Here is a 71,199-nt window from a genome sequence, read left to right as displayed (position 1 = left end):
ACAAGTAAATGAGAACAACTAAATTTCATATCTAAACTCGAATAATTCTCCAAAATGTTGATATTTTTGCTCATTTTAGCAATAATGCCCCTTCCTCAAAAGCTTGGACAAGGAGTTTTGGTTGGAGAATTTCACACTAGAAAGCAACACATTATATGTTTCCCAAAGGGGTAGAACATCATATTCATAGTCAAAAGATAATGTGCAAGTTATAAAATAGAAGAAATGATAGGTAGATAAATAAAACCAGTACCAGAAAAAGAGAGAACTAATGAGGAAAGACTGAACATATAACGTCTACCTTTAACAAGTTCATGCCCATATATAGATGGACATATAGATTGAACTATTTGCCGGAAGATATCAGAACCAGATTCCTCTGAGAATTTTACAATAAATTCCAAATCCCTAGGAGAAAACGAGAATAAATTAGCCTGTTCTGAAGCTCTAGCATTGCAATTAGAACCTTGCAAATCCTCAGTATCAGACTGTGACTTGGAATTTTTAACAGAAACAGCTTCCAGAAACAAGTAGTAGAATCCTTGACTTTTGCTTTTTGATTTACCTGAAAAATGATCAAATTTCGCTCACTATGATAGTTATGGGAAATAACTATAAGATATGCTATCTGTATATATGAACTATTTTAGCTTGAAGTACATATTGTTTAATATATTTCTGCATTTGGTAGAGTATGTACTTTGCCAGTAAGTATCCTAAGAAATCTCGACATTGAGAACCCCAACTGAAATCACATTAATCATGTAGTGAGACGATCATTGCATGACTTATTATTCTTTGTTACAAAATGAAATATTCATAACATTGCGGAAGCATCATTCTAACATGGCATAACACAGGCCTGTAGCATATCAGTTTTATGAATTTGCAGCATGATTCTACATGACATCCCTTCTAGGTGAACCATGCTGACTAAGATTATCACATATAGTACTTTATCAATGACCTTATCTAGCTGCCAAGGAAGTTAAAATGCACATAAAAGAGACACATAAATAGAGGTCGTGAAGATTTATGAAAATATGAGTATTGCATGCGGATATTGGCTATAACAAATTTTCAGGGTAGGATGAAGATGTAAACAATGTTTACAACTGTCAGAAAACCCTCTTCACTATACCTCCACCAATATCCATGTAATTGTTAATTACTCTTATGATTCCAGTAACAGTTACAACATCTCCAGGGATACACACATCAACAAGATCTTCAGACAGTTCACATTCGACTGTACGTGGCACTCGGCCTTCTTCATGGTCCTGACATTTTAGCAACTCCTGCAACCTGGGGAGGTAACATAAACAAAACAAGTTAAAACAATTAAACCCAAGAAGTTATGATGGAGAATGGCTTTGCACTTTAAATAAACTCACGAAACAACTGAATTTAAAGTTTGAATTAAGGTGCTTACCTTATTTTCTGAAAATCTATTTTCCTAGCAGAAGCACGAATTGGAGTAAATGTTTTGCTCTTGCACCCATGTAATGTGCAAACTAATGGCGGTGAAAATTTTCCCTCGGGAAAAATACGCAGAATTTCAGATTTACACTTTGAGCATTCAAAATCCATCCGTACAACCAAAGGCCTGACTGTGCCAGCTTTTACAACTGTACCGCGCACGGATACTAGCTTGTCTGTAATTTCACCAAATAATATGTGACCTACGACCTTCTCTTAACATAACAAAAGTCCGCAGAATTCAAATTTAAATTTACCAATATATGCTGCTTTCAAATTCTTCAAAGCAATCATAGATTCAGGATAATTGTATGGACGGATGTTTATCTTCATGCCATCCTCCAACTTGTTCTTGCATTGTATTAACAGAACCTGCTTCAACATGCAAGTAACTAATAGTTGTTTGGAAGTGATTTTGGCACCCAAAAAGAACTTTCAAATAAATAAATATACGATTTTTGTGATTTTCTAATTGTGTTTCATTGAGATAATAAACATAAGTAACTTTCAGAATTTACGTATAAAGCTCTTAAGATTTATTTTGAATAATTATTTGATAGTTACAGATTCTAAAATAAATGTACAATGCACTTGAAGTACTTTTAAGAGAAGCACTTGAAAAGTACTTTTAAAAAAGCGCTCCAAAACCAAATGCGTTCTAAATATTCTAGCTCCACTAAAACTCAATCTAAAAAAAAAAAAAATAGAACCGTTCTGCTAAAAAAGCTTGTACCTTGTGAACTGCAGCACTCATACATGAGAGAGTCATTCGAGGTTTCTCTTCTAAAGTTTCAAAAAACAACTCAACATCACAAATTTTTCGAAATTTCTGAAAATCAAGCGACAAAATTAACACGCCTCCATCATCCTTCACCTGATCCGTATCAATTAACACAGCTAATTAATCAACAACAAAATTGACAATTAAAGAAAATTAGCTATTGATGACTTGTTGACCTGCAAAGCGAGATCTAGGCCTGGAGAAACGGAGAAGAAGCGAATGAGATCAAGGGTGAGGATCAACTTATCCTCGTCTATCGAGAGCTCGTTGTCGGCGAAGTATATGGCCAAGATGTTTTCGATTTCGCTTGTATCGGCCGTGCATTTCAAGCTATCTCCGTTAGTTACGTACATCTCGATCGAATGTTGACTCACCGAGTTGCCGGTTGCAGGGTGTTTGTGAAATTGCTCAAATTTTGCTTTTCGTTGTTTTGGCGGGAAAAATAAATTGCAAACAAGAGGCGTGTTCTGGAAGGTGGAGGGAGTGGTTTTCTAGTCATACACTTACGCGACCGGACCGGGCTTCGACCGGATCCGGTTTGGTCGGATTTTTAACTCTGGAAACAGAGTTTAACCTTGAGTTTGCCATGAATATTGTTGCTAGTCTTTCAGTCGTGGCTTTAAATATGGGATGGGATAATCACAAATTTTTATATAAATTAATGTGGCGTTAATTTATTGGTTGAATTAAATATCTCTTGCTACTAATTTTTTAGTCGTGGTTTTAAATATGGATCTAAGTACCCATATCTTAGAAGAGTAATAATATAATCACAAATTTTTGTATAAATTGATTTTGTACAAATTGATGTGCCGTTAATTTATTGGTTGAATTAAATATCTCTTGACCTACATGATTTATTTATATTATTTTATATTTTCATTCAGCTAATAAATTAATGTCACATCAGTTTGTACAAGAGTTTATGACTATATCATCACTCATTTTAGAAATGCCTTTCTTTTTTAGTATTTTTTTAATAATTCTCTAATTAATAAGTTTTCTTTTTTAAATTATGTATTGTAGGAAAGCATATCTATATTTGTGAACATTAGTGTTAAAGAAATGTAATTAATAATTTTATTTAACCATTAATTTATTCATTATTAGTCTTTCCAAAAAAAAAGTAAAATATGTTATCTTTTCAGTTTTCTAAGAAAGTCTAATTATTTAACGTTTGAATCTTTGACTTTTAGTATTCTTTTTAATTTTTATTAAAAACCTTATAATCTCAAAAATTAATAAATAAAACAACTTCTTGATGTCTTATTTACAAAGAAAATTACTACATTCGCTAGTTCATTTAAAAAGAAAAAAAATAGTTTCTTGAAATATAAAGTCCATATCCATGATTTGATTATCAATTTGTCTTCTCAACTTTTTATATGCTAAAATTCTAAATATTATATTTGAAAATAGTATATTTCTACATATTTGATTGTTTATTTTTGTAATGGTTCTAATGGAAGTAAAAAAAAAAAACTTCTTCACTAGTTTTTTGGTTTTGTTTTTAAAAATTTTAAAGATCTTTTTAATTATTGTTGAAATTCAAATATGGAACGAATTTTGAGATATTTTATATTTCTTTGAGTATTGAAGTTATAGAATAAAAAGAAACCTCTTAAAAATAATTGGCCTAAGGCCCCAAAAACTCTAAAGCCGGCTCTGTAGTCCCTCTATATTATTAATTGATTAGTATTAAAAATTGTTTGATTATCAAGCGATAAAAATGTTATTTTGTGCTTATATTATAATTTATATTTGTATATATGTAATATATTAGGAATTATTAATTATGTTTTACCTATATTTATTTTATGTATTTTTGTCGGTTTATAAGGTAAAATATTAATTTCATGTAATTGGAGGCTCTAAATAAATAAATAGATGTCAAATTTGAATTTTAGAAGTCTGAAAACCTTAAAACGAGTCAAGATGTAACACCTGTTATTTTTATTATACTATTATTATTATATATATATATTTTATAGAATATAATATTTTGGGTTAATGTATTCAAGGGTATTTTATTGTATTTTATTTTATTTCATTAAATCTCAAATCATTTATTTATTTATATATTTATTAAATACCTTATTTAAAAAGGAAATAAATTCTTTAATGGGTAAGGGTTTTAAAAAAGGCTTGGCCTATAAAACCCTCCTCTACATTATTTTGTTTTTCAAAAAACTTAGAGGCTAATAAAGAAAAGAATACAGCAGCCAACATAAGAGTAAATTCATGTTTTTGAATAACAAAAGGGGAAGATTTTGATTGTGTTCTTGTTTTCCATTAAAGGAGGTTTTAAGCTTGGATTTTGTCTTGAAGGTAAGAAAGAATTTATAAGACTTTGAACCTCTGATTTTGATTGTGATTTGATGTGATTGATTGAATGATTTGTATGTGTTGTATTTATAAAATTGTGAAAAGTATGTTAATGTATTGATTTATGTGTGATTGAGTGGAAGTAGTGTTGTTATTGTTGGAGAAAAATCAGTTTTTAAATTTTTATAAAAACTTTTAGGATTGATCTCATACAATATATAAGAATTCGTAATCTAGAAATCGTACCTTGAAAATCTGAGAAGATGAAGATTCTTTACTTTTTCCACTGAAGTGATTTAGACTCCCAGATTACGATCCATCATCACCACTCCTGTTAGATCACGATCCGTCACAAAATAATCTTCCCGGCTATGACTCAAGTTTGATTTGCCTTTATCACCACTAAAGCAACTAGTACGAGAAAATTTTTCTCTCAAAATTAGAGAGATAATTTTTTTTCTTTGATGTGTATATTGCGGCTCTCCTCTATTTTCTTCAGAAAAAATAAGTATTTTTATATCTCATTTTAGTGAAAACCCTAGGCTTCAAATAAATAAAAATCAAAAGTCACGTTACTTGTTTTTTCTATAGGGGGACTACCTTGTAAAATAACATAAGGCCCCTTACACACAAGCATATTAAATGGATCATCCCACTAAATGTTATATTTAGACTTTTGACCAAAATACGTAGTTATCTTACTTATTAATCTAGTAGTGGTGCAGTCAATTAAATGAGTTAACTCAGGGATCATTTGGGAACATACAATAGTGGTTACAATAATTACGCCTGTAATTAAATTAGCTCAATTATTTAATTCCAAATCTACTCCACCAAAAGATTAGATCTGACCTCCATAATTGTATGCTCGAATAATAATTCATCTCAAGCCACATTGATTTCTTTACTGCATAATCCTTTATACCACATCATTAATTAAATCGATATCTCAACTGTCTAATCGATTTAATTACATCTTATTCCTTGACACTTACTGGTTTTCTTTAATGATCATTTTCAACATACTAAATATGTTGCCATACTCTGAGCAGAGAATTCTATGATCAAGTGCCGAAAACTCATCAAGAGATGTGTTGTACAAATTCTATATTGTTAATCTATAATTCCAATATTCATAATTGCTCCTACTAAGATACCGGGTAATCTTGACTACAAGTGTGTGTCGTGCTCATTGGTAACTCAAATGGAATAACAATTACAATCATAAAATTATAACTAACTCAAGATTAAGATTACAGTAAAATCAATGCCTATGAGATTTAATAAGTCTGATATTTATTTCAAGGTTAATTAAATCTCATATGTGATTCAGCTCAATGTAGTCAAACTACATCAGTAAATTCATACTTGATTAAATAAATTCATACATGATTAAGAAATATTATTCAATGAATTTACTACAGTCTAAACATAAATAGAGCGCCCAACTCGATTTATCAACTACGAACTTAATTTATTTAATCATAAGATAACTTGTATTTATGTCTTCTGTGAATCCATATAATGATCACATAAATACATATAATCTGATTAAACGAACCTTATTCAATATATTTATGCAATTGAAAAATATCTCAAATATTTTATTAATCAGAAAATAAATGAATATACTTTAAAAGAGCACATAATCCCAACAGTTATGTTATCCTAGAAACTGTGAACAGTATAGATTGAACTTCATACAACTGTTGATTTCATTGTGTTTCATGCATAAAAAATTATATATTATTAAACAAGACATCTTTATCTTTCTATACATATGTTTATTGGTTAAAAAACTCATTTTATATAAATTATTTTGAGTTTTCGAAGTTGGAACACTGATGCTGGAACATTTTGATTTTCAATAGTAATTCTCACTTCTATGATTTCTTTCAAACCCCAAACGACTTCTAAAAATTTTGGAAATTTTTATTACTGCACATACATATGTCTATTTTCTATATTTTTAATTTCGTAATTTTTGGCATTATATAAAATCATAGAGTTTAGGGTTATTATTCATCACTAAAAATCATAGAGTTGGGCTGCCGCAATCCTGGAAACTGTTTTCCAGAATTGCAAAGGATGATATTAAAGCGAGTTTGGGTTATTATTCATCACTAAATGCCTTATAAATTTTTAATTATGATTCCTTGTTGTCTTCTCTGATCGTCAAAGTTTGAATAACTATTTTTGAATATGTATAAATAGAGTTATGAATTTTTGAATTAGCAGTCCTCTATTTGTATCGTCACTGGATAATTTTGATGATTTTGTGGAAAATCAATTTTCAGAGATGATTATGAACTCTAATTAATATTGTTAAATTTTATATTGAATGCCAACATGTTTACAATAGCTTTTTGTGATATTTATGATTTTCTGACATATTAATAGCTTGATTGAAATCAGCTCCTGTATAATAGTATAATATAGTTAGTGAATTGATGTGTTTAAGCAAGAGTACATGGTTTAAGGATTTCTGGATTTTCCTATCTATGTCAGAATTGAATAAGATATTGATAAGAATTTTTTCTTGATAATTATAGGCCAATAATGAACTCGTGTGATTGGGGTCATTGTTGATTCTATTGGATTGAGGTAAGTGAATTCATGCATAATGTTTATTATAAGTATAGATGTAAATATTTATAAATAGAATAAATTTGTTCAAATGGATTGGCAACTTATAGTTTTGAAGCTATTTTAAAACATTTTTCTTAAATTTGTTTTAAAATAACGTTAAAATGAAATGTTAATTATGCAACCCAAGAGGGGGGTGAATTACGATTTAAAAACTTAAGTTAAACAAACCACACAACAATTCAATCTATTGCCTTTATGAAATAAAATAAATAAATTTAATAAAGTAAAATAATAAAAGAGTAAGGGAAGAGAGAGAGTAAACACAATGATTTTTACATAGTTCGACAATCCTCACCTACGTCAACACCTCTAAGCTCACCGGGCTTGAGGATTTCACTAAGCGAGCCTCCAAGACTTCAACAACTTTTACAATTGACTTCCAAGGTGTCAATAGACCTTTACAACAAGAGATTATTCTCAATCTCTTTACCCAAATGTATCCCAACACTTACAATCACTCAAAAACCAAGATTACAAATAAATTTTCTCTCACGCAATGTAAATGATTACAAATAAATGTTCAAAGTGTGAATAAATAAAACAAGAACAAGTTCAGGCTCAATGAAGGTTATATTCTCAATAGCAAGCTCAATAATCACTCTTGGATCACTTTTTAATTTGAATTTGATTGAGTCATTTTATAGTTGGAGCTGAAAACTAGCGTCGTTAACTTTATGAGAGAAATCGGATCGTTGTTAACTACTATCCATTAACCATTTTGACTAGTCCAAATGACCGTTGGGCTGAATTTCAAAATAATTGATTAATCGTTTGAAATTATCGGTTTGCTGTTAATTTCCAGAATCTTGCAAAACAAATTTGGCTTGACCGTTTTTGCTAAACGGTTCAAGGTTAGATGTAATTCTATTATGGAAATTATCAGTTAACCGTTTGACAACAACGGTTCGCCGTTTATTTATAGAAACCTGCAAAATAAATTATACTTATCCGTTCTTGCTAAACAATTTAAGATTAAAAGTTAATACCTCTGTGGAAGTTATCAGTTAACCGTTTGCAGTAAACGGTTCACCATTATTTTCCAGAATCAGCATATTTACAGATTTTTGCATATAATAATTTTTCGATTAAAGTTAACAATTATCCAAATTTCATGAACATATCTAGAAAAAATTATATGGCTTTTAAGAATTTGTTTATTAATGAAAGCTCTAACATTTTTAATAAAAAACATATAAAGTTTGTTAGCATCAAAATCAATATTATAGACATATACATGTTAACATAAAATACTTTTTTTAATAAAATATTTTTCTGAAAAAATATTTGTAAAGTTTTACCAATTCATTGTCTTATAAGCATTTTATTAAAATATTACTGAATGATTGATATTGAAAGATTAGAAACTATTTTTAAGGTTTTGGTTCATTATCCGTAATTATTGTTATTGATATTGAACAACTAGTTGTATTGTGCGCATCTATTGACGGATTATTGCAGGGTAAAGTACCTTGATTGAACTATTGGCCGGGTCACCAAGAGTACAAGTGACATATTGAACTATTGACCAGGTCACCGGGGATACAGGTGACACTATGTGGCATGAGTAAATTGAATGAAAAAAAGGTTTTATTGAGAAAAGATTTCTCACGCAATTATTTATTGAAAAGGATTTTTACGTTATGACTTAACTGATTATGAGTTATATATGATTATAAAATGATTATTGTTTTCTTGACTTATAGTACTTCATAATAATGATTATATATATATATTTTGTATTAGTAACCTTATGCATGAGTTTGCTTACCGAGTTGATGGCTCACCCCTTGTCTCCAACATTTTGCAGATTGATTTTAGATATGTGGGCTTTTGGTCTAGCGGAGAGGATTTGTTAGAAGAAACTTTGACATTTTCTAGATGAATTAATTGTAGCTACTTTGATTATTACTTAGAGCTAGTTTTTATTTTGGAGGATTATTGAGTTCTTTATTATTTTGGAAAATATATTTTGCCTACGGACAACATTGGCTTTATTTGGGATTAGTTATAAGATTAATGTTATAAGACTTCATTCCAAATTTCTCTTGAGTTTTTCTTAGGTGAATTTGGGGTGTTTCACAAGATCAACTTAAAATTAAGCTTGTACACAAATTTGACTTTTTGATTGATCGAGCACTGATTGAATGATAAAATGAGCTTACAATAGATATGAATGCATTGGATAATTGTCAATTTTGACTAAATCTCAATCATTCATAATTCACTGGCTATGATCATGCCACGTGGCAATGATTGGTGAAGCAAGTTGAATGATCCGAACCTTTGTATTCGGGTTGACTCGATCCATCCATTAACATGCCAAATCTCAACTGTTCTTTGATCGAATCGGAAGCTTCATATGATGGCATGTGTAATGTTAACTTTTGAAGTTTGATCAACCGTTGGATATTGATCTAATGATTGTGTGGAGCACATGCATAAAGTTTATGATGGATCGCAAAACATTGGATTATGAATGTATTTTTCTATAAATAGAGCCTCATTTTTATATTTGATCATCTCTCTTCTTCTCAATTTCTCTCTTAAAATTCTCTATAATCTTATATTAATAAATTTCAGTTGTGTTTTAATATTTTACATAATTATTTTTATAAATAAATTTAGCTTTATTTTCAATTTTAGTTGTTTTTATTCCTTTTGATTATGTGTAATTCAATTTTAATAATTATTTTTATTTCAATTATTCTTAACAAAATAATAATAGTCAGGGTAAGGTAAAATTCTTAGGAAATAAATATGATTTAATCAAATTCTATTTTTAATTATATAAGTTAAAGTATTTTCTTTTTAATTTTATATATATTTTATATTTTGAAATTTTTATTTATTGTAGACAAATAAGGGAGTTTGGCACAATAAATTCTTAATATCTTAATATAAGGTATGGAAAAATAGTATTTTGACTTATTGTAGGCAATTTAAATTTTAGTACAATAAATACTTAATCCATAATAAAATTAATGGAAGAATAATAATAATGTATACAATTAATTTTTTGGGCAATAAATCTAAATAAATAAAAATAAAAAGAATTTACTAAATTATATTTACTGCTAAGAGTGGATCCATAACCCCAACTAATTTAATTTCATAGTTTCGCTTTATATTTAAACATTATTTTCAATTTTTTAGATTTACTAAAATAAACAAATTAAATCTTTTCTCTGTGGATCGACCTCGGACTCACCGAGGTATATTATAACTAGACACTCTTATACTTGAAAGTAAATTAAATACGTTTAAGTCGTGTCAAGTTTTTGGTGTTGTATAAAATGAAATTCATATGTTACAATTTATATTTGTGTTTATGCAATACAATAGGAATTATATGTTTTAACTATATTTAATTTTGTATATTTTTATAAGTTTATTAGGTAAAATATTAATTTTACATAATGAAGACTCCAAACAGATAAACATATGTCAATTTTGGATTGCGGAGGTCTGAAAATCTTAAGATAAGTAAAGACCAGCTTAAAATTGGGTTTGTACGAAATGTTGATTTTTTTATTGACCGAGCACTAATTGGATGATAAAATTGGCTTACAATAAATAGGAATGCATTGGATAGCTATCAATTTTGACTAAATCTCAACGAATTCATAATTCAATTGCCATAATCGTAATACAAAGGTTCGGATCCTCCAACTTGCTTCATCAACCATTGCCACGTAGCACGATCGTGGCTATTGAATTATGAATGGTTGAGATTTAGTCAAAATTGACAGATATCCAATGCATTCATATCTATTGTAAGCTTATTTTATTATTCAATCAATGATCCGTAAGTAGAAAAAGTCAACTTTATTTACAAGCTCAATTTTAAGTTGGTCTTGACTTATCTTAAAGTTTTTTTAACCTCCAAATCCAAATTTGACAATCATTTATCTATTTAGAAACTCGAATTACGTGAAATTAATATTTTACCTAATAAACACACAAGAACACACAAAATTACATATAGTTAAAACATAATTAATAATTCATAATATATTGCATAAACACAAATATGAATTGTAATATAAGCATAAAATAATGTTTTTATCCCTCGATAATCAACAATTTTTAATACTAATCATACCCTCAACCAGCTTGTTGCTAACCCCTAGTAATTAAAGTGCCATATTAAATTATGACTTACAAAATTCACATGTAAGTTAATAGTTGTTCATCTATCCTTTAAACTGCCAAATAAATAAACTCTCCCAAATTTCTTTAACTCTTTGTCGTTCAATCATTATTGACACAACTTAAAAATAAATTTTAACTCCCAAGTATAAGAGTGTCTTGTTGTATTATAACTCGGTGAGTCCGAGGTCGATCCACAGAGAAAAGATTTAATTAGTTTATTTTATTTTATCTAAAAATTGAAATTAAAACTTGAATATAAACAACTTAATTTAAATGAAACTATGGAATTGAACTAGTTAGGGTTATGGATCCACTCTTAGAAATAAATAAAACTTAATAAATTCTTTTTGCCAATTTTTTTTAGATTTATTACCCAAAAGATTAATTATACAAATTATTATTATTTTCCCTTTAAATTTATGATGGATTAAGTATTTATTGTGCCAAAATTTAATTTGTCTACAATAAGTCAAAATACCATTTCACCATGCCTTATATTAAGATCTTAAGAATTTATTGTGCCAAATTCATTTGTTTGTCTACAATAAATCAAATTTTCAAAATATAAAACATGTATAAAATTAAATAGAAAATAATTTAATTTATAAAATTAAACATAGAATTTGATTAAATCATATTTATTTCTTAAGAGTTTCACCTTCCCCTAACTAATATTATTTAGTTAAGCATAATTAAAATAAAAAGAAGTAGTAAAATTGAATTACTTATAATTAAAAGAAATAAAAACAACTAAAATTGGAAATAAAACTAATTTTATTAATGAAAATAATTATACAAAATATTAAAAACACACCTGGAAATCAAAATTACAAGGAGATGGAGAGAATTTGAGAAGAAGAGAGTTGTAGAGAGATGATTAAAACATAAAAATGAGGCTCTATTTATAGAAAAATAAATTCATAATCCAGTGCTTTGCGGTCCATCATAGGCTTCATGCATGTGGTCCTCACAACCCTTAGATCAAGATCCAATGGCTGGTCAAACTTCAAAAGTCAACATCACACATGGCATCATTTGACTCGTCCGATTTGCCCAAAGAACGGTTGAGATTTGGCGGGTTAATGGGTGGATCGGGTCGACCCGAATACAAAGATTCGGATCCTCCAACTTGCTTCACCAACCATTGCCACGTGGCACAATCATGGCCATTGAATCATGAACGGTTGAGATTTAGTCAAGATTGCCAGTTATCCCATGCACTCATATCTATTGTAAGCTCATTTCATCATCCAATCAGTGCTCGGTCAACAGGAAAAGTCAATTTTTTTTACACAAGCCCAATTTTAAACCGATCTTGACTGATCTTAAGGTTTTCGGACCTCCGAAATCCAAATTTGACCTCCGTTTATTTGTTTGGAGCCTCGAAGTACGTGAAATTAATAATTTTCGTAATAAACACATAAAAATACACAAAATTAAATATATTTAAAACATAATTAATAATTCATAATATATTACATAAACACAAATATAAATTATAACATAAGCATAAAATAACATATTTTCGCTTGATAATTAAACAATTTTTAATACTAATCAATTATCCAAAATATCATTTAAATATTTTTTTATGCTTAAGTAATTAACACAATACTTATGGGGCTTCATTAAAAGAAAACATCATTTTCATTCTAAAATTCATTAGAAATTTTATCTTAAGACAGTAGATTATTTACACAATTTTTAAAACATTACATTTTTAACTTATGTAGCGAGTTTTAGGCCAGTGACTTCTAAGCCAATTGGTCTTAGGGCACTAAATGTTGAGACACCCCTATGAACTTGATAACTCAAGTTTCTAATAAATAAGCAAACAATATATTTATAACTCATGTAGCAAGTTTTAGGCCAGTGACTTCCAGACTAGTTGGCCTTAGGGCACTAGACGTTGAGACACTCCTACGGACTTAATAATTTAATGGCCCATTTTTATTTACTAAGAAAAATATTATTTTATACTTATATTATAATTTATATATTGTGTTTATGCAATATATTAAGAATCATTAATTATGTTTTAACTATATTTAATTCTGTGTATTTTGTGGGTTTATAAGGTAAAATATTAATTTCATGTAATTATAAGCTTAAAACAGATAAACCGATATCAAATTTAGATTTCGAAGGTCCAAAAACCTTAAGCTAAGTTAGGACTAACTTAAAATTGAGATTGTACAAAAAGTTGACTTTCTTGTTGATCGAAAACTGATTGGATGATAAAGTGAGCTTACAATAGATATGAATGCATTGGATAGCTGTCAATTTTGACTAAAGCTCAACCATTTATAATTCAATGACCACGATCATGCCATGTGGCAATGGTTGGTGAAGCAAGTTGAAGGATTCGAACCTTTGTATTTGGGTCGACCTGATCCACCCATTAATATGCCAAATCTCAACCGTTCTTTGACCGAATCAGACGCTTCACAAGTTCACATGATGTCATGTGTAATGTTGACTTTTGAAGTTTGACCAGCTGTTGAATCTTGATCTAATGATTGTGTGGAGCGCATTCATAAAACTTATGATGGATCGTAAAATACTGGATTATGAATGTATTTTTCTATAAATAGAGTCTCATTTTATGTTTTGATCATCTCTCTCCTTCTCAATTTCTCTCTTAGAATTCTCTGTAATCTTATATTAATAAATTTCAGTTGTGTTTAATATTTTGGATAATTATTTTTATAAATAAATTTAGTTTTATTTTCAATTTTAGTTGTTTTTATTCATATTAATTATGTGTAATTTAATTTTAATAATTATTTTATTTCAATTATGCTTACTAAATAATATAATTATGATACGTGAACTCTTAGAATAAATATGATTTAATCAAATTCTAATTTTAATTATATAAGTTAAAATATTTTCTATTTAATTTTATACATATTTTATATTTTGAAATTTTAATTTATTGTAGACAAATAAGGGAGTTTGGCAAAATAAATTCTTAATATCTTAATATAAGATATGGAAAAATGGTATTTGGATTTATTGTAAAGAAATTAAATTTTGGCCAATAAATACTTAATCCATAATAAAATGAATGGAAGAATAATAATAATTTATACAATTAATCTTTTGGGCAATAAATCTAAATAAATAAAAGTAAAAAAAATTTACTAAATTATATTTATTACTAAGAGTGGATCCATAACCCTAACTAATTTAATTTCATAGTTTCACTTTATATTTAAACATTATTTTCATTTTTCAAATAAACTAAAATAAACAAATTAAACATTTTCTTTGTGGATTGACCTCAGACTCACCGAGTTATATTATAACTAAACATTTTTATACTTGTGAATAAATCAAACACTTTTAAGTCGTGTTATTAAGCTTGCTCTTGATTCAATTGAATTTGCCGATCAACAGTTTAGCTTTGATTCATGGCTTCAACATCTTCTATACTAGCAAAGCAACCGGATTTTATCGAGAGAAAATGAGATATGTGCTACAATTAACCCAAGCACTAAATGAAAAAATAGTTAGGGTTTGATTTTTCAAATGTTTGAAATTTTATTAATTTTGGACTATTTTTAAAATTTTCTTATTTATTTTTAAATTTATGACTGATTTTTAAATATTTATATTTGAATTAAAAGAATGAATCTTCGTGAATTTTATTTGAATGAAAAAAAGGTTCGCGTAGAAAATAATATTATATCCAAAAGTTATCTCTATTAAATATATTTATTTCCTAAACTATCATACATAATCTCTTTTTTTTTTGACTTATAAGGATATAAATATCAAATAACTATATTTAAGATTTTTTTTATTTATAAAAACTAATAAAACGCTACTTAGGGCTAGTTTGGTAATGCTATCGCTTTTTAAATAATTGTTGTTAGCTTATTTTGTTATCTCAATATAATTAGTAATAATAATAATAATAATTTATAAAGTTAATAAATTTTATTTCCTAATTAATAAGGATAATCTTAGATTTTTGTAATATATATGAGGATATATATGAAATTATATTACATATAAAAATAATACTCAAAATCTAATTTTGAAAAGTTACTTCTTCCCTTCTTTTCAAAATTCACTGTAGGATGGAGTATTTTTACTAAAAGTAATTTATGAAAAAAATTACCAAACATCAAAGTTATCTTTTAACTTTTCGAAATTATTTTTGAACCTTCAAAAAGAAATGCTAAATGGACTCTTATATTCAAATGTTAAAAAAAGAAAAACAACAATGTCATCATATATTTGTATTCAAACACATTCAGATTTCAAATAAATTTATACATATCCAAATTTCAAATAAAAAACAAATGCTACCTAACTCTCGTTAGGCTAAAGTTATTTAAATATTTAAGTGAATATAGGAATTTCTTTTGTGTTGGTTACAAAACCACTTACGCTACTTTGGGTTAAAATTACACATGGTAAGATTATACTGTTGGGAAAATATGCTCTTTAAAAGCATATGTGTTTATTTAATTGTAATAAACAATTTTCTGATTAATAAAATAAATGAGGTATTTTATTCAAATATCTTAATTGCATTAATATTTGTATTAAAGTCCATTTAATCATATTATATGTATTTATGTGATCACCATGTGGATTCAAAGAAGACATAAATACAAGTTATCTTATGATTAAATAAATTTAGTTCGCAGTTGATAAATAAAGTTGGGCACTTTATTTAGGTATAGACTGTAATAAATTCATTGAATGATTTGTCTTAATCATGTATGAATTTATTGATGTAGTGCGACTACATTGAACAGGATCACATATGAGATTTAATTAACTTTGTAATAACTGTCAGACTTATTAAATCTCATAGGCGTTGATTTTACTGTAATCTTAATCTTGAGTTAATTATGATTTCATGATTGTAATTGTTATTCCATTTGAGTTACCAACGGGCACGACACATCCTTGTGGTCAAGATTACCCGGTATCTTGGTGGGAGCAATTATGAGTATTGGAGTTATGGATTAACAATATAGAACTTGTACAACACATCTCTTGATGGGTTTTCGGTACTTGATCATAGAATTCTCTGGCCAGAGTGTGTCAACATATTTAGTATGTTGAAAATGATCATTAGAGAAAACCAGTAAGGATCAAGGAATAAGATGTTATTAAATTGATTGGACAGTTGAGATATCAATTTAATTAACGATGTGGTCCAAAGGATTGTGCAGTAAAGAAATCAATGTGGCTTGGGACGAATTATTATTCGAGCATACAATTATGGAAGTCAGTTCCAATCTTTTAGTGGAGTAGATTTGGAATTAAATAATTGGGCTAGTTTAATTACATGCCTAATTATTGTAGCCACTATTGTATGTTCCCAAATGATCCCCGGGTTAGCTCATTTAATTGATTGCACCACTACTGGACTAATAAGTAAGATAACTAGCAATTTGGGTCAAAAGCCTAAATATATCATTTAGTGGGAGGCTCCATTTAATTAGCTTTTGTATAAGGGGCCTTATGTTATTTTACAAGGTAGGTCCCCTATTAAAAAAGCAAATAACGTGGTTTTTGTTTTTTGATTTTTGGAGCCTAGGGTTTTCACTAAAGGGTGATATAAAAGGTTTATTTTTCTCTAAAGAAAAGTGGAAGTCACTTTATACAGATCAGAGAAAAAGATTTTTCTCTCCATTATTGAGAAAAAAATTTTCTCGTGCTAGTTGCTTTGGTAGTGATAAAGGCGCCCACACGTCAAGTGCAGATCGAACCTGAGTCATAACCTGGAAGATCATTGGAGACAGTTCGTGATCTAACAAGCGTGGTGGTGACGGATCGTGATCTAACAGGAGTCGTGGTGGCGGATCGTGATCTAGGAGCCTAAATCACTTCAGCGGAAAAAGCCAACTCAGATTTTCAAGGTACGATTTCTGGATTACGTATTCCTATATATTATATGAGAGCGGTCCTTAAAAGGTTTTATAAAATTTTAAAAACCGAATTTTTCTCCAACATATACTTGTCCAAAGATACTGCTATATCAGGTGTGTCAAAAGTAAGCTCATGAACGTAATATTGATTATGTAATAAAGGAATGAACCAAAATTATTTGTAAATATTTAACATTAGTCGTGTAATATGTGTCAAAAATTTAAAAAAAAAAACAATTTGATGATTTATGATAGTCGATCCATAATATATACAGAAAATAAATCCTCTATATTGTTGATATCAAATCATAGTATAAGAATATTGTGATTCTCCTATAATTTGCGCATCATCGCCTCTTTTGACAAAAACATTCGGTTGCTATAAATGGCATCTAATTCTTTCTCTTTGTAAATAATTCTTGCTATACATTTTTAATTTTTTTCAAATGATGAGATTTATTATTTAAACAAGTAGTTATCTCTTTTTGTGATCCATATAGCATTGACATACCTGTTATGGATGGCATTTTTAACTCCTGGTCGTTCAAGGGAAAGAGCTAAAATAAATAAATAAATAATAATAATAATAATAATTAAAAAAATTACATTATTAATGGATTGAATTCTCTTTGTAGCTTTTTAAAGATGCCAGCACATTTCAATGAGGCAAACATTAAGATAATATTTACTTTTCCAATTGGATTAAGAATCATGAGAAATGGGAATGTTGAAATTGAGAGTGTGGAGTGAGATTACTTAGAGCATCTCCAAAATGCTCTTTAAATTTTACTCTTCAAATTTCAATTTTCTTACTAATGTGGCAAATAAGTGTATAGAAAAATACAATCCCCTCCAAAAAACTCATCAAATAAGAATAAATTAATATTTTTTAATAAAATCTTTTCTACTATCAAATTGAATTGTTGTTATATTTTTGAAAAAAAAAATAAATAATAATTATTGCAGTCTTATCTTTTCAATAAATATTAATAAAAGAGTGAGAAACTCACTCCGCAATATTGAAGAGTAAGAAACAAATCTTATTTGAAGAATTTAAATTAACGTATCTTTTGGAGTGTTTAATATTGGTATGACTCTTCAAATAAGAAATAGAATTTTATTTAAAGAGTTTTTTGGAGATGCTCTTATCCTAAGGAGTGGGGTGGAATTACATTATCTTAAATTGGAAGTGAATTATTTCAAATTACAGTTTTATTAATAGTTAAAGAATTGTAGTTTTTAATTACAAAGTGAATAAAAAATATATTTCTAAAATAAACTCTTTATTTTAATAGTAATTTTAATCATATAAGTTGATACTAATTATTAATATTCTTAATTATGTAAATCACAAAAAAAATTTCTGATTGTAACATTAACTATGTAAATTAAAAATTATTGATAAGAACAACTCAAATGAAACATTATGATTAATAATATACAATAAAATTAATATTTTATAAGATAAACTATTTACTATTATTAATTATTAATATCATATAAATATAATACTATTGAAATTAAATACATATAATAATATTATATTGACTAAATATGATATTACTGTTTTTAAATAATTGAAACATTATTTTATTTTAATAAACATAATTATATTATATTTAATATTTTATTTTAATAAATATAATTATATTATATTTAATATTATATTTTAATAAATATAATTATGCTATATTTAATATTTTATTTTAATAAATATAATTATGTTATATTTAAAGGAAATGGTAAAAAAAGAAAATTCATACTCTTGCCTCCTTCATGGGAGTGAGAATCCCACTCGTCACTCCAACCGTGCATGGGATCCACAGAGTGGGATTCTCACTCTCACTCTTAAATAAGCATGTAAACATTAGGGTGGGAGGACTTCACACTTTTCTCTCTCTCTCTATTTAGTAAATTTAGTTAATCTTACTTAATTTTATTCTAAACATTTATTTTCAATGGAGTTCCTCGTGCTTAATTTGGTACCTCCATTATAGATATGCAATTTAGTGTCAAATTTTGTTAAGTTTCGAAACTGAATAGGATTGGTTTGGTGATCTCCTATCAATAATAGTTCAAATTCAAAAAAAGATAAAGCATATCTATTAATTTACTTGACATGATTTTTTATTTTTCTTGTTGCCAATGGGTAGTGATGAATGAATTATACTTTTTAGCTACATATATTAAAATTTCAACTTAAATTTTTGACTTAAAATTTTAATATAAATTTTGAGCTATTGCTCTCGTATAGTTTAATGATAAACAAATTAGCATCATTAAATGTTGTTTTCATCTCTAAAATTTACCACTCTTAGAGATTAAAGTACTTCATAGACAAATGTAAATGTATCAAATATTTGCATATAAGGTATGACGAATGTAATACAAAAATTACATTCCCAATTGGCGCCCATGCATTTACTCTCGCAACAATCCCGTGTCGCGATGTAAAAGATTTCAAAGAAAAAGTTACATGGGATTGTTTCACTATCTTAACATTTTATGACGGTTAGACGATCTAATAATGTTTTGTTATGTGATAAAGTAGTAGGTATCTAAATGGGATCTACTATCTATTGTAATAATAAATTTAGTAGGTTTTAAAATAGAGCTTGTGCATGGTCCTATTTTGGGAACCACTACTTTGCCTCATAATAAAACCACGATTAATAGTCCTATCACTTCTGCATGTTACGGTAATAGAACGATCCTATATAAATTTCTCACAAGATAATAAAAATTGATAAGAAAAAAAAAGTCCTAAGGCTATATTTGGCATATATGATTAAATTGGACAATTATTAGATAGGATTTGATTAGATTTAATTGTATTAAATAGGTTATATAATAATATCGTCTTATGTTTCGTACAATATTGGATTGGATTATATTAAATTATATTTGAATGAAATTAAATAGTATTTAAGTTGACATTTCTATGATCTTAGAACTAAATTCAAATTTAGTACCATAATCTAATCTAAAATGGAACTTACCAAACCCAAGATAAATAAATAATTTCAAAATTAATTCAATCTTACTTTTAATCGTAACTCCCAAACATAGACTAAGTGTCTTTTTGGTATGGCTTATTTAAGAGTCATAAGTGCTTATTTAATCGCATAAGCACTTTTTAAAATTTTTATAGTGTTTGGTTATTTTTTTAGTAAAGTTTTTTTAGCTTAAATAAGCTAATTTACCTCTACTAGCAAAAGCCCAAAATTTGAGCTTTTGGGAGTAGAGATTAGAGAGCTTTTCTAAAAAATATATAATATAAAAAATATCACACATTTTAATGGTTTAAAAGTACTTTTTTTATTGACAACCAAACACCCAATGATTTTTTATCCAAAAGCTCTATTGGTATAAGCTATATTGATATAATCTCTACTGCTATAAACTATACTGTTATAAGCTCTATTTAATAAGCTGTACCAAACGGAACCTAAGTGGTTAAGTTCAGTTCTAACTTAGTTGAGCTCTTGGATAATGAGACAATGATCCTTTCATTGTCTTTTCTTCTCTTGACTCTCATGTTCCATGAGTGGATAGATTAATTTTGTTTTTTTTTTTTTCACTTTGTTTATAACTAAGTTAATTTTTTTCATTTGATTATAAAGACAATGGAAGGAGAAAAGAAAAGTAAAAAAAAAAGAAACAACAAAAAAAGAAAAATCCTAATCTGACGAAATGGACCTAACGAACGGGGCACCTATACCTTGAACAGACGCCGTCAAGTGACACGTGACAGGATCCGAAAGTATTATCTTTTGATCACCACTCGTAGATGGTCTCCCCAGTACAACTACACAACAGTGGCACTTCCTTGCTTTAATTCCAATCTCTGGTCGATGTCTCCACGTGTCCTGCTCGTGTTTTCAAGGTCTCAACATTTCCAACAAACTTCCAATAAGAAAAACTGAAAAAATAATTTTTTTTAAAAAAACGAGGAAACACAAAACGATCTGTGTTTGTTCCTACCAGTCGCCACCGAAGCTGAAACTAAAAATTTCAACTTCAAGAAGCTTTCACTTCTTCAAACTATTTACTCCTCTCTGTTCACTCAACAGCATTAAACTTCACAATAAGTAAGTCGCTTCATTCTGTGTTTGCAAAGTTTAATCTTTAATCTCTAAGCCATTTTCAGGCACTGTTTTGAGCCCTTAATTCTATTTCTAGGGTTACGTGATGTCTGCCAAACGCGACGGAATCGATTTAAACATCGACGCTTTTTCTGGTGACCGAGAAAACGAGGGCGATGCAACGGGAAGCGGAGACTCTGTAGCGGAAACCCTAACGGAGACTTGTACAGGCCAGGGTCAGGGTTCGGAGGTTGAGAAAGTTAGGGTATTTGACTCGGCTAGGGTAATTTGTGACTTGAATTTTGGTGGAAGTGATGTTAATTTGAATAGTGAAGGAGTTGACAGAGGGGATGTTTTAGATAAAGTAGAGAATGAGGTCAAAAAAGGAAGTGGATATTTAGATAGCGAGGTTCATTGTAAATGTGGTGATGACGTCAAAACAGTAAGTGAACGCTTAGATAGAGGGGTTGATGCAAAAGATGAACAAAATAATGGGAAATGCAAAGATGATGCCTCTATGAACGATGAAAAGGAAGTTGAAAAAGGAAATGAACTACTAGGTAGAGGTGTTGTTGCAAACGCTGATGAAAATAATGCGAAACGTGGTGAGGATGTCTCTACGGATGATGAGAATGAAGTCGAAAAAGGAAGTGAGCCGTTACATACTGGGGTTGAAGCAAAAGTTGAAGAAAATAGTGGGAAATGTGGTGAGGATGTAGTTGCGAAGGATGAAAAGGAAGTCGAAAAAGGAAGTGAACTGTTGGATCGAGGGGTTGATTCGAAAGCTGACGAGAATAATGGGAAATGCGGTGAGGATGTCTCTGTGCATGATGAAATTGAAGTCGAAGAAGAAGGTGAGCATTTAGATAGAGGTGTTGATGCAAAAGCCAAAGAAAAGAATGGGAAATGTGGTGAGGATGTCTCTACGCATGATGATCATGAAGAAGAGGATGCCCCAGTGGCTCTAAGACCTTCTAGAGAGGCTGAGCCGCATTGTAATACGAATGTGGGTCCTGTGGGGGAGGAATGGGAGAAGGGCGTCCATGGTGGAGATATGATGGAGTCATTGCATCAGAAGCTTGAGGAGGCTGCTTCTGATGAATTGAAAAATAAGGCAATGGAGATTGATACAGAAACAGAGTCAGATGTATTGGAGCAGGAAACTAATGGTAAAGATAGAGTTCAGTCATTGCATCAGAAGTTCGAGGCGGCAACATCTGATGGGTTGGAAAATCAGGCAATGGAAGTTGATATACAAACACAACTGGAGTGCAATCGGGATCAGGTTGTTGATGTTCCTGTTTCAGAGGTGCAGGATTCTTGTAATGTTTTAAATGAGTCACATGCAGTCAATCTTGTTGTAGATTTGCATCCTTATATGGCCAAGGATGGAAATGCATCCAGTGAGGTGAATGCAAAATCAGTTATCACAGAATTTTGTGAGGGTGATTTGGTGTGGGGTAAAGTAAGGAGTCATCCCTGGTGGCCAGGGCAGATATTTAATCTTTCAGCTGCTTCCCAAAAGGCAAAGAAATATTTTAGGAAAGATAGTTATTTGATTGCTTATTTTGGGGATCACACGTTTGCTTGGAATGAAGCATCAAAGATAAAACCTTTTCAGGAGCATTTTAAACATATGCAAAAGCAGACCAGTTTGGAAGATTTTCACTATGCCGTCGATTGTGCCTTGGAGGAGATTGCTAGGCGGGTGGAGTTTGGGTTAGCTTGTTCTTGCATTCCCGAGGAAGCCTATGCAAAGATCAAAACTCAGACAATTGTTAATGCTGGAATCCTGAAAGAATCAAGCGTGAGAGATGGTGGGGACAGGTTTTCAAATGCAGCTACTTTTGAACCTGGAAAACTCTCTAAGCATATTAAAGCATTAGCACGACTGCCATACAATAGTGACTTTGACAGACTGGAACTTGCAATATTAAAAGCTCAGTTGTCAGCATTTTATCGTTGGAAGGGTTATTCACAGCTGCCTGAATTCAATATGCTGGGCGAGTTGTTGGAAAGTGAGGCAGAGATTCCTCTTTTAGATATGAAGTATGACGCTGAATTGACTCAAGGTTCTCCTCCTGATTTCAGTGATGACAAGAAAGCATCTTCCAAAACAGGGAAGTTAAAGAATCAAGACGGCTCTTCTCATAAGCGGAAGCGCAGCTCAGCGAACAGTATTCGTCCAAACAAAAAGGAGAAGAGCTTATCAGACTTGTTGGCTGAGAGGTGTGCAAATAAGTCAAATGGTAAACGAGGAACAGCTGATGACGGCAATGAGTTGATTTTATTATCTTCTGGAAAGAAACATAAGTCAGTTGATTCCATATCTGATGACAAAGTTGTAAAACATGAGAAGTTAGATTCAATTTCTGACGATATATCCTTGAAACATAAGAAGAGTGATATGTTGGTGGTCAAACATGGGAAGGCTGAAGTGTCAGGAGGTGCTGCTCATAAGTGTCTACCAATGAAGAAACCTTTCGGCATTGGAAATAGCATACTTAAGGTCGCAAGCCAACTCAATGGATCAAGCCCAATATTCAAGTCTGGAGATGAAGTGTCTCAAAAAACTGTGGTTAAGAATAAAAGCAGGGAGAAATCTCTCTTTAGAAATTCTCAAAGTAAAAAGCAGTTTCCATTGGAGGAGACTTCCCTTGCTGATTTGCTATCACAGCTCTGCTTGGCTGCCAGAAATCCCATGGAAAGATACAAGTTCTGCTTGATTTCCCTGGTTAATTTCTTCGCAGACTTCAGGGATTCAGTCAGCCTGAAACAGTCTCAAGAAGAAATTTCTGGTGTCAAGACTGGTAAAACATGGAACAATTCAGAAACAACTGAAACATCTGAGTCGGAGCCTATGAAAGACACTTATTGGACGGACAGGGTGATTCAGAACGTCGGTCAAGAGCAACAAACTCTTGAGAATAAAAATGACGCAGAAGAGGATGAGACCCCAAGTCAAAAGGATACTTCCTCTGTTGAACCAGTATCAACTGTTCAATTAAGTGCCCGTCTGGAATCCTCATTGCAGACTGCTGGTGAAAATTTTGAGCAGGAAGCAGAAAAGCCAGCAGACCCCTTAGGTGGGTGCTGTGATGAAGATCTTTCTCCGACGGCTTTGATTCTGAATTTCACAGATATGGATTCTGTTCCGTCAAAAGACAATCTGAACGAGATATTTAGCCGTTTTGGACCAGTAAATGAATTAGAAACTGAAGTTAAGAAGAGTAAGCGTGCCAAAGTGGTTTTCAAGAGGCGTGCAGATGCAGAAACAGCTTTCAGCAGCGCTGGGAAATACAGTATTTTTGGGCCATCACTTGTTAGTTACTGTCTCAAGTACATGCCTTCGATGGCAAGTAAAAATTCTTCCTGCACAACCAAGCAAGGCCAAAAAGCTGCAATAACTGAGGAGGAAAATGCTACTTGATACCTTAAATTCTGGTAAAAATTTGTTGAGTTAGAAAGTTTAGGCATTTGTTCTTAAATATGATTGGATTTCTCAGTGCCTTCACATGAAGCAAAATGCATGGTATCAATGGTTGACTTAGTTTCAATTCTCAGGAAGAAGACTCAGCTATCATATCGACCGTCTTGATCGTGCTTTTTATTTGCTGTCACAAAGAAAGGCATTTTGGAGTAGGTTAGTTACATTGCCTGGTTTATTTTACACTTGCTGATTTCTTAAGCTGTTAGGGCCCAATGAAGCTTGGATTGCTTATCTGCTATGGGCTTGTAACTGGAGATTAGGTGTACATGATTTGTGAATCAATTGCCACACTCTTTAAATTATCTAGTCTTAATTTCATAGTTATTTCAATCTTCATTTTTATCTGGTTAATGTGCGTCATATTAAGAAGCAGGCATCTATGTTGATAGCTTGGGGAGGATCTGAAACCTGTGCTGCTGTGGTTTCTGTACTTGTCCATGAATCGATATGCATGAGATGTAAAGACTTTTCATTGAGCAACCAAACCTTAGCAGCATTCAGAGCTAGAAATGTCAATAGCTAGATTGCAGTAATCTGAGCTAAAGAAAGGATCATTGCTAGCTTAGCTCTTGAAGAAAATCATATTGTATGATGAAAGAATCTTGAAAATGCCCAACCGACTTGAATTCAAAAATTAAGCTTTGGCTTTGATCAGTTTTGGGTGTTTGCGTTCTGAACTGAGTTAGTTTTACATTGGTTCTGTTTTGATCAGTTTTGGGTATTTGAAGTTGGCTGTTGGCAAATTTTGAAACCTCCATGGATTTTCTTCTTTATCCTGATTATGCTAATTACTTCAAAATCGTAACACAGGACATATGTATTCTCCTTTTCAGAAAGATATTTGGTTTTGTTTGTATTTTGATTTTTGAATTTGGATCGTGGGGAGTAATGTATATTCATTATGGAAAATAGACACATTTTCTCCTCTTTTTTAATGCCCCATCATGAGCAGAGTTTAAAACATAGTCTAATGAGAAGCTTTTCAGAATAGCAGCGCCTTGCCAAGTTGGAAAATAATTGCGGGTGGCTACTATTGAAGCCAAAATGGCTTTTAATTTTTTTTTTAAAAAAATAAATCGATAAAATGAAACACTAAACTGGCAGCCAAAAAGAAAAAAAATGGAAAATGTAGATACAAAAAAAATGGAAAATGTAGATACATACATACATACATGATTTAGAAAGGGCTCGGGTTAAGTTGGATCATCTCCAACTTAAAGCCAACTAACCGCAGTCGTTAGATAGTCACTTTTAAAGTAAGGGTGAAGATTATATATTCAGGAAATCTACGTCCAATGGGAACGTGAAACTTCTACAAAAGTTACTGGTTCCATTCTGATAAATAGAGAATGATGAAGCGAGAAGCGTTGATATTTACAGGCGAGCTTGTTGGCATGGTGAACACGGTGGTCACGCCAATAACAAAGCATCTTCTTTATGAAATTGCATTGACGCCAACAACACACTCTCATTCTCACACTTAACTGATTTAAAAAAAAAAAAAAAATAAAACATATTCCATATTCTAAAATTCTCTCTTTGTTTCTTCTTCTTCACACAGTCGTCTCTCTTACATTATATAATCTCACCCAACATCTCATGTTGTCACTTCTTGCGTTAGAATAATACGCATCACCAGCTACTACCAGCTGCTGCAAAATACGGCTAAGATCACTCTTTGAGGTTCAGCCTAGCCACCCACTTGATCAAATCAGAGCTATCCTCTAAACATGATCATTGCCCATTTGTATTTGGTGGCTTGTTTGTTGACCAAACAATGATAGCCTCATTTGTTTCATTGATTAACATTCATTCCTTTAGTAATCAAACCCTACGTTTTGTTCATTAGCAGCACCGGGGATGTGGGTTTCTGTCGGTGAACTTGTCGATGAAAGGAATTGGTGAAGAGTATGTTGGGGAATCGACAAAAAGTTAGAGGTAAAATGAAAATAGTAAAGGTGGGGAGGAGGAAGATGAAGATCAGGTAGTGCAAGAACAACCATTTTATCCGATCACCTAACATTTGTATTAATAATTTTAACGGTTAAAAAATAGCATAGAGATCCAACGGTTGCGGTTAGTTGGCTCCAAGTTGGAGATGATCCAACTTAACCAGAGCGAAATAAAATAGTGAAAACATTTTTTTAAAGGAGTTTGACTTGCAGCTTTAGACCTAAATGTGAGACCCTAATTTCATTCGTACGTATCCAAAAAGTAGAAAATACAGTATTCTAATCTAGAATCTTTAGAAAGAAAAGAAAAAAGAAAAAAAACGTCAATTCAGTTTAAAACCGGTTGATCTCTCCATTGGGCCCCCCACGACTTATGGTAGGCTATAAACGCTCCTAATCATTTTCCCTTTTTGCGGCATGTACATACATATTTACAATTTTGTCCTCGTAGTTTATTTTTAATTATTTATAATTTAAAACCGCCGCTTCTCCCAAATTCAAAAAAAGCTCTCTCCTCCCTCTCTATAGAAGAATTGAATTTACCGAATTTACCTCAGTCCCCTTACCTTCTCTCTCGATCTCGAAAACATATGATCTAATTAATTGATTAACATCTAAATTACTTTCAATTAGGGTTTCGATCTGTAGACAAATCGCTCTCTGTGCCGATGGACGAGTCTGTGGAACAGAGCAATCTCCAAATTCGAGAGCTTAATCTCATCGACGTCTCCTTTGAAGACGATTCCCTCATCAATTTTGCCGGTCCCCTTGAACCTTCATTTTCAGGTTCATTTATTTTGTTTACTCTAATCTCTTCCTTTCATATATAATTCGTAAATTAGGTTATAAATTACAGTTTTTTTGTTTTCTTTGTACTTTTCAAAATCTTGATGCATTTTCATGATTACAAAGTTATTTAATGTTACTTTTATGCAGGATACTTTTTTTTTCTTTATTTTGTTGATGATAAATGCTAAAATGCCCGTTGCTGAACAATCTTGATGCGTTTTTATGATTGCGAAGTTACTTGATGTTACTTTTATGCAGGATATTGTAATTTTAATTTTGTATCTTGTTGATAATAAATGTTAAAATGTTTTTTCCCAAATAATCTTTAGGTTTCAAGTCGGATTACAAAAATACTCTCAGAGTGTTTTTGGGGAATTGTTGAATGTGGTTGTAAATCTTTAGCGGCTTATGTGAGAAAAACATTGCAAGATTTCTCCACGTGGTAATCTTGAACCTTTTTGTAGAGAGTTTGGATTATATGGCTGCATTGGTGCAAAATGATTACTTATTCTTGTATTACAATTTCTGAATTTTTATTTCTGGAATTATGACGTTTATATTTTGTTTTTTAATTTCGTTTTATGATTCTTCTATTTAGTAGAGAGCTTTCTGGCTGATTTGATTATTTGTGATATTCAGAAAATCAGGAGCAGAAACAGGTTAGGTTCTTGGACCCTTTTGATTCTCCCAATGCAGAAGCCTCATTTAATTCTCTCAAAGAGGGGGAACAAGGGTCTCCATTACTCGGATCATCAGAAACCGAAAAGGGAAGAAGTGTGAAATGTAACTTGCGGAAAAGTTTAGCCTGGGATAATGCATTCTTCACAAGTGAAGGCATGCTTTTATTTACATTTGAAAATTTGATCTAATGAGTTCCCCCCCCCCCCAACATTTGTAACCAAAATCTGGGAACTAAAGGCGTATCTTTGATCTGATCAGGTTTTCTGGAACCTGACGAGCTGTCTAGTATGATTGGAGGCACTGAGAAAAGCAGTAAACATGTATTACCTGGAATCGAAGAAGACTTTCATAGATCTACAGATTCACTATCTACGTTAAGTAGTGATACCAGGACATTAAAAAGTCTTGAGGGTGATTTATTTGAAGATGTAAGAGCTTCAATCCAGAAATCGAGCATGGCATCCAATGTGGCAAACTCAAATAGTAAGAAGAAACTAGGAGTGGCAGAGTCTCAAACCATCCAGTGTGAGTATACTTCTTCATATACTTCTTCATTTGTTACAAGAGAAAATAGTTTTAAGTATCTGGTCTGTTTGCTAATATGCCATTTGATTTTGCTGATTTTGACACCGAATTTCTTTTGTATCCTGGTATAATACTCTAATGATAATCTCCTTTTGTTCTTTGGGTGCAAAGTAATATCCTGGCCATTACTGAGCTACTTATATTAATCAATTGTAATTATTTAACTTTTGTATAATGAGTGGAAGCCATTAATTTCTTATGTGTTCATGATCCATCACACTAATTCTCAAATTAACATACTTCTTCTTTCAGCTTCGAAGGTGGACCTTGCCTCTCGAGATAAGGTGAGGTCATTTTACATATGGTAGCAAACATAATTAGTCATTATTTTGTGAGCATTCTATCATATACTAATCAACTTTGTTGTAACTTTTAGATGATGCCCAAAGCTCCTCTCAGAAAGCCAAGTGTTGGCACTCAAGGATCAGGAAAGGCAACAAAGCAGGTCTCTGTTCGCCCCCAAACCTCACAGGCATGTATTTACTAAATATGCTTAGTATGAATAAATGGATATTTGATTGTTCCTATCTATAAACAATCAGGTTGTTTCACCAGCTTAAACTTTTCGTATGTATTATTTAAAGTTCAAAACTGAAAAGACATGTTTTGGCTGTATGTCATGCTTCTGCTTATTTTAAACATCAAGCATTCTGAGGCTGTAAATGTTTTTTAACTGACCCAATTTCTTTACAGTGTGTTGCTAAAAATGATTTGTCAACTAGATCTCCTTGTAAGCCGCCCAGGGTAGTGGGTAGGAATAGTTCCATCTCAAATGTATCAACCAAAAGGTCTTCCCTGGGTGCTAATCGTATCAAATTGGAAAAGGATAACTCCAGAACAGCATCGGGTAATTTTGCTTCATTTTATTCAGTTTAACCTATTATACATTGGCTGATTCTGTTTTGCAGATTACTTTCTATATAGGCTGAATTGATGTTATTCTTGTTCTGAATGTTCTTTTCCTTTGACCTGTTTTGGATGGTGCAGTTAGAGTGGTCCCAGCACCTAAAGTAACTTCTTCTGGTAGTTCACAGAATGTTGTTCCTAGACCAACCCCACCTTCCAGATCTTTGCATTCTTCAGCTGCAACCAAAACGCAGCTAACAACTTCTTGTTCCTCATTGGATAGTTCTGGCAGTGGTTCATCAGGCAGCACTGGTAAACTTTCCTTGAATTCCCTGAAAAGAAATGAGTCTAGATCTCGAACTCAAAATTGTTCTTCCTCTGGTTCAACCGTCAAAAGCCTCTCGAAAACTGAATCAAGAAGTAAATGTCAGTCTGAGAGTTCAAATCTGACAGCTTATTTGAGATCTGCCACAAAGGCTTCTTCTAGCAGATCACCTGCCAGCTCTATCAGTGAATGGTCCTCAGAATCAACATCATCAACTGCTACAGCTATTCACAAACCTAAAAGTACAAGAACTAGCCTGGACTCTAGCTCTTCCGTGGGGGTCTCAGTAAATGGTGATGCCCCTCAAGTTTTGGATTCCCATAACAATTCTAAAAATCAATGCTCGGTTGGAGATGATTCTAAGGCTCCTGGTTTTCTAGGTGATCATATAAAGGGAGCTTCAATGGGAACCAGCGCACTTCTTTGTCCAGCTTCCTCAAAACCCTCAGGACTCAGAATCCCTTCACCTAAAATTGGCTTCTTTGATGGGGTCAGTAATGGATGTTCCTTTTAATTGTTGCATTTTGGTAGGGAGATCATTTGTTAAAGCAGTTTTCTGGTTGTGGATTAAAGAGAAAAATTGATAACTTGATATACTTCATTTAGTCTTCCATTATTTCAAATTTTGATTTGATAAGCAAGTATCAAACCTACGTGGATTTATTTTTTTCCATCTGTATGCAGGTTCGGTCAGTATCCCGCACACCACCTGGAAGTCTGCAATCACATTCTAGTTTACCCAGTGCCCTGTCTAGAATTGGTGCTGCAAGCATTAGTCCAAGTGCAGGCTCAAACAAGGCTAAACTTGGAAAGTCTCCATCTGCTAAAACTATATCGGTCCAAAGCACCCAGCAAACTTCATTGAATAAAAAAATTAGACCATCTTTATCTCTTCAATCACCATCTAATGTTGCAGTAAAGGTTTCTAGTGTTTCAAGAAATGTAAAAAGCCCACTCATATCTCCAAAATTTCAGAATAGAATATCTCCTAAAACTGGTAAAGAGAGGCATTTGAAGGCTGGAGAGGCTGAATATAAAGTACATGATATAAGTACTTTAGAAAACCCTCTTGTTTTGCAACATAAGATGAGCCCAGAGAGTGAGGGTATGGCCGATGCTCTAGGTACGAAGTTCAATCCTATGAACAAAAGCCTTGACGCTTTTGGTGATCTACATTCTGCTTGTGATGCTGAAAATATCAACCCCTCTCAGAAAGGGGATAAAGATGCGGAATTTGTCCAACATTTACCCCAAAATGACTTGTATCTACTTACCAATAACAATGAGAAGGAACAACCTTATATTGAAGATCAAGTAAATTGTCTGAGCAGACAAGTAGGAGCAATGGATATGAATGTGAAGGTAGAGAAGACAGTCACCTCTCTTTCTACAGAGAGCATTTTGACATCGGGTGCTGAGATGGTGTGACTGTTTTGCAGCTGCATTTACCTGAGGTACCTGATTTTCAATGTTTCTTCAATATTTTCTAATATGGGGTAGAATTAACAATTTTAATATATGCCTATTGTATTTGATTCAGTTATATCTTCCCACAAGCTACAAATCTATACATTCAGATCATTTATAATCGATTTGTTAGTCTGTTTTCTGATTGTTGTTAAACATCTGACATTTTGCTTTCATGCAGGTATTCTCGCCTTCATATCTTTCTGAAATCTGCGATCTAGACATGAAATTCTTTTACCGGATTTAGAAGTGTGCATGCAACCATGCAGTACGATAGCTGAATAGTATTACAGGAGAGTAGAATTTGTGGCTTGGATGTATATGTTATACAAAAGATCTATGTATTTTGATTATTCATCCGATTTTTGTCTTCAGGAGATTCATCATGAAGTGCTTCTGCTGCGTTCAGTAGCATGGACTTTTAATTGTTTGTACTTTGTTCCTGTGCCATTAGCTCTTTTTCATTTCAGTAAAGTCTTTCCACATCGGAACTAACTCTCTAGTGAATGACAGGACAACAGATCCAAGTCAGATTGTAGATTTTTGCATAAATGAAGCTGATCTCTGCTTGTGAATTCATGAGATGTTTTCTGTATATTTGGTGGCTATTTATTCAACTGCTGTAGAAATCTACCTAGTCTCTCTTACTATTATCAATCCAAAAATTAGGGCCATTCCAGGTCAGTTGCTGCATCTGTATGAGGCTTGAGACAATTCTCAGGTGGCCGTTTCCATCTCTAGTAGTCTTATTGATTGGCACTAGGCCTTTTGATACTTCCATCAGCCTGCACCATTCTAAAAGAGTTAAAAAATTCTCACCTTGCCAGTACGTCTCCTAGATTGACGCTATACCGTTCTCATACAACTCTTGATTTCTATCATTCTAATTGCTAAAAGTTCTTACTAATCTGCATCAATATTCCATTGTGATCAGAGCACTGAGTTTGGTCTCTAACGGTTAAGGGGGGGCTTTGGGTTTAAAGAGGGCACAGCATGTCTTGGTGGCCAGTTACACCGATTAATTTCAACCTTCGTATCATCTCCAATTCTCTGCCGCGGCCTTTTCAATAACACCTTCCTCTCCAACAAGTTCTCCTGGTGTAGGAGGGATTGCTCCCCAGATTTGCTTCCAAAAAGCAACTATGTTTTCGGTACCGAGCCTCCAATATCTCAGCCACTAAGAATCCTCAGATTGTAAAATTCCAACTTGCCCAATGTATTTCTTCTCCGTTGCTTTAGAAATTAGATCCCCACCATAAGTCATTCGACATTCTCTGATATCATCACACTCCCTTAGGAAGTTTAAAGCACTCAGTAGAATTCGAGGGAATTGCTTGAGTTTATGCTTTAGTGAGCACCCCCTTGCCTCCGTTAGAAAAATATTTATGCTGCCGGATTTTAACTTTGTTGGCAACTCTAGTTTCAGGTCGTGGCTCCTTTTGTTCCGTCCTATCATGGAGGGGACTCCTTGATACTTCTCATTTCTCATGAGTTTGGCGGGTAGGTTGAAAAGCCTGACAGGGACATGTTCTTTGCGGTCCTTGCTGAGCATGCAGTGTTCCGTTATGAATAGTAGGGATTCTTTATTTAGAGTTAAACTTTTGACTCCCAAATGGCATAAAAACATTTGAAGTGATAATGCATTATATCAAACATGACATGCCTATTAATTATTGTTCTTTCACTTGAGAGTGATAATCTTCAATCACCAAACCCGAAGGACCCTAAATTTGCAGTTTGTATAACTTACATATCCAATGCTGAGCAACCCATATCAGTAGGTTAGTGATGTAATTCTTCAAAAAACTAAAGCAAAAGCCCATTTCAGATTATATGCCAGTTTTATTACTCTGTAACACCGAAGAGATTAAAGCATCTAATTCACCATTAGTCGCGAGTGGCACCAGGCCGAAATGAGAATAGTGAGCAATTATAATTCATTTAAGAGAAGAATGACAGCCATTTGAACTGATTAACCAAATATCAATTCTAGAGTCAAAATTGTACCACAGCAATACATTGACTAGACAATTGATAAAAAATTGTTCATAAAATCCACTCGAGAACAAAAAGTGACAATCCGAATTCTTTAAAAGAACTATCAAAGAGTTTGCAGGTTAAGACAGGTCTCTTCTCTTAAGACCTGGGCTTCTCCTTCTTCTCTTTGAAGAGAGCCAAGAGAGAGACACCAGAGACCTTCACAACCTTGAACCTGACACCGGGAATATCACCGACCGCATGTCCCTTACGTCCAAATCCAGCAATCAACACCTCATCCTACAGTAACACATGATATGTTTCACAGTCAGATACCAGGGGACAAACAAATAAAACACAATTAATACCTCACAAATTAATGAATTCTACGAAAAGTATAACTAACATTTTCTTCAATATAGTTCAAGCAACCATCATTTGGAACAAAAGCGGCAATCTTCTTTCCGTTTTTGATAAGTTGAACTCTAGCACACTTACGAATAGCAGAGTTAGGCTGCTTAGCTTCAATACCTCTGCAAATTTTGTACAGATTTTATTAGATATGGAACAATCTTCAGTTGAATAAGCAACTGTAGAAAACTAATGGCAATGCAGTCTTACATCTTCTCAAGAACAATTCCTTTAGCATGGGAAGAACCAGCAAATGGCTTCTTCCACTCATTGCCGAGGTGAGACTTTTTGTATGACTTATCAGCCCACCTTTGAGTCCTACGGTGAGTCTTCAGCTTGCGACCAGCTCCCATACCACGTGTCTTCCTGCAAGCCAATTGATCTTCATATCAAAACCAATATAAATTTATATGACCAAAAAATGCAAGCTTGAACTAGCCGTATAAAGAATATCAGTAACCTTCCCACTTCTCACATGCACCGTGTGAAAGACCTTCTGAAAATTTGACCAACTAATAAACAAATTGAAAGTTCCAAATTGATACCAAACATTCGGGCAGAACACCCACAACCTTCATATCTAACCAGACCCAGAATCTAATTCACTAAACCCCCCACATGCAGCAATAGCTTGATGAGCTTACAGCTAATTACAACTAACATTTATTGGTTGTCAGAGGCATATCACCAGAAAATTTGCTTAATGTTTTGAGTTCAAAGCAGTTCTCACATTACAAATAATACAATGAGTCACACAATTTATGCCCAGCATCAAAGAGAAAAGAAAATAAAAAAATTATAAATATTGTTTCTTTTGTCTTCGTTGGCTTTTGAGCATCTGGGAATTTTACAAGTAGAATGAAACCAACATCAAAACCGACCAAAACCCTCAAAAACTTGTGCTAATTTTTTTTTTTTAAATAAAAACCTAGATTTGTAACCAAAAGCTGATTCCATTCTATTATGAAAGTTGAGTTAAGAGTCAAAGAGAAAGAACATTTGCATACCCCATGATTCCTGATTGTAGTTACTCGACTGCTACGAGGCTGTGTAGAAGTTAAGGCGAAGAGAAGAAACACCAGCCGCTTAGAAAAACCCTAGCGTTGGAAATGGATTGCATGAGCTATATATAGAGACAGACGTGTAATATAATTTCAATTGGCGCACAGGCGGATCTGCGAAGATTGTTTTGGGCTTACCTAGGTTTGGGCATAACTTTTGTTTTGAAAGATTGATAGGCCCATGAGAGATCTGCAATGTGGAATCAAGCAACAAATTAATTTCATCTAGAACCACCCCCTTATTGTTTTCTTGAATCCAGTCGAATTCGTTTTGGGGGGCGTTTGGTTCCCTCATTATATGGAGACGGATTGCTAATAAATGTCGGATTTAGTTAATGCGGCATTTTTTTTTTTACTTTGTAATAATAATAAATAAATATAAATTTTTTAATTTAATATAATATTATATTACATTCTAATTTTTATTATACTAAAACCATAACTAAATAGTGTATTATTTAACCATGTTCTAATAATTAATATATAAAATTGATTAATATTTAATAAGTTAATATAACTAATAATAAATACTTAAATAATACAATATAATATAAAATTATTTAATTATATTACAATAATTAAATCAGTTTTTTTAAATAATTCAATATAACTACTAATAAATATTTAAACATGAATAAATTTGAATAATATTAATTTAAAATTAATAATATAAATAATTACTAGATTATTTAGCATAATTACTAGATTATTTAGCATAATTCTTTTTGTTACTGAATGAATACGTTACAACAATGTATCATTTTATTATTTTGTAGTTAACTTCTGGTATGTACAAACTTTTAATCTATGATCCTAAGGTGACCTTTGAACTAATCTCGTAGGTTTTAACTATTTATTTATATTGTTATATTATTTAGAGGTTATTTGATTAAATTATTTGCTTCACTTTATTTCATAGGTTATATATTTAGAAAATACTGAAAAATAAATATTATACTTTCGAAAATTTAAGGTTATAAGTTTCATTCTTTATGAAAAATTATGATATTTTCTAAGTACTAAAAAATATTATTTTCTAAATATATAATTTAAATTTATCACAAAAAATTTAATAAAGTACACTGCAGTATGCAGCACCAAATATAAATTATATAATATAATTAAAAATTAATGCAATACAAAGTAGCACTAGATATTGTACAGTATTGTTATAATACATTCCTAATGTAATCCATCATAATATAATATATCTCCATTAAAATAATGTAATATAATATAATACAATATAATGTGCCAAATGCACCCAAAAATAATGATGTGCAACGTATAATTTTTGTTTGAAATTATATTACAATAAGCTACTAGTATTATTAACTTTATACTGACAAATCAATAGATTCCTACGAGGGACTTGAACTAATTTCCTTCATGATGGAGGTGGAAAAAGTCTTTTATCACACAGTAAATGGCCTAAACTTACTCCTCACTCACTAGTGCATGTACAAATTCTTAATTCAGTTAATTAAATTATGGGATAATCTTTTTATTAAAGTGTCATCATACTATTTTAATTATGTTACGAATTTAATAAATTTGCTTAATATGCCCCAAAGGTTTGGTTAGATTGAGTGATTTTTAAATAGTTTTATTTAATTAGCACATAAATTCTTCTAGGAAAAATAACGGATTAAAAAAAAATTAAATTTTACCCTCCTCTCTATCTTTTAAAAATAAATAAAAAAAACAAAAACAGAATCCACCGAATAAAGTGGCAAATTTCATTGATGGTTGCAATTGTTTGATTTTATATTTTACACTAAATGAAACAAGAAACCAGGACTGATTACATGAATCCAACTCTGTTGTGATTTAGGCCAATTCTCATGTCATCAATAACACCGAAAAGGACACGCTAAGTAAGAGGGAGGAGGCTTAACATCAAAACAAGTGAATTAAACTCCCACAAGGGTTCTCAAAATTCGATCGACGCACAGTGTTTTGTGTTCCAACAATAAACAGATCGAGGGTGATTAATCAATGTAAATTCTTAGCCATTGATTATGTCAGTGGTAGAAAGTTCAAGAACATAACCAATCTCTTAGCCTGATGACATGAGAGAACGTGGCTACTAATAATAACATCAGGGTAGTTGAAAATTGTTGAGAGGGGCAACAATGAATCAAGAAACAGAAAGGATTGTTAATTGGTGCTGATAGATATGCTGCATAATCAGCAAATTTCAAATAACAAAATAAGACTATCGGTTCATTGAAGTTCATCAATGGCTCCAAATTCATACAAATATTCCCCATCTTGTAATGGCTTCGAGATACACTGCTCGATCAACATAAACAGTTTGACGGTGTAAAGATTAGAGAGTATTTGCAGTCTCCGTCCAATGCCCCGAAAACATAGGTGAAATGAAGTTGAAATTGAACTGTTAAAAATGCCCAGTTGCCACATCTATACAGAGTTCACAAAAGAGTTTAAACGTCTCCCAACTTTTGCAACAGCCTTGACAACCTGCCAATATAACTGTTAAGATAAAAAGGAAAATTACATTGAAAAGTAAATGAATTATATAATAGAATAATTTGAAACCTGAGATGTCGTCCATCTATTTCTGGCCTTTCTTCCATAGTACCCCGAATTTCTTCAGCATGTTTGCATTTTTCTTCTTGGGTGAATCATCGTCCAGTTCTTCACAGTAAGGAGAACCAGTATTTCCAATCATGGGACTGTATTGGCCGTCCAGAGAACCTGTTCTCTCTACAAATTTCCCATTGTTCCCAGCAGAGAGCATTGCAGTGGCTGCCTCAGCTGCTTTCCTCCACTGGTCTGACTGCACCTTCAATTTCCTCAACTCCGCCTCCATTTCTGTACTTGCTGCCTGAGCTGCATCCAATTGCTCAGTTACACGTGCTGCTCTTCTGCTACTTTTATCAGCTTCTTCAGTTAAGAAGCCAACTTTCATCAAAGCCTCTCTCTCCGCAACCCTAGCTGCTTCTGCCAAGGAAATAGCCTCATCATTGACTTTGTTTCTCTCCATTTCCCTATTTTCAATCTCCATCTTTAGCATTCCATTTTGTTCAGTTAAACTCATCAACTCTGTTTCCTTGTCCAAAATACTCGCCTTAAACTCAACCACTTCTGCCTCTAACTTATTCAGCTCCACAGCAAGTTTGGAATCTCTTTGATTAGACTCGTTTGTCTTGATCTTCAGATTCAGTCCCTCATTCTCCTCTGAAATACTCTGCAATTCTGTTTCCTTGTCCAACAAGTTTGCTCTCAACTCTTCAATCTGAGCTTTCACGTTTTTCAATTCTGTCTCCAGATCAGCCTCTCTCTGGCTTGATTCAGATTTAGCACGTTCTAATTGTTCATATGCACTTCTAATCTGCAATGTGCTCTGAATATATTCTTCCTGGTACCTGGTCTCAGAAGCATCTAATGCAGATCTTAGTTGGCGCAATTCATTTCTAGCAAGATCAAGCTCCCCTTTGAGCTTGTCTATTTCTTCATTTTCTCCATTCTTTTGAGAAAGGTGAACATCACCCATAGATTCCGCCAATTTGTTGCTACTATTAAGTAGATCATTCTGGAGTTTGCTTACAAGTTCCTCCAATGATTTAACTCGAGCTTTTGACAGCTCCAGCTCCAATGATAAGGTATTATAAGCCTCTGTGGCCTTGATACCATCTGATCGCAGCATTTCCAAATTAGCATTTGCAGTTTCTAGCTGCATTTGAGATTTGCGAACATCCTCAAGAGCCTGGGATTCAGATTCTTTGCAATAGCTAAGCTCGTTTTTCAGTTTTTCAACAAGGGATAAAGTTTCAGTAAGTTCTATTCTCAAGTTCTGCATTTCAGCATATGCAGACTCTGCATGCTTGGTTTGGGCAGCTTCAGACTCTGCCACCTTTTCCAGCTGAAATTTGAGCCTCTGAATTTCATTCATGGCAGAACCCAAGGCAGCAGAATCCATAGACTGCTGTTTCTGGACAGCATCAAGCTCAGATTGCCATGCTTTGTCTCGATCCTGTGAGAGCTGTCTGAGCTCTTCAACTCGTGTATCCTCAGAAGTAGTAATCTCCAGTAGCTGTTGCTGAGATTCCTCGAGCCTTGCTGACATGGCTGAGAGCTGCTTCTTCGCCTCCTCAGCCTCTTGCTGAGCTCGCCTCTTCCAGGAGTCAGAAGCATTCAGTTGTTCCTTTGCCTTCTTGAGATCCTCTTGAAGTTGGGCAAGCTGGGATTCTAGTTCAGACACTCTGCTTGGTCGCTTTTTCTAGAGTTCACAAACAAAGAGCAGATATCAAGCGAGAAAGTGACAATTAAGGAACCTTTGGCAATTAGTAGGGTAAAAGTTATTATGCTCAAAAAATTTGAATTGTCAAAGAAAAAAGTTCTACAATTAAAAATTAAATAAATGCCATTACACGAGTTTATTATAGCAACAGAAGAGAAGCATCTATTAGTCCGCCAAATTCAGCAAATTCCCTATGCAATACGAAACGAGATTGAAACAGTATCAGTTATATAAATAATAGGAGAGTACCTCCAATGCCGGACTCCTAGGTGATTTGCGTTCAACAACTTTAGGACTTCCTTTTGGTGTTTTATTCATGGGACTTGCGGCAGATGAAACAGAGTCTGAATCTGATCCTGGCAGTTTGAGTTGGCGAGCAGTTCGAGGTGTTGCAAGAGATTTTCTTTGAGGCACTTCTGAAGAACTGGTTCTGTTGTCAAAGCCAGTAGGATGAAAACCAGCATAAGAAAGAATGCATAAAAATCACTGAAGCATCCGGTTACAGCAACTAATGCAAAACAAAAGAGACTGCATGTATGTTAGAAACAAATAGTGAAATAAAATATTCAACACACGACTTAACAATTTCACTCCGGTGTTAAATAGTGACAGTAACAGATTTGCTATCAATATTAATATATTTGTTTCCAAAGAATGTGCCCACATTCACAGCTCATCCAAAACAAAATGGTTTCATCAAAATTGTAAATGCATTTATTATAGCAATAGGCTGGCAGCAATTTAATGATGCATTGCTCACTCAATACACAGATTTTACATGTATGTTAGAAACAAATAGTGAAATAAAATATTCAACACACGACTTAACAATTTCACTCTGGTGTTAAATAGTGACAGTAACAGATTTGCTATCAATATTAATATATTTGTTTCCAAAGAATGTGCCCACATTCACAGCTCATCCAAAACAAAATGGTTTCATCAAAATTGTAAATGCATTTATTATAGCAATAGGCTGGCAGCAATTTAATGATGCATTGCTCACTCAATACACAGATTTTACAAGACAAGTAAATCCAATAGATGAGACCAATACTATAAATTGGATTAATTTCACTCTTTCAATCAATTTCCAGAATCATGAAAAGTAGCAAATAGGCAGAAGCTTGAAATCAGTTTAGATTCTTTTGAATTTCATGCACTATTTGTGTGAATTAAAATTAACCAGAACTTCATAAAATGCAAAAGCAAGTGAAGTCAGAAACAGGAATAGTGAATAAAAAGCTGCCTAAAGCAATAAGAAACTGGTAGGGCCCATTTTTTGATTTCAAGATCAGAATAACAGAACAATTAAAAAAAAAAATTCCCAGCTGCATATTTAACTTGAGAACAGTGTTTATCATAGAAAAATAGAATTCCGCAAACCAAAAAGCACTTAATAAGTGACAATGTTACCTTGCTTTTGGTGTCTGCATAGCTTCTATATCCGCTCTGCCAGAAGTGGAAAATAAATGGCCTCTCCTTCAAATCAAACCCCACCTGACCCACAACACCTGCAAATGTTCAGAGAAACATTTGGCTGGGAAAGAAGAATGAAAGAGAAACTAATATATATGTGAGCATTGGAAGAATAAGCATAATGGTCCAAAAACGACAGCCACTTCTAATCACTATGCACAAAGCCTAACAAACAAACAAACAATACAGTCGCTTCAAAGAAACTCCATGGAAACTACTCCCACTACCACCAACCATAAACCAGAAGACAAAGACAAAAATTGAAAATAAAGAAAAAGTTGCAATCAAATGAGTTCATAAAATATCATTAAGGAAAACCAGCTTTGCAACTTTTTATCACTTGTTTTTTACTCCAGTACTTGAATAGTGCTAACCAAAAAAAAGAAAAAGAAAAAGCATTATTGAAGTCACAATGGGCCAGCAATACATAAAATGGTGACAGTACACATGTGGGTGTTTCATTTTAATTTGCAGATATGCTAATGACATAAACCGGATCATCTTCTTCTTAAGAATGCTTTATTTTAATAGCACCAAATATACCATATTTCAGCTCCAAATACTAGAGCAATTTTCTTTTTTTAATTTTTTTTATTTAAGTATTTCTCATGCGGTGTGTTCTTCTAAAGCGTACTGATTAAAATGAAAAAGAAAAGAAAACTCATTCAACCTGGAAACTGGGAATTTAAAGTTGGAAAAAGGGAAAAACTACCAAATCTTGAAAGAACCATACAATTTTTAACTAAAAGCACACAGAAACAAGAAATCATATACATAGAAAAAAAAAATACTTAGATCGATGGAAACTCAACTTGCTCTATATCAACTTGGCACTGAAATAAAGCTAAAGCAGAGCCAAGAAACTAAAATAACTTCTCTTTTCAAAATACCACCAACGCACTTACAGAACCAAGCAAACATAAATTAAAAACCCAAAGAGCCGGAACTCGAAACGTATGAACTCACAGAACCAAGCAAACATAAATTAAAAATAAAAATTAAAAACCCAAAGAGCCGGAATTCGAAACGTATGAACTTACTCACATTGTTCATTTCTAACCTATGAGCTTCTTACATTTTTCATTTCCAAGTAGCTCTAAAATAAAAAGACCAAAAATAGCGGCCATCATCATCGAAACCTATGAACTTCTCACATTCTTCATTTCTAACCTATGAGCTTCTCACATTTTTCATTTCTAAGTAGCTCAAAAATAAAAAGACCAAAAAGAGCCGCCATCATCATCATTACTATCAAAAAGTATAAGCCAAACCCAGAACCGGGATACTGACAACATCTTTAAAAAAGCGAAAAAAAAAAGAGAACATTTAAACGTCGAACAATGTTTGATGGAACATAAAGTACTTCACCTGAAGAAATCAATGTTTGCTAGCTCCGGCTGTTTGGTTACTGTTAGTTGCTGTTTGGAGTTGAAAAATCCTTAAAAGAGGGAGAGAGAGAGTTAAATGTGGGTAGCCAAACGCGGTCTTAAGGAAAGTGGATATAGCTTTGAACTGCAATGCAATGCAGGTGCTGCTGCGCAGTTCCCGAGTGAGTCTTCGTTTCTGTCAGTGGACAGACCAAGCAAGCTACCAAAAGAGTTTACTGGGCGTATTTTCCTATACGTAGATGCTTCTTCCTACTAACTCCCTTCGCCCACGCTCTCTCTTCCCACGCGCGCTTTTCCACGCTCCCATTTTCGCTTCACGTGATTTGATGTGGACTGCCGCTGACTGGCGCGGGCGCCTGCCCATCTGCGTTTACAACTACTACTTTCCCCCTTTTGAATTTTGAACACTACAAAAATTCCCTAACGAAAGATTTTTTTTTCTTTTTTTTTTGTATTTTATTGTTATCTATTAATTTTGTGTATTAGTATAAATTAGAGGAAATAAAAGACAATTTATTTATCATAAATTTCTCTATTAATTTCGTAACGTTTCAGTTTTGTAAAATTGAGTTATTGTATAATTTAACTCATTGAATGAGCTCACCAAAATTTTATCCGGGAACAAATAAAAAAAGAGAGAATGAAATTGACCAAGTATTGGGAATAAATTTGCATTTGATAATGTGCATTATATTCTGGGTCTACAGGAAATTTTGATAATGTGCAGAAATATATATATTCTATACTTTGTTAAAATATATATATGGAGACCTTACAGGGTTCAAATTTATATCCTCAAAGTGATCTCCTTTTTAATTTACCGCCTCACTTCTCAGAATAAAAAATGATTATGAATTATAATAAAAGTGTTAAATACTATAATATGAATCATTTAAGTTGGTTACTTATTAGATGGATTAAAGTATCACAAGATCTACCTAATTATTTTCTTTTGTGTCATGTAATTTATAAAGCAATTTTTAAATATATCACTACTGATTATAATATTGATCAATATGTATAAAATTACTCTTTTTTTTTTCTTTTTTAAAAATATATTGAATCCAGAAGAGTCTCTAGTTCTTCTTGGGATGAAACCGTTACTTGCTTTTTGTGCGTCAATGGAACTTGATATCTTGAAACTCTAAAATGGTATACACTTCAATGATCTTGTTGTTTAATGTTGCCGTAAAAGATGGAGCATGCAGTGGGGTGGGACACGAGAGTTATAATGTGGGTCTACTACCTCCACAGTTTAAACGTGCGCCCAGATGTCCAATTTGGGCGATTCGAAGGACGCAGTGGTTGTTGTATTTTAAATTCACGGGGGGTGTCTTAAAATTTCATTTGATGCGACGATATCATTTAATACTTACCCTCGTGCCAGGGCACATATAAATGCACAACTTGAATTTGGTTTTAAAACTGATCTGCAGCCTTTTATATAACTTTTATAATTTTTGTCTGGTACGTTACGATTATTCTTTATTTATAATCATGTCCAGTAAAAATTTAATTATACGTTATCCTCATTAAAATAACTATCAATTGAAATATTAACAATCTGAGTATAAGGCACAACTCGGTAAGAATCTAAATTTGATATAAAATACGAATCTAGAGCACAAGCCAACAAATAAAGTGTTATTCTTTAATTAGATGATAAGATAATATAATTAATTTACTTAAATCTCATATAAAATTATAAATCAATCAATGAATTCCACATCTTATATCACATTGTCTGAAAAATAATCTGAAACAAAAAATTTTAAAATCTCTATCATTAAATAATCTAACATCACCATTCCACTTGGTTACTGGTGCTTCTTTTTTTTTTTTTTTAGATTTTCTTTTCCTAAATGAAGAACGTCGAGAAGTATAATATATTAGTTCTTATAAAAAATTTCAACACCACCAAATTTGTACGATAAAAAGCATAAGACAATGAATTCAATTCAAATCTTTAAATTCAGTTTTTTTTTTAAATATAATAATAATTTGCCCCTTTAACTCATTAATATTGATGTATTCTAACAACTTAATTATTTTCTAATGAGAAGTAACTTTCAATTGATTATTTCGTTACTAATATCTTTTGATACTAAATCATTTTCGTTTTACTCCCATAAAAAGAACATATTTCAAACCATAATTGTACACCAATTTAGTGATTTTCCAACGGATTAGCATTCTCTACATCAAACGGGTCAGTCGAAGAAATAAGATAAAAATAAATGAGTACAAATTTTAGATTTCTTATCTAACAAAACAATAAATTGATTTCAAAAAGGCAAAATTAAACATGATTAATAATGATACGACACCAAACTGCTTCTGCAATACCAGTTACCAGGCTGTGGAAAACACGACATGAAGTCATAAACAACCATTACTTGGACTATTGGTAATTCAGCCATGCCTGCGATCTCATAGCATAAGGAAGAACTTTAGGAACATTATGGAAAAAGAATGGGAAAACAAAGTAGGGGGAAAAAGTGAAATATTATTCCATTGGGTATCTAATTATCCAAAAATATAATGTCTTGAACTGTTTAATTATGATTAACATTTACCTTCTTTAAGGATGAATCAAAGAATAAAGTTGATGTTTAAGCCCTTGCTTTATTAACAATGAAAGCAGCAGCCAATAATTTCAATAGCTTGTGGCCTTTGGTCATTCCCCTTGGGCGGGCACCAAGATCAATTAAAGCAAGCACTATAACGCAACCCCATTTCATTGGAAAGAGACAAAAGGAAATTGCACCATTACATGACCCGGGTGTTGAACTTTTTACCAAAACAAGAGATTAAATGTCTTTCAAATCATTATAAGAAAAAGGCAAATAATTGAACTTAAAATGCTTTTGTTCTTTAAATAATATGGTACCTACTATTGTCTTTTTGTTGTCCAATTGAGGTAATAAAGTTGCAAGGTGCAAAACTAGGGGGTTATTGAGCTAATGACAAACATATTACATAGAATGTATTACAAATTGTACTAAATATATTTATAATGCTACACCAACAATATAATGAATCATAAAGAGAAACGTATGTTAATCTTCATATAGAAGTCTTATTGGTTGTTAAGGGACTTGCAAATTATCTATTGATTAAAAATAACTTTTCTATAACATCCAGATCTTGATCTCTAATCTTCCAATGAAAGCTAAACTTAATCCTTAACCAATTGGCTCTTTCATCCTAACAACCAACATTATAGATTTTTTTTTTTTTTTCATTTTCCAAAAATTGAGTATAGACAAGGCAAAAGTTTTGGCCAAAGATAATTAGAATCAACCTGCATAACCAAGAAGTAGAACAGCCACTGTGATAACAAAAAGGGGTTTGGGTGGGGGAGAGAAACTAGGTTCCAACAAGCCAAAGCTCACCATGATGATGAACCTTTGATTCAAGAAAACAGTGTGTTTAATTTTGTTATAAGTCAATCAGATGGTTTGATGAGCACTTAATATGAACTTAAAGGGCAGTACTTTCATGCTTCACTGCTTTGTTGTCATATATAATGTCAATCAAAAGCCAGCTCAGAAATCAATCTGTAAAAACGCTAGAAGTTTTTACCAATTACACTCCCAAGTCATAAACTCCTATGAGTTTGGTATAAGACATCATCATATTTTCTCTACGAAGCAAGTGAGAAAGACACTCTACTGGGCAGACAACTTTCAATGACAAATCAATCCACATTTAATTTTGAAGAAAAATTGATATCACATTAAAAGACCAGAAAGTTTACTTGTGCTATACAATCTCCTCTACTTTTTAGTCTTTGCAAGATATAAACACTAATAATATTTATTGGCTGATACTAAGCAGATGTCAATGAAGATTACCTGGGACGCAATGATTAATAGCAACACTACAATCCCAAATTTCTTGAAGTAAGTTTGTCTCCCAACAACGTTATCTTCCAGCAGTCAACTCGGAACATGAGGACAGAAACCTTTTTAGGAACAACTGCAAATTACCCAAAATGAAATCAAACATCAAATAGCTGAGCCACAGTTATTGATGACTTTATGCACCCCACAACAATAATAGACTCAAATGATGTCTTACAAACTTAATTTTCCCTATAATGCAATAATGCATCAAGTCCTTGTGGTACAAGAACCTCAACAGCTGCTCTAGATGTGAAATTCATAGAGTTATTGTTGACTTTTACCTAAAAGCTTATATCTTGCTAAAGTCCTCATGATGCAATAACATGACAGGTGCCCTTGATGTGAAATTTATGAGATAATGCAAATGAAACCTTCATTGCATGTTTAAACTTGTAATGTGCTTTCCATGTTTTTGACACTTTTTTTTTGTCTTCTCCCAACTATGCCAATCATTACTTTTTTTTAAAATTTTTTCATTTTTTTATTTCACATTATAACATCACTGAGGAAAAAGATGCATCTAGAGTTTACAAGAAACTAAAAAGTGCAATCATTGAAAGAGATCCGCATGTATACACCAACATTTGCAAAATTATGTTATTATATCATTTCCAAGTTAAACTACTTGGCAAACCAAGCACAGACTTAAAACAAATGCATATGTGGAAAGAAGCTCAAAAAAATTATTTGAACCATGCATAATAAGTTGGAATAATTTTGGCCATATTAATTTAAAGTACATAAAAGGCTGAATTACCATGAAATTTATCATCTGGTGTAACCATCCCAAATGTTTCTGTAGTTTCACGAATCATTATACCACTCAATCCAGTGAGAGCAGATGTCTTACACTCTGCAACTGCAAAAGAATTGGGAGGATTATTGAAAGCAATCATTTTATTTTAGTGCAATTGGCATCTCTAACGGGGTCGAGACCACGAACACACTCCCTGCCATTCAACTTTTTGACAGGACTTGGCCTAAAGAGCAAATTACTAAAATAAACTAACATGCTCTGTTAAAGACAATAAAATGTTTCTCCACTAACAACTTGTTCATCCAATTGCTCCTCTTTATGAGGCAGTTAGACTATGTGGAGACCTGATGAACAACAGAGCTCAGCTGTTGGTCTTTCTTGAGCACAATTGGTTTGTTAGCACTATAATGCTCTCCTTCAGCAAGACAAGTTTAAGAGTTCTGTAAAATCAGAAAAGAGTTGCATATGTGCAAATAGTCTTACACATTAAAGATCTGCCCAAGTTTGTATGGTTTATATAGTTCTTGGACCAGTTCTAGCTGAAATGATCATGTTTAGAAAATTTTCTCACAATGAAGAAAAAGAATAAGAACAAGAGAAGGTGAGTATGATTTAGATAATTTTCAAAGAAGACAAGTTTAACAATTTTTTGAAAACAGACGAGAGCAAATTAGAAGTAGGAGAAGAAAGTAGCTTCTGTGATTCCCATTGGTGTTTATTACAGTAAAATTGACGTCACAGATAAGAGCATGTTACCTATAATATTAGCACCGTGTAAATCTGCACTAAGAAGACACTGGGCCAACTGATTTTTCCTGCATGATTGAAGGGGGTACCGAGCTCGAATTCCAACAATTATAATGAAAATTCAGAAACATTATTAGGAAATGATATCACACCCAGTGCTTTTAAGAAGTTGTGTAATATAGCCCTTCCACATTTCATGCATTGGCTTATACTTCTCAAACCTGCAATCAAACTCAAAACAACAATTTTAGGCGAACTACTTCAAGAGGAAAAAGAAAAGAATTGCTCATATTAAAATCATGTTATAACATACATCTCCAAGCACATAATTTTGACCATGGAGAAGAAATCCATTGATCAAAGATCTTCCTATCTCTCACACATTCAGGAAGAATGCACTATTCTTTCATATTTCCCCCCAAATATATAAAGCAAAATCAGGAAAAACAAAAAGTTTATTTTTATATCTTCATGGTTGAAAAGAAGACAATGTCTACGCTGATCTGATCAAATACGAAATGAAATAGAAGACACTGCAAACCTAACAAAGATCACTCAATATCAAACAATAATGGTGGACCAAAATACAAGTGCAGATGGAGAGAAACAAAGACATTGCAAACTACCACCATATACACAACCATATGCATCTCTGGTAACTCACTTTTGCAGATCCTTTGGCAAATCAAGTGCTCCACTTCTTTTAAGCTGTTTCATGGACATGTGCTTTCTAGACCGTTTTGAGTGGATTTGCAAGGCCTTAATGTGAGAGCCAGGGGATACATTACGTCCTTGTACATAATTATCGAGGAGGATCCAGTTGTCAATTTTCATGCTTCTTGATCCCTGCAGATACTTCTGAGCTGAATCACCATTTTGAAAAAGCCCATGCAAAACATTATCTACTGTGCTTCCTCTACTAGAAGGCTGCAAAGATTCCAAGAGATGTTCAGACAAAGAAGCTAAAATATATTATCCCGTGAATTGTAAAACCATAGCTAGTTTTGATTCTTTCAGCAAAAACATACCTCGACATTGGTTGTCAGCAGATTCTCATGTATGGACTGGGGGAGCTGAGAATATGTTAATCCACTTTCTTCCAAATCTGTACAATATCAACAATCGATATACTTAAGTAACATGAAAGCACAGAAAAATGCCTTCTATTGAGAAAGAGGAAAAAAACCATTAAGCATGAAGTAATACCTTGGAATGCAGTGTAACCCGAGAAAGTGAAATTCCCTACGTATAATCCAAAATGCAAGTAAAATTTGGTTAATGTGGAGGCAATGATCAAAATGAAATATAGTAGATGATGTAGGACACTTTATACTCCACAATGAACTGCACAATTTCTAGAAAGCAAAGAATGAATTTAGAAAAAAGAACTCAAGAAGCAAGTGAAAATGGAAACCATGAGTACAATATCCAATTTTAAGCAACTGAAATATGCCAACCTTTCTTAGATAAGGATTTCGGGGTGTTAGCAGCTGATCTATCCGTTACATGCGGTGAGGAAGCAATATGTGAAGAATTTGTCGCAGGAGTTTCCATTTCATCATCGTTGAGTGATCTCTTTTTCCCATGCTTCACTTGTTGAAGCGCCTCAGCTTTCGCAGTTGCAAACCTTCGCTCCAATGCCTCCATAGTGCGTTTTCTTTGATCTTCCGTGCTTGTATTTGTAGCCATTGCTTATATGGTTATACTTTTTTCTAGCAATAAGAGAGAGAGTCGGAATATACTACAAAGTAGTCCCAAACCTGGTTATAAATTAAGAAATAACTCAAGGCATTAGGCTCATTTCATTTAATAAACCTTCAGAATAAATCTATTTTTCAAACTTTGTAATGGTCCATGAAATTCACTTACCTAATTAATTTAGCATAACATAATATTATAACTTCAGAATCTAGAGGATTACCCACTCTACTTGAAACAATGATGCTAGTAATCTCAAAGGAGGCAATTATCTTAGGCATGTTTAAACCATCAAAATTTAGAAGTAAACACATGGTGAAATTTTCACTTAATACACTTTTGAATAATCATGGTCCATCAATAATTCACTTGATATGCACAATTAATCAACACACTAAGCAGCTAGTAATTCTGTAGTTTATTTCACAAGTTCATATGCACAGATGGCAAAAATTGCTTGTTTTCTATCAAAGATACTTCTTTGAGGCAATTAATCAAACACCTAATACACACAATACATGCAAAAAAAAAAAAATCATTTACATATTTATTTACTGACTTGAATTTGCTTTTACTGCCCGTAATAAACCAAAAAGGAGTAAGAATAATCACACTATAATCAAAATATAAACTCAAAATAATCAGTAAGTGTGGTCATCAATCACCAAGTAAGCAATGGTTCATCTCTAATGTAAGGGTTGTATCAAAGATTTAAATAAATACTAATATAATTCAATGATTTCAACCCAATTTAAAAGAATAAAAGCAGTAAATATCAAAACAGAAATGAATTTAGGGGTGGGCAGAATCCAGTTCGGCTTCAAAAATTGAATACGAACTGAATTTTCGAACCAAACTGAAGTTGGTTCAGTTTGGTTCATTTCAGTTTTTTCAGCTGAGCATTTTGGACTCTACAGTTGCAGCTTTTCAGTAGGGTGGGCGGTTCTCATTCCAGTTCTGGTCAGAACCGAACCAAACCAAAACCAATCAGTTCTGGATAATGAGAACCAAGGCCGAGCTGAACATTAGAGCCGAACAGAAGCAAAACATTTCGGCTGCGATCGGTTCTCCATTTTCAGTTCAGTTTCATTTTCTGGACAGATTTTGCAGCTCTCATTTACAATTTCATTTTCAACTGTATTAACTGAACTTTACAGATTTTGCTTTTCACCTACTAACTACGCATCTACACACTGAATATAAAGTCCTCAATTCAAAATATAATAACAAAAATCCCAACACCCAACAAAGTCACAGCTCACAAACACACATAATTAAAATACTCAATTCAAAACAAAAAACAAAAGTCCGAACACGTAACAGAGTCACAATTCACAAACACACATAATTAGAAAATTCACCACAAATCATAAATCCATAATTACATAACAACAGAACATCAAAAGTTCCCAATATCACATTGTCGGATATAAAAGCAACTCCAAAAGTTTCATTACCATCAACATTTCCATGACAAGAAATGAAATTAACAAACCAATACGGCATCTGTTTTAAACTAACCAACAAAATTTCATCATCAACATTGCAAAACTTTTTGCAACAACAATTATCCACGTCCAATGTCATCAGCAGCATTGCAACAACACAAATAACACCATGACAGAAATCAAGTCAAATAAATACTATGGATGCGGAATGAAAGAAAATTTAAAACATTTGCTGAAAATTTTATTAAATTGAATTATTACAGTATTACTCACAACTCAATTAACTTGACTAATTCAATTCAGGAAAAAAATAATGAAAAATAAAAAAATAAGTCTCAACTCACTGTCTTCGGCGGCCAGCAGGATGGCAACGGCTGAACGCGGCTGCAACGGCAACAGCTGAGACAGCAGGGTGAGATGGTGACCAGAGACGGAGAGAGTGAGAGGGGGCGTGAGAAAGGGGCTGCTGCAGCTGTATGTGACTGCGTGCTGAGAGAGAGAGAGAGTGAGCGAGCTGCTGCTGCGCGTGGTGCTGCTTTGCTGGGCTGCTGCTGCACGTGCTGCATGTGCCGCCGTCGGCGTCCTGGTGCTGCTGAGGCCTGAGAGAGGGGCTGCCACCGCTTAGTGCTTAGAGACAGTAGGGGATTTACGAATTAGAGACAGCGAGGCATTTCGAAGTTTAGGGATTTTGTTTATTGGGGCCGGTTGTTATTGCTTGAACCGCTCGGTTTTTGCATACGGTTCGATTTTAGATTCGAACCAAAGGCAAACCGTTCAGATTTTGTGAGGCAATTTGCGGGCCTGGGCCGGGTGCAAGCCCAGGCCCACAAAAGCCCATCTTTAATTTTTTTATTATAAATTTTTAATAAAACTATAAACTTAAATAAAAGCTTAAATTATAAATGATTATATTATCCAGGGTCTAGCTACCTTGCAACAGTTGCAAGCTACCACCCATTTTTGTCTTTTGTAATGTCAAATTTAATTGAACCTCTTACTTTCCTTTTTATTTACAATTTATTTATGTTGTTATGTATTTTGACAGGTGACTTTTTAAAATATAATTTTATTTTATTTAATATTATTTACTTTTTTATTTATAATTTATTTATAAATTTATGTGCTTTAGTTGGCGATATGCTAAAATGTAATTTTATTTCATTTAATATTATTTAACTTTCTAAAAGAATAAATATAACAATAAGCCTATGACTAGATAATATTAAATAATATTTTTAATAAAATAAAAAAATTAAAAATTTATTCTTTTAAATAAAATAAATAATATTAAAAATAATATTTTTTTTTAGGACTCACAATTGCTTATTTAATATTATTTGATTTTGAAAAATAAATATAAAAATAAGCTATGACTAAATAATATAAAATAAAATAAAATAAATATTATTAAAAATAATATTAATTTTTTGAGACTCATTACTGATTATTTCATTTTATTTAACATTATTTAGTTTCATGAAAGAATAAATATAATAATAAGCCTATGGCTATATCACGTTAAATAAAATCAAATAAATAATATTAAAAAATATTTATTTTTAATAAAATAAATAATATTAAAAAATATTTATTTTTAATAAAATAAATAATATTAAAAAATATTTATTTTTAATAAAATAAATAATATTAATTAAAAATTATATTTTTTTTAAGATTCACAACTAATTCTTTATTTTATTTAATATTATTTAATTTTTTAAAGAATAAATATAATAATCAGTCTATAACTAAATAACATTAAATAAAACAAAAATAAATACTATAAATAATATTAAATAAAATAAAAATAATTAATATTAAAAATTATATTTATTTTTAATGCTCACTACTAATTATTTTATTTTATTTAAAATGTTTTATTTTTTGAAAGAGTAAAACAACAATAAGCCTGTAACTAAATAATATTAAATGAAATGGGAATAAATAATATTAATTAATATTTTTAATAAATAAATGATGTTAAAAATTAATTTTTAAATAAAATTTATAATATTAAAATAAAATTTATTTTTTTAGACTCGCTACTAATTAAACAACATAAAATTTTAAACAATTTGGACGTATGTGCTAAAAGTTTTAATTCTTTAGCTCTTTTGTGTTTTTTATAAATAGCAGGAGTATAATGTTAACATTCAAATAAATGAATCTCTACCCTTGAATTTACTTTTTTATTAAATTCAATGACCAATAATTAAAATCACAAAAAAACAAAATCAGGTGGTACCTCACAATTGTTGCAAAGTAGTTGAGTCCTATTATCCAACATACAAAATACTTGTAACACAACCTAATAAACCATAAATAATCTTTTTAGAATTATTTGGCTAGAAAGATTATGCCAGCAAACCTTTCTCATTCTGTTTAATTATAAATGTTACAATTTCAAATTTGTTGAAAATCAAAATGCATAAACATGTAATGCAATTTAAAAATCGACACTAATGCAGTGATGCTTCCTAATCAATGAGAAAAGCAATAAACCAGCAAATTGTAACTTTGCCCAAAATTAAAAAACAAAAACAAGGAAACAAATAATTGCAACTTTATAATCACATTAGCATATATGTATGTGTGTGTATTCAAAATTAATACAGAAAGCAAATTTTTTTCTACAAGAGAAAAAATCGAAACTGGCGCTGATTATTTCTATCTCAAAGATTAGTAGATCTCGTGGGTATGGTGGATTCAAGGCTTAGAGTGGGTTCGTTGCTGTTGGCGTCCGTGTGTTGCGCTGTAGCCGCTGCTGTTGCTAGGTTCGTCGCGTGCTGGCCTTGAGACTCACGTGGTTGCTTGTTGGCTGCTGCAGTGCTGGGCTTGTGACGGTCGGCAGTGATGATGGCTGTGAGTGAGGCAGCGAGGACTGAGGGTGTGCCGGAGTGCCTGGTGTTGGCTGTTTGACGCACGGTTGGCCGGTGGGCGGCTGGTGTTTGTTCAATTTGTTTTGTTTAACACTTTAATAGGGATGGCAATGGGGAGGGGAGGGGAGGGGACCAATCTCCCCATACCCATCCCCGATATTTTGCATATGTCCCCGTCCCCTCCCCATCCCCGTCAGAATTGTTTGAGAGAATCCCCATCCCCTCCCCGAATAATAACAGGGGATCCCCGAGGGTCCCCGGTCCCCGAATAACTAATAGTCTAATACATTTTTTTATTTTCGATTTTAAATTAATCATATTAAAATAAACTCATACCGCTATTGTAAGCTCGTAACCAACTTTGACAGCACATTAAGGCCTCCAATGTGCTTGGATGAAGTTTGTTATGGTATGGGCTCATAACTCTACCACTAGTGTTAAAAGCTGATTCAGAAGCAACTGTTGTAATTGGAATTGCCAAAATATCTCTAGCAATTCGAGCTAATGTAGGATACCTATTAGCATTTGTCTTCCATCAACTCAAAATATTAAAATCTTCCATCCGAGGTATAACTTTCTCATCCAAATATGAATCTAATTCATCTACAACAAATGCACAATCTCCATTGTTTACATAATCATCAAAACCTGTCATCCATTTGGTTGTTTTCTTATAAGAATCCCCTGTAGATCTAGTAGAAGAACTAATACCAGTATAATCAAAGCAATAAATAGTTGGTGAAAACTTCAATTAATACTCTTCAACTAACTCCCGGTAAGGGGTGACCACTTTCCCAACATACAACTATTTTGATATTTATTATTTTTAACAATATTTATAATTTTGTTATTTATTTATTAGTAATTTTAAAAATAAAAATTAAATTAAAAATTAAAATGGGGAAATGGGTAGGGGATGGGGATTCCACCTCATCCCCGTCCCCTCCCCGAATAAAAAGTTGGGTAAAAAATTTTCCCCGTCCCCTCCCCGAAAAAAAAATTGGGTATAAAATTATCCCCGTACCCTCCCCGAATGGGGAAAATCCCCGAGGGTACCCGTCCCCGTGGGGATTTTTGCCATCCCTACACTTTAACTTATTTGGGAGTGTAGTGAGGAAGTTGGGCTGTCAAATTCCAGATATTAAGGTGTTTGGTAATACTTGTAGCTGGACTTTGACAGTTTAGTAAATTTGTTTTCTCAACTTCTACTCCACAGCTGTAGCTTTTACTCCACAACAGCTGCAACTTAAAAGTTACAACACTTCACTCCCAAACACATTTTTAGGGTTATTGCTTAATGGGCCAGGGAGAACAGGCCCTTGATTTTTATTTTTTTTGTTTTCTTTTTCATTTTTTTTAATTTTAACTGGTTTATACAAACATACATACATATATATATACATACAATATTTCTATTATCCGAATGTCCGGATATTAGTTATCCTCCGCATGTTGAATATAAGCGGTTGGATCAAATTGAGTCAATCCAACGCTCTTAAAACCTTTGCGCGCTAAACTAGTAAAGTGCAATAAATATTATATTGATTTATTGCCGTAAAAGAACCCTAGTTATATAACTAGTTGTCTGCCTATTAACTAGTTGCCAAGCCAAAACACTAATTATCATTGACTTTAATTTTTAATTTTGATCGCTACTGTTGGCGGGTTCTCACAATTAATAACAGGTATGCTAAATTCTTTTAAAAATATATATGTGTTTATTATTTTACTCATGAGTCATGAATGTAATCTAATGCCTTTTATTTTATTATTTGTATTGTTCTATTCTTGTCTGCATCTTTCTAATTTCCATGAAGCTAAAATCCATTTTCATATTAACTACTATAGATCGTGATGTTATAATAATTTTTTTTCTTGTTTGATTTATGAAGAGAATGAATGATATTGGAATAGACACTGGGGAAAGTTATGAAGAAGCCAGGTAGGAGTAGAGAGACAAAGTTTACAAACCCGTAGTCATACCACATGATCATATGCCCAGGTTAGGACAAGAATTTGTCTTACTAGATGATGTTCATGAATTTTATAATGAATATGCAAAAAAGGTTGGTTTTAGCGTGAGAATCAATTCTAGTAGGAAAAGTCACAGAGGCGAAATTGTAAGGAAGGAGTATGTATGCTCTAAAGAAGGGGCAACCACTAAAGAAGTAGTTGAAAAAAAACGACGATGCAGTAAAGTGAGAGAGGGTTGTAAGGCAAAACTAGCAGTGGTTAAGTCTAAATCGGGAACTTATGTAGTTAGCGTATTTGAAGAGGATCATAACCACCCATTAACAACACCCCGAAGAGTACACCTTTTAAGATCTCATCGTAATGTGTCAGAAGTAAAAAGATCATTGACTCATCAATTAGCAGCAGCTAATATACCAATACATCAACAAATTAGTGTCCTTGAGTTGCAAGGTGGAGGTATACAAAATATTGGATGTCTTGGGAAAGATTTATATAACGATGAAACGAAATCCAAGAATAAAGTGAAAGGACATGATGCAGATATGTTGTTAGAGCATTTTCAGTTGGAAAAAGAGAAAAATTCAGCATTTACTTTTACAATTGAGTCCGATAATGAAAATAGAATTACCCATTGTTTTTGGGCTGATGCAACATCTAGAAGGGGTTATAATTCTTTTGGTGACGTGGTGGTTTTTGATACTACTTATAATACCAATAAATATGGTATGATTTTTGCACCATTTATCGGGGTTAATAACCATGGCCAGACAACTGTCTTTGCTTGTTCATTCTTAAGCGATGAAACTACTGAGTCTTTTGTTTGGTTGTTTGAGCAATTTAAAAAAGCTATGCCTGGTGATCTACCAAAAATGATTATTACTGACCAAGATCCAGCTATAACGAAAGCCATTTCTGAAACTCTTCCAAATACATTTCATAGGTATTGTATCTGACACATACTAAATAAATTTTCTGATAAGGTTCATGCAATCAAGCATAAGGATTGTTATCCTGATTTTCAAAAATGCATTTGGAAGTCATTGAGTAGGGATGATTTTGATAGAAATTGGCTGGAGATTATAGAAAAAGGCAAGCTACGTGATAATGCATGGCTAAAATCAGTTTTTGAAATTCGTTCAAAATGGGTGCCTGCATATGTGAATCACGTCTTTTCTGCTGGAATGTCCAGCAGTCAACGAGCAGAGAGCTATCATTTTTTCTTCAAGAGGTACGTGTCTAAAAAAAATTCATTATTGGATTTTATGATACGATTTAATAGAGCACTTAATCACCAAAGACATGAAGAGTTAAATGCTAATCATGCAGACATCAATGAAAAACCTACTTTGAAATTGCCTTTGAAGATGGAGAAGCAAATGGTTAGTCTTTACACACGTGAAATTTTTTATAAATTTCAAGATGAATTGTGGGATAGTTTGCAACATAAAATCGAACTTGTAAAAGAAGATGCTCATCATTGTGTGTACAAAGTTGTGAACCAGAATGAAGATGATGATGTGCACGAAGTTTTGTTTGACAAAACTTTAGATTTTGCTTCATGTATTTGTAAGAAGTTTGAGAGTAAAGGAATTCCATGTAAACATATTTTAGCTTATTTTCATAGAAAGCAATTTACATATTTGCCAGATCAATACATACTGAAGAGATGGACAAAATCTGCAAGATGTGATAAAGTCATTGGTGATGGTGGTTTAGAAATAGAAGATTGTTTCCAGAATTCAATTCTCATGAGACGTACTGCATTATTTCAACTCGCTTCAAATGTTATTGATAAGGCTGTCATTAGTGAGGAGGCAAGTAAGATACTGATGGATGATTTCGAAAATTCACTTCGGAAGATTAAGTCAGTTGTAAGTCAGGATCCAAAAGCTATGGAGAAAAACAAGTGTACTGACCAACATGTATTGAATGATCCACTTGTAGTTAGGGCAAAAGGGTGTGGAAAAAGGCTGAAAAAAAGAAAAGAGAAGGCACGAGCTAAGGATAAAAACAGGCGTTGTCATGGATGTGGAAAAATTGGACAATCACATGATAAAAGAAATTGTCCAATGCTCAAAAATCGGTAAGCATGTTTAACTTAACATATAATTATTATACAACATTTTTTTACTCTATTTTTACTTCACATAGGTCTTCTTTATTGGATGATGCAGATAGTTTTGATGAAAGCTCCTCCTCTACAGGTACATGGTCTTTGACATAGCTATAAATATATTTTGCTGTATTGACATTTGTGAATATGAAGTAAGAATCTAATTAATTATTTGTTCATGCATGTGTGGTTGACTACAGATGAATGATGGTCAAGATCTGGGTTACTTTGGATTCATTTGAGAAATCATGGTTATTATTCTGACCATGGGCTTAGCTAAAATGTTTGGGCAAATTAGAATTTTTTTCTTCTGTAATTAAATTTTACAGTACTTAATGAGTGTTAAATATTCTTCAATTAATTTACCTTATATTCCCATTTGTCTTTTATTAACTTTTTTAATTTTATAGTTGAATGTCATTCAATGAGTTGGTTGCCAGTGAATAGTAATTTTTTTTTTGAAAAGAGGATTGTAAATTAATTGAGAAAATTAATGCGGTTTAATTAGAAAGATGTAGAATATTTATAAGAATTGAGCAATGAAATAGAAATAAAATATATAATTTTAAAAAAATCATGAAACAACAATAAAAGAAAGAGCGCTTGATTACATTCATGATAATTAGTATATTGACTTGACAAGACTTCACATGGGATAAGTTATTTAAATAAATTTATATTTTACCGGATTTTACAGTAACACAATTTAATAGACAACTAGTTATATAACAATGGTTCTTTTACGGCAATAAATCAATATAATATTTGTTGAACTTTACTAGTTTAGCACGCAAAGGTTTTAAGAGTGTTGGATTGACTCAATTTGATCCAACCGCTTATATTCAACATGCAGAGGATAACTAATATTCGGACATTCGGATAATAGAAATATTGTATATATATATATACACACATACACATGCATACATACATCACGGGCTTGGGCTGGGTTTGGACTTCTAACATTTTTTAAAATTAACCTAAAAGAAAAAACAAAAACAAAAATGCTTAAATTAAAAGAGGATTATCTAATACATAGTATAGTAATAATCCAATGTGTAAAATTTCAAGTCAGCGCTCTGACCATTGGTGGATATTACGGACTCATTTTGAGCTTATAACCTTATTGAATATCAATTAAGAAATCTAGTAGGGATGAGTAATTTTGAGTACAAAACTTAGGTTCTATGGTTTGGATTGCCACGAACAATATTATGCATGTGACTCCTTTTTTTGTACTAGTTTTACTTTGTTGATGGAATTAGATATAGATATAGACTAAAAAATTAACTCACTAGGAGCTGCAAGGATTTTTGTGGGTTAAAATTAATTGTCTCTAAAGTTATAACTTTATTTCAACTCTGTGAATTCTTAATCTTTTATTATCTGGGTATATAAGTTTTAGTCTTTTGAAACTCATTACACAAGCACAACTAAAACTACTATTATTTTTTCCAAGTTTTTCTTTTTTCCCCATGTTTTCACCTTATCCATAAGTTTATTCAAAATTACAGAGATACAATTTGATAATTCAATTGCAACAAATCAAACACCAATTTTACAAAAATTCATAATGCAAGGCTACATAACTACATCATAAGTATGGCTCATGTTTTTAATCAATATAAAATATAAAATATAAAGCTCATAATATATAAAATATAATTTTTTTAATTTTTATTTTATAAAATATAAAGCCTAGCTAAGCCCAGGCTTTTCTCATAAGCGTATAACTAGGCCCATTCTTACAAGCTTTAAATTTTTCGGCCCATGATTAGGTCCTTATAATGTAGGTCGAGCCTAAAACCCATGGGCTTAGACTTTTTTGCCTACTCTAAAATTTGGTATCTATCTATAATATTTTTATTTTAAGTTGGATTTTTTTTTTTGGGATAAGGTTTGGTATTAGTATTAGTAGTTTTTAAGGCAAATTATTTTTATTACTAAGTGTTTGGTAAAAAAAATTTTGAATCAATTTTTAAAAAATAACACTAGTATTCAATCAAACACTAAACGGTGTCGTCTATTTCACGATTGAAACTCAGGGGGTAAGAGAATTGTATGTATACATAGAGAATGTCCCTTTCTCTTTCTTCCTTTCTTTCTTCATAAGAAACACAAAAGTTCTACATTTTAAAAGGTTCTCTCACCAAATTCACTCTTCACTCCAAGTAAAGTACTTGTGTTGTGCTTTTTACATAGAGATAGAGTCAAGTATAGTTATGAAAAATGCCTGTACCTTGGTTAACTCAATTCAAAACCCTAAATCTACACCAAACATGCTATTTCGCATCTGCAGCAGAGATGGCTTTGAGCGCGTCACAGCATCACAATCACATAATTTAAAAACCTAATTCAATCATAGCTCCGAGTCTCTGTCAAAAGCCAAACTCTATCCACTAACTAAAACCTCGTATTAGCCAAATCACCCTATGATCTCCTTTAATTCACTAACAAGGCCAACATAAACACACTTTCATCTTCCTTTAACATCTCCTACAACTCCATCATTTTCTTTTCCTATGATAGTGAGTGAAACATCAAAGGCCCCAACTTCAACCTGGCTAGATCCTTCGATCGAAAGATGACCATGGACAATTTTGATGGTCAAATAGATGCGGATCACCTACTAGGATAATCTGCATTACAAGTCCATCTTCTTTGATCGTGATGCACTGATGCATTCCAGCATTAGGACAATACAATATTGTTTCTTTTGCTGATATTCTGGTTTTTTCTACAAGGGACTCAATTCTTTTTCCAAGTAAGTTATTGCTAAACCATTGAAATAAATTGAGCTCATGTATATGTCTAAATATAACATTTTCAGTTTGAAAAACCTATGTGGGCAGTGCATATTGTTATTGGAAGAAGAGATGGTATAAAGTGCCATTAGCTTATGATGCATTAACTAATATTCTTTCATTTTTTCCTAACTTTGCCCAATTTAAGCAAAATTTCAACAAACGTGGGGATGGTGAATTAACTTGGACCTAGCCTAGAGCCGGACAAACCTGGATTATCTAGATATGCTTTAACCCTGGTTGGATGTTAAAATAATCCAAATCTGACAGTGATATTCTAAACCCAAATATTCAGGTATGACTCCAGGTTCACTTAAACCAAAAGCCAGATTTTTCTATTTTAAAATTCATTAAATAATTAATTAAGTATAAAACAAATAAAAAAAAAACCCTAAAGGATTGCAGTTGCCATTTCTCCTCTCCCCTAACATTTTTAAAGATTTAACCCCACAAATTCCAAATTCATCAATTGTCATCATCATCATCAAGACATCATTATCAAGCATCATCAATTCGTCTTCAATTAAACACCCCATTTGTGATTTGCCATTCGTCTTTGTTGCATTGCCTTTCTTTTTCATCTTCATTGGTTTGACTTTCTTTGAAGTTAGTGAGTTTCGGTCCATTTAGCATAGTAGTGTAGCACCAAATTGTTTTTTTTTTTTACTTATTTCTCTAATATTTTTCTCCTTATCATTAATTTATCATCAATCATTAATCATCATCAAGAAATCGTAATTTTAGAAGCTTACTTAAAAAAGTCATCGATCGTCATTACAGTTTCCATTGCATGATTTATTTATGAATCAACTCATTCTCTATAACTTGATGGCTTGTAACATGATTAAGTTTGAAAATTGAATTTGTATACTTTGGGTTCTTAGTTTTTTTTTTCTAGTTATTTGATTTCAAATTATTTTTTGTTTATTGTTGTTAACAGATTAGAGATCTAAAATTGAATTGATTGAGAAAAAAAAGATGGAAACTTGAACAACCATCTGGGTTGTGACCTAAAATCTAGAAATCCAGATTTTTCTGGGTTTAACCCAGAATCCAAAAACACAGATTTTTTTTTTAAATTTTAACCTAGACCAAACTCGAAGGATAAAATTTGGGTTTAAATTTGGATATAGTATTATAAATATTGATCTAGGTCCAAAACTAGAACAATTTTGATAAAGTGTGTCAATGTGCAAGTGTATACAGCAAGTAATACAATGAGGAGTATCAAGATCGTCTCTACAGGGATTGATGTTATAGGACTTGCTACAACAATCTTGACAGTGCAATTTTAGTAATAAAACAAAATAAATGATGAGATTAATGACCTAATGAAATTAAGAATACAATAAAAAGAATGAAATAAAGAGAATTAAAAGTGAAAGACAAAGATACATTCAATGGCAAAGGTACACAACAAGTAATAAAATGAGGAGTATCAAGATCATCTCCAAAGTGATTGATGTTATAGGACTTGCTACAACAATCTTGACAGTGCAATTTTAGTAATAAAACAAAATAAATGATGAGATTAATGACCTAATGAAATTAAGAATACAATAAACAGAATGCAATAAAGAGAATTAAAAGTGAAAGACAAAGATACATTCAATGGCAAAGGGATAGTTGGGTTTTAAACTCACTTACTGGTTATTGACTATCTTTCAATTGAGGCACAATTGCTACAGCAACTACTACAACATTTGACAGAATCTCTAATGCATCATCAACTGTCGAATTTTGGATATCTTATATTTATATGCAATTTAACAGTGACTAGTTGTTAAACTAACATTAGATATAACATTATATGCTTTTACTAATTTTAAATTAAGTATGACCCAATTTAAATCGAGATTAACTCAACTTAGGAAACCTAATCTAAAACCATGTATTTTTTTAATTTGTTTAACTAAGTCAAACATTTGTTAGGCTCTTTCTACTAAATGGGTAGTCAAATTGAAATACAAAATTGTAATAAGTAAAATTAAAATAAAATGCTAGCATGTTATGAGCAATATACACATATAAGTCAAATAACTATTAGGGAAATTTGTAACCTACCCCCAAATAAATTGACATTTTGCACAGCGTCCCCAATAAATTTGACTTGTTGCACTGTGCACCCAAACAAATTGACATTTTGCACCACGCCCCCAATTCCGTTATTTTCTCAGTTAAGTTTAACGGTGGAGGGGTAAAATCGGAAGTTTATTCCTTAAATTAATTTTAATGGGAATTTTCTTTATTGCAATTAAAATAAAAATCTTTAAAAAATTAAAGGAAAAATAATAGTGGTGACAATGTACATGTAACAAGAAATTTTTTTATTACAATTAAAATAAAAATCTTAAAAAAATTAAAGGAAAATAATAGTGGTGACAAATGTACATGTAAAAGAATTTTTTTTATTAAAATTGAAATAAAAATCTTTAAAAAATTAAAGAAAAAATAATAGTGGTGACAATGTACATGTAACAAGAAATTTTTTTTATTGCAATTGAAATAAAAATCTTTAAAAAAATTAAAGGAAAATAATAGTGGTGACAAATGTACATGTAACAAGAATTGTTTTTATTAAAATTGAAAAAACATCTTTAAAAAATTAAAGGAAAAATAATAGTGGTGACAATGAACATGTAAGAAGAATTGTTTTTTTATTGCAATTGAAAAAAAAACCTTAAAAAAATTAAATGAGCTAAAAATTTTATTTTTTTACATAGAGGGGCATTTTTGTCATTCAATCAAAAGTTAGATGGAGCCGTTAGAAATAACTGAAAAATTAACGGAATTGGGGGCGTAGTGCAAAATGTCAATTTTTTTGGGTGCGTGGTGCAACAAGTTAAATTTGTTGGGGACGCGGTGCAAAATGTCAATTTATTTGGGGGTATGTTACAAATTTTCCTAACTATTAATTATTTAAAACCCAACTAAATCAAAGTTTAGCTCATGATGAGCTTTAAAACGGTAACAACACAAATGTTTGCCATTAAATACATTGCCAAAGAGAGAACAAAACAAGCAAATATAAGAAAAAGTTGAGATACAAAAAAAACCAAAATGTCACATTTTAATCTTCAGTTATTTCTCTTCATTCTTCACGAAAAATGCCTCTGTTGCAGCTCTGAATTCTCTCTTTTTATTCTATTTGCGTCTATTAGTTGTCCTTTGTATTTTCTTTAAAATGTGTTCTTTTATTTCTTATAATTAGGGCAACAAAAAAGCATGAGGATATTTGTCTTTTTCTTTGCATCTTAAGACCACATTCCTTTTTGTGCTGCTTGCGACTATTTTGTCTGCACATGACAGTGGCAACACAGTAATGGCTGCAATAGAATTTGTCTATTAGCAGGTGAAAGTTTGGATAATTTTGTCTATATTTGATCTTGGATTGTTGTAGCAATTACTACAACATTCTCTCTGGTTCAAACTTATTTTTATTCATATGCAGACTAGTTTTTTGTCTTTTTTTTGCAGGCCTATTATTGCAGCAATGCAGTCCTTCTTCTAAAGCATCCATCAACAAGGCATAAGCTTTTGAGTCACCTACAATGGTGCACTTAATCAGAGCACAAAATAGTCTAAAATATATCAAACTGTTATAACTAAATTGAAATAGATACTTATGCAAAATGTAACTAGAAATGGGATAAAATTCATAATTTACTCTCTAAGTTAATGCTAGTTAAGCCTACAAATGTCATGATAACTCTCATTTTATAGAGTTATCACACCCCTAAACTTAAACCATTACTTGTTCTCAAGTAATGACAACGAATAAGCACTCTAATCACACATTCAAACATTAAACAACTTAGTTTTGCTATTTAGATTGCTTTGATTCAGCAATCTTCAAATTTCATTCTTAAACATGCAAAGTCACCATCAACAGTTCTAGTTCTCAACTTGGGTTTAATTCTATCAAGTGTGTGTATGTCATTTCAATCAAGTTTCATAGTTGCTACAACAATACTAAAGCATCATATACATCTCAAAGATAAAATGATAAAAAACATTTTGATTTACAAGGCGACATGGGTTATAAAGAGTTGCAAATTGTGCTACATCATTCATCATCAAATTTTTTTTAAGCTTTCTTATTTATATTCTTTACAGTGAAACATCAATTTTTTTCATGTGAATGCCTATCACTTGTAATGATGGCACTTAATTACTAAATCAATGCACAAATCAAAGTTGCTACAATAAAAGCATCTAAGATGCTACAACTATAGTCTTATCTTTAGATACCTTTAACTCAAGGATAAACATGGGTTTATGAACAAAATTGGTGCCAAGTACTGGAGAATGCATGTTTATACATGGTGAAATTATCATTTTATGCTCCAAGTCTCACTAACATTTTCACTTTGACATGCTTAAATGCTTTATGCTTTTATTATTTGTATTTTATTATAATTTAAGTATTTTATTTATTCAGGAATATTTTGATCATTTCACAACTAATGAGAAATCAGATAACAAAACGAATGACATTTTTGAACTCAAAACGATTAAAAACCTTAAGAAGAGTATAAAATGGTATTTGGTACTATTGACGTAAATTTCTGGTCAACTATAAAATTAATTTATATGGAAGCAATAAAATAAAAAAACACAGAGAATTAATTGTTGGTTTGAAAAAAAATTGCAGTGAAAATAGTTGGATCACAATTCTTATACAATATATAAAATTACCATAATATAGAAATCATACCTTTACTTTTTCACTGAAGTAATCTAGGCTCCCAAATCATGATGTCACCACCACTTTTGTTAGATCACGATTCGTCACCAAATGATCTTCTAGGTTATGACTCAAGTTTGATATGCACTTGACGTGTGGTCGCCTTTTTTCTCTGATTTGTATATTGTGGCTACCGTCTCTTTTAGAGAAAACAAGCCCTTTTTTTATATCTCTCTTTGGTGGAAACCATAGGCTTCATATTTATATTCTTTTTTTATTCTATTAAATAAAATTTGATTTAAATTAAAAAATAATAAAACTAAAAGTCGGGTTTCTTGCTTTTGTTATGGGGGTTGACCTTATAAAATAACAAAAGGCTCATTACACATAAGTACATTAAATTGAGTCTCCCACTAAATAATATATTTAGGCTTTTAACCCAAATGGCTAGTTATCTTGGTTTTTCATCCAGTAGCCGTACAGTCAATTAAATTAACTAACCCAGAGATCATATGAGTATATACAATAGTGGCTACAATAATTAGGTCTGTAACGAAATTAGCCCAATTATTAAAATTCTAAATTTACTCTACTAAAAGATTGAAACTGACCTCCATAATTGTAGGTTATCTAAAATAATGTTCTCAAATAATAATTTGACCCACGCTACATTAATTTCCTTACCAAACAATCTTTTGTACCACATCACTAATGAAATTGATATATCAACTGTCCAATCAATCTAATTACATCTTGTTCTTTGACACTTATTGGTTTTCTCTAATGATCATTTTTAACATACTAATTATGTTGACACACTCTGGCCAGAGAATTCTATGATCAATATCGAAAACTCGTTAAGAGATGTGTTGTACAAATTTTATATTGCTAATTTATAATCTCACTACTCATAATTGCTTTCACCAAGATACCGGGTAATCTTGACTACAAATGTATGTTGTGCCTATTGGTAACTCAAATGAAATGATAATCACAAATATGAAACTATAATTAACTCAAGATTAAGATTGCAATAAAATCAATGTCTATGAGATTTAATAAGTCTGACAGTCATTTCAAGGTTAATTAAATCTCATATGTGATCCAGTTCAATGTAGTCAAATTACATCACTAAATTCATACATGATTAAGATAAATAATTCAATAAATTTACTACAGTCGAAACATAAATAGAGCGCCCAACTCTATTTATCAACTGCGAAATTTATTTATTTAATTATAAAATAACTTTTATTTATATCTTCTGTGAATCCATGTGATGATCACATAAATACGTATAATATGATTAAATGGACCTTATTCAAAATATTTATGCAATTAAGATTTTGAAAAATATCTCAAATATTTTATTAATAAGAAAATAAATAAATCAATATGCTTTAAAGAGCACATAATCCCAACATTAACGTGATTCGACCTTTGGCTTATGTCCACGGGCAGAGAAAGATAAATATTTTATTAAGATCGCACGTACAACTCAACTCTCCCACTCTTTACTATATTTGTTTTTTTAGTGCATAACATTATGAGAGACCTTTGGTTTTATAGCCTTTTATAGATAAAGTTTTTTTCTAACTTAAACTCTATCTAACTCTCCTCCATCCTCTAGGATTCTAATTACAAAATATTTATACCTTTTCATAAATTGTATCCGTGTCAGACTCTATTTAATTTGTTTTTTGGACAAACCAATGTCCTTCTATTGTCAACTTTATTTTGCTAGGCTTGATTCAGCGATAGCCTCTTTATTTGGGCTTGGCTTTTCCTATACGGTTCATAATCTAAAACTGGGTCAAGGGCCCCATGGACCCGTGACTTTTGCCATCCTCCACTCTTGCTCCCCATTCCTGGGGGAGCATGATTCTTGGAGGAGCATGGTTTTGCTGCTCCCTATTCTTGGGGGAGCATAATTCATGTTCCCTATTCTTGGGATAATATAATTCCTACTCTCCATTCTTAGGAGAATATGGTTCTGTTGCTCTTTATTCTTACGGGAGCATAATTCCTGCTCCCCATTTTTGGGGAAACATGATTCTGCGGACTCCCATTTTTGGGGGAGTATAATTTCTACTCCTCATTCCTGGGGGCGCATAATTCCTACTCACCATTCTTAGGGGAGCATGGTTCTACTGCTCCCCATTCCTAGAAGAACATAATTCTTACTCCCGATTCATTGGGGAGCATAATTCCTGCTCCACATTCTTGTAGGAGCATGCTTTTGCTGCTCTCTACTCTTAGGGAAGCGTAATTCTTGCTCCCCATTCTTGGGGACGTCACTTTTTACTTTATTGACTATTTTATATTTTCTACAACAGCTGCTCCTCAGCTCTTAACTTTTTGTTCCACCAGAAGCATAATAGCTCAAGTTGTTTCTCTTCTTCTCATTTCTATATAAATAATCCTTTGCACCATTCGTCCACTTTATAGAGTTTCAACCCTTTGGTTTTCGCTTTACTTAGTGAGTGTCTCTTATCTTATTCTCATTTTTAGCAATTTCAATGTCTTCTGATTCTGAAAATAACTCTAACTCTTTTTACCAAGAGTACCTTGAAGATGATGATGATTACTTTCATATATCCTCTGACCACATAACCCTTGTTGTAAATTTTGCTCCTGCGTCATTTGTTTCTGATGACCAAACTAATGTCTAATCCGACTAGTCCATTGATGGGATGGGGAATGTAATTTCTGAGAAATTCATTCCATCTCTTAGAGTCAAGTATGAAATTCCAAGTTTAGTTGAACTTAGGAAGCCTCAAATTGGTGAGCTCGCTAGCCAGCTGTTGGTTATTTTTATAATTAATTGCTACCAATGCCAATGTGCAAGTATATACAACAAGTAATAAAGTGATGAATATTCAAGATCATCTCCACATGGATTGATATTACTTGAAATGCTATAGCAATCACAATAGTGCAAATCAACTTAAGGCCGAAGTAAACAATAGTAAATTGAGTTCTATCGTAATTGGTGATTGCGAGAGAATAAAGTAAACAAAACCGTAATGAAATAAACTAAATTAAATGTGTTTAAGATTCAATTAAGATTATAGTAGTTGAATGATCAAACTCTCATTATCGGCTGACTGTTTTATTTATCAAATTAACTCCAGTTGTTATGGCAAGTGCTGCAGCACTGAGCAGAATTAATCTGCATCCTCAGCTGTCGCATATTGGAACTCTCATACCCTTAAATATACTAGAAATGACTAGTTGCTAATCTACTTATGATATGGCTTTATGACCCTTTTTATCTCTCCACCCTACAAGGTGAGCACCTATGTCTAGTGTGTCACAAGTTTTAACTTCAAGTATTGCCCTTATGGGATTCAAGATAACTTAATACAGGAAACTTAACTTAAGATCAAGTAATACTATAATAATATCCGCTAAGACATGCCTTTTTGCTGCTCTATCTTAGCTGAAACTATTAAATGGGTGGTCAACCAAAATAATAGTTATATTAATAATAGCTACTAGCGTAAAATACTACAGCAATGACATAACAACACATAAGAACAATCAAGAACCCATTGGATTGTTTGTCACTCAACTACAAGCAAATCTACTTCATTTTCTGAATAAGAAAACAAACATAAATATGTTGTTCATGGGATACATTAGAACAATAAAAGGAAGAAGATAATTATAAGTTGAGCATAATGAAAGACGAATCCAAATAATTCTGCAAGACTCCTCAATGTTGCCGGAACAACACTTTTTAATTCTGATCTTCTTCTCCTTTCATTTCTAATGATTCTAATAATAATTCCCTTGCCGCCTTTCTACGTGGTGCACGCCTCCCTTTTATACTGCAAAACTAGGGTAAACAAAAGTCTATGGGCGTGCATGAGTTAAATTAGGAAACATGCACATCACGATTATGGTGTTGACTCGCGCCTAAGTTTTCTCCCGCATTGCTCTCAGATTGATACAGCACTGGTTGCTCTAACATCCGCTACAACACTACACTATTCCTGATTGTGCTTTACTTCTTTTACGACCATCTTCTTTCCTCTTCTTGCTCATCCACTGTGTCACCATCCCTCATGAATTAAGACTTTTTGAAAACCTACAATTATGCACATGATTTTAGCACAAATTACTTTGATTTAAACAAAACTATTAAGACTCAACTAAAATGAATGTTTATGCAAAATATAACCAAAATGTAATAAAAACATCTTATTTGTTCTCTAAATGATCTTGATTTAAGTCTAGAATTGATGTAATAACTCTCATTTCCTAGAGTTATCACCAGCCCTCTCCTGGGCCGTTGCCTTTCATCCTGATTTTTTTTCGCTATGGTATCAGGTTGCCATTGCACCTCTTCTCAAGTTACATGCTGATTTGCTTGAACTGTGTCCTGGTACACCTTTCCCCCATGAATGGTTTGCCATGATTGACATGTACATCTTATAGAAATTGAGGGGCTTTTTGGACCTCACATTTAGTCAGTTTCAAGGAATTTACCAACTAATGAGTCTTTCAGGTGATAAAAACTCCCATATCAAGGATTGGCATTATGTCCGTGCTTGGGCTAAATCTTCTTCTTTAATCGCCTAGGCTAAATCTCATGATGGTTACTGGAAAGATTTTTGGCTTTTCATCTTTGAGGATTGAGAGCTAGGAAGTTCTGTTGATATATATCTTGGATATCGGGTTCAAACTCACTTTTCTACTCCAGGTAGCTTTATAAGAATTGTTATAGGAAATGCTTTTTCTTTATTAGTGTACTTATTCTTTTTCTTTGTGTTTCTTTTTTATAGTGTTATGGGCTGCACCTTTATTGATCCTGCTGGGCAATATCAAGTCGATGAAGTTTTTAAAGACCCTATAAACTTGCGGTCTTGACAATATCTTTCTCAACTAGGCTTTCTAACTGCCTTTGACTTTATCCCTTCTACTTCTACCAACATTTCATCTCTAAGTGAGTTTTATTCAAGCATAATAATTTTTATTCTACTGGGAAGTCGTAATATTTTTTTTCTTTTTCCTTCTTCTGTTAGTTATGGCTCTTAGGACGATGTTGTACGAAAAAAGAAAAAAAGAAAAGATAAATACCTAGCATCAAAGATTAGTATGAAACTTAAGGATAAACTAGTCTTTCAGTCTATAGGATCACCATTTTAAGAAATTGCAACTGCTCAAGGGTCGCACCAGACTCCTCAAACTGCACCAAGGTTACAGTTAGAAACTTTATTTCTATTTTGCACTCTTAAAACTTCATTTTCTTAGTCTGCTGGCTTTCATTATGCATTTGCTTCCACTAATGCACCTGCTCAAGAGTTGCACAAAACACCTGCAACTGCTCTATGATTACAACAAGAAATTTTATTTCCAACTTTCACTTATGAAGGTTTATATCCACAATCTACAGGTTCTGGCTCTGCATTTGCTTCCACCAACGCTCCTATGTCTACATCTCTTTCAGCAGACCCAAGCCAAGGAACTTTGCCCTTGTTTGATGGTTTATAGAACTTTACTTGGGAAGATCCTTTTCAAGCACATCTGAGCTCTTTTACTCAATCTTGACCTTTGTATGTCTCTGCTGATAATATGAGACAAATGGAGAACTCTGATCCTGTTGAAGCCATGCTTGTAACGTTTATCAAGTAGTAATACTATTGCTTTTGCGTTACTATTATTGATATAAAGTTAGATCCTAACTGTATTCACCTTCCTGTAGCTTGGTTGTGCTGTTCAAATAACTAAAAAAACAGATAAAGTCCCTAACACTGGAGAGGAATGCTTTACTTGAGTCGGACTAAGCTTCTAAAAAAAAGATTGATGAGCTGGAGAAGTTTCTACGTGAAAAGAAAGCTCTTGTGGCCTAATTAAAGTTGGAACTTAATGCTGAAAACGAAAAATTAGCTCAGTCCCAGTCCTAAGTTCAAGAATTGTCCAAGTCCCTTAATTAATTAAACCTTTTAATTCTAAGCATTAAGGCTTCAGCCATTGAAGAGTTCAAAGCTTCTATTGATTTTGAGAATATCCTTGATGAAGAATTTCTAAAAGGTGGTGCCAAGGTTAAGACCATGATTGAGAGCTGCTACTATCAACTTGATTACGTTTTC

At 32.2% G+C, this 71,199-nt stretch overlaps 7 protein-coding genes across 15 annotated transcripts in view; 3 read left to right on the top strand and 4 right to left on the bottom strand.

The window, feature by feature from the left end:
* LOC18038838 (probable DNA helicase MCM8) overlaps window positions 1-2,702 on the bottom strand; it is a 7,217-nt gene extending 4,515 nt beyond the window's left edge. Inside the window, exons 1-6 of the mRNA XM_024182272.1 lie at window positions 2,437-2,702; window positions 2,213-2,353; window positions 1,737-1,851; window positions 1,433-1,655; window positions 1,142-1,305; window positions 302-565 (exon numbers count right to left, since the gene is read on the bottom strand). Of these exons, the coding sequence (XP_024038040.1) occupies window positions 302-565; window positions 1,142-1,305; window positions 1,433-1,655; window positions 1,737-1,851; window positions 2,213-2,353; window positions 2,437-2,613 (1,084 nt within the window). The 5' untranslated portion in view covers window positions 2,614-2,702. The remainder of the gene's footprint in view (window positions 1-301; window positions 566-1,141; window positions 1,306-1,432; window positions 1,656-1,736; window positions 1,852-2,212; window positions 2,354-2,436) is intronic.
* Window positions 2,703-21,113: 18,411 nt separating this feature from the next.
* Window positions 21,114-25,530, top strand: LOC18038837. 2 transcript variants are annotated; one of them, XM_006428812.2, is made up of 3 exons: window positions 21,114-21,374; window positions 21,466-24,812; window positions 24,933-25,530. In XM_006428812.2, the coding sequence occupies exon 2, from the start codon at window positions 21,475-21,477 to the stop codon at window positions 24,796-24,798; it is 3,324 nt and encodes a 1,107-aa protein (XP_006428875.1). In that variant the 5' UTR covers window positions 21,114-21,374; window positions 21,466-21,474; the 3' UTR covers window positions 24,799-24,812; window positions 24,933-25,530. The 2 variants fall into 2 exon arrangements, with proteins under 2 accessions (XP_006428875.1, XP_006428876.1); XM_006428813.2 differs by having other exon boundaries at window positions 21,114-24,812.
* Window positions 25,531-27,315: 1,785 nt separating this feature from the next.
* On the top strand, window positions 27,316-31,860 carry LOC18038896 (mucin-12). Of its 2 annotated transcripts, XM_024182690.1 has the most exons (10): window positions 27,316-27,596; window positions 28,239-28,433; window positions 28,539-28,805; window positions 29,118-29,149; window positions 29,242-29,337; window positions 29,559-29,712; window positions 29,853-30,329; window positions 30,417-30,526; window positions 30,721-31,490; window positions 31,685-31,860. In XM_024182690.1, the coding sequence occupies exons 1-9, from the start codon at window positions 27,479-27,481 to the stop codon at window positions 31,462-31,464; spliced, it is 2,193 nt and encodes a 730-aa protein (XP_024038458.1). In that variant the 5' UTR covers window positions 27,316-27,478; the 3' UTR covers window positions 31,465-31,490; window positions 31,685-31,860. The 2 variants fall into 2 exon arrangements, with proteins under 2 accessions (XP_024038458.1, XP_006428873.1); XM_006428810.2 differs by having other exon boundaries at window positions 29,853-30,526.
* Window positions 31,861-33,413: 1,553 nt separating this feature from the next.
* LOC18038283 (40S ribosomal protein S23) lies at window positions 33,414-34,988 on the bottom strand. The gene is made up of 4 exons (XM_006428809.2): window positions 34,899-34,988; window positions 34,102-34,257; window positions 33,887-34,013; window positions 33,414-33,780 (listed from the first exon to the last, which is right to left on the bottom strand). The coding sequence occupies exons 1-4, from the start codon at window positions 34,901-34,903 to the stop codon at window positions 33,640-33,642; spliced, it is 429 nt and encodes a 142-aa protein (XP_006428872.1). The 5' UTR covers window positions 34,904-34,988; the 3' UTR covers window positions 33,414-33,639.
* A 2,119-nt stretch (window positions 34,989-37,107) lies between these two features.
* LOC18038912 (interactor of constitutive active ROPs 2, chloroplastic) lies at window positions 37,108-42,353 on the bottom strand. Of its 4 annotated transcripts, none has more exons than XM_006428807.2 (5): window positions 42,067-42,353; window positions 40,636-40,759; window positions 39,469-39,649; window positions 37,515-39,198; window positions 37,108-37,436 (listed from the first exon to the last, which is right to left on the bottom strand). In XM_006428807.2, the coding sequence occupies exons 2-4, from the start codon at window positions 40,653-40,655 to the stop codon at window positions 37,531-37,533; spliced, it is 1,869 nt and encodes a 622-aa protein (XP_006428870.1). In that variant the 5' UTR covers window positions 40,656-40,759; window positions 42,067-42,353; the 3' UTR covers window positions 37,108-37,436; window positions 37,515-37,530. The 4 variants fall into 4 exon arrangements, with proteins under 4 accessions (XP_006428870.1, XP_024037770.1, XP_024037771.1 ...); XM_024182002.1 differs by having other exon boundaries at window positions 40,636-40,733; XM_024182003.1 differs by having other exon boundaries at window positions 40,636-40,719.
* Window positions 42,354-44,219: 1,866 nt separating this feature from the next.
* Window positions 44,220-51,329, bottom strand: LOC18037911 (ribonuclease P protein subunit p29). Of its 4 annotated transcripts, none has more exons than XR_002904909.1 (10): window positions 50,989-51,329; window positions 48,956-49,258; window positions 48,705-48,740; window positions 48,527-48,603; window positions 48,163-48,425; window positions 47,651-47,719; window positions 47,508-47,566; window positions 46,752-46,853; window positions 44,663-46,067; window positions 44,220-44,508 (listed from the first exon to the last, which is right to left on the bottom strand). XR_002904909.1 is itself a non-coding variant. In XM_006428804.2 (10 exons), exons 2-9 carry the CDS (start codon window positions 49,185-49,187, stop codon window positions 45,970-45,972), a joined length of 936 nt encoding a protein of 311 aa, XP_006428867.1. In that variant the 5' UTR covers window positions 49,188-49,258; window positions 50,989-51,329; the 3' UTR covers window positions 44,229-44,508; window positions 45,944-45,969. The 4 variants fall into 4 exon arrangements, 3 of the variants coding, with proteins under 3 accessions (XP_006428867.1, XP_006428866.1, XP_024037996.1); XM_006428804.2 differs by having other exon boundaries at window positions 44,229-44,508; window positions 45,944-46,067; XM_006428803.2 differs by lacking the exon at window positions 44,220-44,508 and having other exon boundaries at window positions 44,515-46,067.
* A 4,188-nt stretch (window positions 51,330-55,517) lies between these two features.
* On the top strand, window positions 55,518-69,976 carry LOC18037910 (protein FAR1-RELATED SEQUENCE 5). The gene is made up of 8 exons (XM_024182542.1): window positions 55,518-56,437; window positions 56,546-56,725; window positions 56,777-57,580; window positions 57,649-57,701; window positions 67,613-67,722; window positions 67,783-67,908; window positions 69,437-69,513; window positions 69,892-69,976. The coding sequence occupies exons 1-8, from the start codon at window positions 55,518-55,520 to the stop codon at window positions 69,974-69,976; spliced, it is 2,355 nt and encodes a 784-aa protein (XP_024038310.1).
* Window positions 69,977-71,199: the final 1,223 nt, after the last annotated feature.

Source organism: Citrus clementina, unplaced genomic scaffold (genome assembly GCF_000493195.1).
Source record: "Citrus clementina cultivar Clemenules unplaced genomic scaffold, Citrus_clementina_v1.0 scaffold_6, whole genome shotgun sequence".
NCBI classification, from domain to species: Eukaryota; Viridiplantae; Streptophyta; class Magnoliopsida; order Sapindales; family Rutaceae; genus Citrus; species Citrus x clementina.
The sequence above is the reverse complement of the archived record's forward strand: the minus strand, read 5'-3'. Positions and strand labels throughout refer to the sequence as shown.

Excerpts from the sequence above, each read along its gene's own strand:
- LOC18038837 (XM_006428812.2), top strand. The coding sequence starts at position 21,475 with ATGTCTGCCAAACGCGACGGAATCGATTTAAACATCGACGCTTTTTCT.
- LOC18038896 (XM_006428810.2), top strand. The coding sequence starts at position 27,479 with ATGGACGAGTCTGTGGAACAGAGCAATCTCCAAATTCGAGAGCTTAAT. Across the intron at positions 27,597-28,238 it reads CCTTGAACCTTCATTTTCAG|AAAATCAGGAGCAGAAACAG; the intron begins GTTCATTTATTT and ends TGTGATATTCAG. Across the intron at positions 29,338-29,558 it reads TTCGCCCCCAAACCTCACAG|TGTGTTGCTAAAAATGATTT; the intron begins GCATGTATTTAC and ends ATTTCTTTACAG.
- LOC18038283 (XM_006428809.2), bottom strand. Across the intron at positions 34,014-34,101 it reads GGAATTGTTCTTGAGAAGAT|AGGTATTGAAGCTAAGCAGC; the intron begins GTAAGACTGCAT and ends CAAAATTTGCAG. Across the intron at positions 33,781-33,886 it reads TGAACTATATTGAAGAAAAT|GATGAGGTGTTGATTGCTGG; the intron begins GTTAGTTATACT and ends GTGTTACTGTAG.
- LOC18038912 (XM_006428807.2), bottom strand. The coding sequence starts at position 40,655 with ATGCAGACACCAAAAGCAAG. Across the intron at positions 39,650-40,635 it reads ATGCAGACACCAAAAGCAAG|AACCAGTTCTTCAGAAGTGC; the intron begins GTAACATTGTCA and ends CTTTGACAACAG. Across the intron at positions 39,199-39,468 it reads CTAGGAGTCCGGCATTGGAG|AAAAAGCGACCAAGCAGAGT; the intron begins GTACTCTCCTAT and ends TGTGAACTCTAG.
- LOC18037911 (XM_006428804.2), bottom strand. The coding sequence starts at position 49,187 with ATGGCTACAAATACAAGCACGGAAGATCAAAGAAAACGCACTATGGAG. Across the intron at positions 48,604-48,704 it reads GGGTTACACTGCATTCCAAG|ATTTGGAAGAAAGTGGATTA; the intron begins GTATTACTTCAT and ends GATATTGTACAG. Across the intron at positions 46,854-47,507 it reads ACACGGTGCTAATATTATAG|TTGCAGAGTGTAAGACATCT; the intron begins GTAACATGCTCT and ends ATTCTTTTGCAG.
- LOC18037910 (XM_024182542.1), top strand. The coding sequence starts at position 55,518 with ATGCCCAGGTTAGGACAAGAATTTGTCTTACTAGATGATGTTCATGAA. Across the intron at positions 56,726-56,776 it reads TATCATTTTTTCTTCAAGAG|AGCACTTAATCACCAAAGAC; the intron begins GTACGTGTCTAA and ends ACGATTTAATAG. Across the intron at positions 57,581-57,648 it reads TGTCCAATGCTCAAAAATCG|GTCTTCTTTATTGGATGATG; the intron begins GTAAGCATGTTT and ends TACTTCACATAG.